Genomic DNA, 61,401 nt, shown 5'->3' with positions numbered 1-61,401 from the left:
AAATACTTTGCTACCTCTCTAGTTCTTCCATGTGAACCCCTGGAGCTGCACAGGTGAGAAGATTCCTTGTGCTTATCTTCCCTCCCAGCACTCCTCCCAGCACTCCTCCCAGCACTCCTCCCAGCACTCCTCCCAGCACTCCCCCCAGCACTCCCCCCAGCACTCCTCCTCCCAGCACTCCTCCCAGCACTCCTCCCAGCACTCCTCCCAGCACCCCTCCCAGCACTCCTCCCAGCACTCCTCCCAGCACTCCTCCCAGCACTCCTCCCAGCACTCCTCCCAGCACTCCCCCCAGCACTCCTCCTCCCAGCACTCCTCCCAGCACTCCTCCTCCCAGCACTCCTCCTCCCAGCACTCCTCCCAGCACTCCTCCTCCCAGCACTCCTCCCAGCACTCCTCCCAGCACTCCTCCTCCCAGCACCCCTCCCAGCACCCCTCCCAGCACTCCTCCCAGCACCCCTCCCAGCACTCCTCCCAGCACTCCTCCCAGCACTCCTCCCAGCACCCCTCCCAGCACTCCTCCCAGCACTCCTCCCAGCACTCCTCCCAGCACCCCTCCCAGCACCCCTCCCAGCACTCCTCCCAGCACTCCTCCTCCCAGCACTCCTCCCAGCACTCCTCCCAGCACTCCTCCCAGCACTCCTCCCAGCACCCCTCCCAGCACTCCTCCCAGCACCCCTCCCAGCACCCCTCCCAGCACTCCTCCCAGCACCCCTCCCAGCACTCCTCCCAGCACCCCTCCCAGCACTCCTCCCAGCACTCCTCCCAGCACTCCTCCCAGCACTCCTCCCAGCACTCCTCCCAGCACCCCTCCCAGCACTCCTCCCAGCACCCCTCCCAGCACCCCTCCCAGCACCCCTCCCAGCACTCCTCCCAGCACTCCTCCCAGCACTCCTCCCAGCACCCCTCCCAGCACTCCTCCCAGCACTCCTCCCAGCACCCCTCCCAGCACCCCTCCCAGCACTCCTCCCAGCACCCCTCCCAGCACCCCTCCCAGCACTCCTCCCAGCACTCCCATGGCACAGCAAGAACTGCATCCACTGGGCTTCTGCAGGGCTTCTGCGAAGCAGGTGCCCCTGTACTTGGGACCAGGCTTGTATTTTATCCAGTGGCATCTATACACATCAGCCAGGCATGTCCAGCTACCCTCACTGCCGCTGACCTGGAGCTCAGCTCAGACAGCCCTTCACCCTCCCTAAAACTGCCCAAATTCAGGAGCTTGATTATATACATTAACTCTACAAGAATCGATGATAAACCACCATAGCCACATAGTCTCCTACATTCTAGAGCAAGAGAAGCAAAGACTAGCATGCAAGCTTGTAATTGGTCCCCAGAAGCTGGAGAGGAGCTTCCTGCTCTCCATCTCCCCACCTGTGTCAGGACCCATACGTCTGTACACATGACTTCATTCCCAGAGCCATAGGCATCGTGGGGGGTCCTGGTCAAACACTAGCTCTGTGTTTGATACAGGTAGGATAGCATTCCTTCAGGCAAAGGCAGTGGTTGTCCAGTGACTGTCTTGGTGCAGTGTTGGCAAAGGAAATGAATCTGGTTGGGTATATGTGGGTGCTCTGTCCCTTTCCTCTACTAAGTTCTGCCCCTAGTGTCACCATAACCACTAAGTTAACACTGAAACATGTCCCTTACTGGGCGTGAGCAAGTTGGTTTAGCTGTCTGTGCCTCGCTTTTATTCTCCATCATGAAGAGTGCAGTCAGGTTCTGTGTGTACAGTTTGGGGCTTCATGTAATGTGCTGATCTTGTGTGTGTGTGTGTGGTTGTGTGTGTGTGTGTGTGTGTGTGTGTGTGTGTGTGCAGAAAGTTGGCTTGTATTGGTTGTGGCATTCCCAGGTAGCTAGATGTAGGAGCAAGGGCTTGTGGGCCTGAAGACCCTCCACCCCTCTAGCCCCCACCCCGAGGAGTCTGTGATTCAGTCTTCTGTATTCAGCAAAGTCCTTGTAATGGAGCAGTGTGGCATGGAGTGGACTGGCCTGGATGTGCTAGGTGCTTTGGGTGGGAGCACTGAGAGCCCGCGGGTGGGGACGGGAGGAGGTTGTCCCTCTTTGATCTGCTCTCCCTTGCCACTCATAGAAGATGCTGCAGTATGTTGGTATGTCAGTCTCCAAGAGAGTCCGGTCCCTGAAGTGGGGAGGAGAGAAAAGTCAAAGAGCTGGGGCTTGGAGGCAAGCGGATGAGAGAGATGTGTGTGGTGGTGATCACCTGGAAAAGGATTTTTTTTTTTAAAAAAAGCAGAACATTTACTTAGAAAGAAATAAAACATTAAAACAAAAGAGACAGTAGTGCTAAATGAAGCAAAAAAGACGAACAAAGACACGTTCATTCGTTGGTTCGTTCGTTCGTTCCTTCGTTCTGTCGGGTTCTGTTCGTTCTGTCTAGGCTGGAAGCTGGGCTGGGCAGGGCGGAGGGGGCGGGCGACGCACCTGCCCGGAAAGAGCCTCGACAGGGCGCTGGAGGCCGCGGGAGCCTGAGTCCAGTTGCTCGCTAGCGCACCCCAGACCTCGCTCAGACGAAGAACAGAGCGCCAGGGGCGCCCCAGCCCAGGGCGCGGTGGGGTGCGGAAGGACGGCCAGAGGCTCTAACCCTTAGCAGAAGCGGCGCTGGCTCCTGCGGTGTCTGACCGAGTGGCTTGTCCCCGAGAGAAGGCCGTGGGGTCGGGACCGCGGCCGCTCCCGCACTTTCGTCCCCAGCAGCCCAGTTCTCCCAGACGCTGCGCCCTCCGCGGCGGGTCCGGCCGCAACCCAAAGCTAGGCTGGGCGAGCGGACGCCGGGAGGTGGCTCTGCCAGCTTGCTTCGGGTCTGGAGGAACCGATGGTGTCCCGGTGCCTGCACTCTGCAGCCGGGACTCTAATGCTGGATCATTCCATTCTCCCCGAAACCCGAGCAAAGCTCGGGGGTCCCCCTGGTCTTTCCTGTGGGGTGAGAGGGCTGCCATCACAGCAGGCTCGTAGTCACTTTCCCGGGGTCTGATCTGAGGTTCCCCTAGCCCTTCCTGTAAGAAAGAAATGAATAAATGTGACATTAAATAAGACCAACCCTGAGCTGGTAGGTCAGTGGACTTGTTCCCAGGAAGTTCTGGACCTCATCAAAACGAGGGATGTTAGTGCGAGTGGGTGTGGGCCACTCTCTTCTGCTGGGGGTCCAGGGAACCCGCAGGCGCCTGGGTTGGGGTGACCTGCGGCGTGCAGGTGGGAAGGGCCATACTGCCGTGCATAGATCCTCTTCCTAACCGGACAAAACGGTGGGAGAAAGCGTCTTCCCGGGGTGGCTGGCCGGGTGGTGGTGCCTCTTCTCACTCGGTCAGGAGTGTCGCGTGGACTTTCTATTCGGTAAGGCGGCTGGGTGGATGACTGTACCCTGCTTCTGAATCCCGTCTATTTCTCCCAGATAAATAGATATGGCATACTGGAGCTCTTTTTTTTTTTGAAAAAAAAAATACATAAAACAAAACAATTCACGGTACATTGAAATAGCCTGACATAAAATGCTGTAAGAGTCAGATTCCTCTCAGGGCCTCTGCCTGAGGCATCTTTTAGAAATGACACTCTCTAAAACACTGGGCTTTTTCTTCTTCATCACGGTGGTGCTGAGGCAAGCCTGCTAAGCAAGCACTATGCACTGGAGCCAAACACGCAGCCCAGATTGAGGCGTCTTCTACAGGGAATAGAGTTCGCACTGTGTTTAACACCGGCAGCAGTATTATTATTTTGAGACAGAGTTTTGCTTGTTGCCCTGGCTAGCCTTGAACTCACAGCAACTCTTCTGGCTTAATAATTTGTATTTGTTCCTTCTTTCCTTTCGGTGTGTGTGTGGGGTATTGAACCTATGGCCTCGTGCATGGCAGACCCTCTACCACTGAGCTATATCCTTAGCCCTCACTTCTTTTATTTGTGAATTTCTTTACAGAGAACTGTGAAGATGGAATATACTTTTATTTTGCTTTGTTTTTTCCTTTTGTATTTTTTGCTTTTTTGTTTGTGATAATATCCGTATAGCCCAGGCTGGACTCAAACTCCTTCAAGGCTAGTCTTGAACCTCTCATTCTCCTTTTTCTACCTTCTTAGTACTGGGATTACATGCACCTGGCACTATGTTTAGCTCTATGCTTTAGATTTTGTTTCATTTTTGTTTTTGTTCTTTGTTTACTTTGTAGCCTGGCTGCCCTGGAACTCACTTTGTAGACCAGGCTGGCCTCAAACTCAGAGATCCTTCTGCCTCTGGCTCCCAAGTGCTGGGATTAAAGGCATGCACCACCACTGCCCGCATGCTTTAATTTTTTAATAGTCAAAGTAAAATCTATAAGTGTAATTAAGTTCCTCAGATACTTATCCAGGGAGAGATAGGCCAGGCATGGTGTGTATGCCTATAAGTCTAGCTTTGGGGAGACAGAGACAAGAAGACAGTTCATAAATTTAAGGACAACCTGGGCTATATAACAAGTTCCAGGCTAGCTCGAGTACATAGGAAGAACTTGTCTTAAACAAAAAATAAAAAAGATATTTGAAAAATGTCTTAAAATGCTAAAATAGATAAACAAGATGTTATTCAGTAAAGGGAAAATACAGACTTGTTTATCAACTTGAACCGACTTTCCAGCATAACGTTCTAATGATGGGGGGGTTAAAACTGATGAGACAGATACAAATCCCACCTGTACAGATTATAACACTGGAATTGACAGATGTGTGGTTCCTAGCATGTTCCTGTGTTAGGAAGACAGAGAGTCAAATACAAGGAGCGGAAGACCATGAGGAAGAACTCCGAGGCCGGGAGAAGACAGGAAGAGAAGCAGGGTGCGGAGGTTCTTTCAATCCTCTTTCAATCCTCTCGCTGACCTGGATGACCTCAAGCTGATCACCCAGCCCGTCTGGCTCCTGAAATTCTGTACCTCTACCATTCTGTATAAACTGCAAGAAGTCACAACCTCCATCAGCACCCACAATCCCCACCATGCCTGGCACCTGGAGGACCTCCATGAGGAACGGAGTCCTTCCAGGCTAGGGCAGTTTGCCACGCCTGCCTTTTCTAGCCCTTCTGGTTCCCAACCCCATGCCCCAGTAGCAGAGCTCTCCCTGGGGTCTGCTGTACAGCCCTTAAGCGTGGAAGAAAAGATGGGCCTGGGCTATAGTTTTGGAGATGCTGGGGAGGACATGGATGGAAATCTTGAGGCAGACAGACTGAATTCTAACTAAGAGTTTTCTTTCCTTCCGGTGACATTATCTTCCCTACCCCCCCCCCCCCATACCCTGGGCTGCTAGGAGGGTATGGGGGCACAAGCAGAAGAAAAGGGAGCCTAGAGGGCCAGGGTCTAACCCCCCCCCCCCCAGCGCTCCAGAGCGGGATTCCACCGCTCCCAGAGGGGTCCATTCTAACAAGGTGCCCCTCGGCCGGCCCCTCCCTCCCTAGGGGCTGAAGCCGCCAAAGGTTCTGGAATATAATGGATCATTTTCCAATTTACCAGGGTCTTAGAGATTACGCCGCTAATCCCATCAAAGACCATCTGCTTACATTGTCCCTCCTGAGCCAAAATAAATAGATCCTTTACTCCCTCCACTTCAGCTCCTCTGGGGTATTTGTACCAAGAGAATGGAAAAGGCCCACCCCATCCTCCCCACCCCCCAGCTGAGCCCTGGACAGAAAGGCAGAAAACAAACTTAGCTTGTCTGAGGTGTGAAAGGTCACTGTGCGCCTGACCTGCCTTCTTCCCAGAGAGCCTTCCCTGATGGGAATGGGGAGAGGGGCGGGCCAGGGCTCCAGGGGTCTCTCAGGATCAGCCCCCTGTGGAGGCCTCCAGGCCACCTTAGCCCAGGCCAATTCTGGGTTCTTTCTAGTCATTTCGCCTTGTCCCCACCTGAGCCTACTGGGACATAATTGCTGAAATCTGGCTTTCATCCATCCCGCGCAAAATTAGGGAGAAAGGGGCACAAAAATCCAATAAACACTAATTTGTTTTTATCTTGACTCATTTATTCCCACTTGCTCAGTCACCTGGTTAGTACTCTTGTCTAGAAGGTAAAGCCGAGTGGAGGTTAGGAACAATATTTCATGAGTCTCCTGGGAGCAAGCTACTGGAGTTGGGAGGGTAGACATGCAAACTGGCCTTTGGGAATGAGATCCTAATGTATACAGGACGGACAGGGAGCAGTGTTGGGAGACCGGTACAGATGTGCTGGCTAGTTTCATGTCCACTCGACATAGTCTAGAGCCTCAGTTGAGATTGGGCGGTAAACTGGGTGGTGGTGGTGCCGTCGCATGCCTTTAATCCCAGCACTTGGGAGGCAGAGGCCAGCCTGGTCTGCAAGAGATAGTTCCAGGACACACTTCACAGCTACAGAGAAACCCTGTTTCGAAAACAAAACAAAACAAAAGATTGGGCTATAGGCAAAACTGTAGGACATTTTTCTTAATTAGTGACTGATGGGGCAGGGCCTAGCCCACCATGGGTGGAGCCATCTCTGGGCTGGTGGTCCTGGGTTCTATAAGAAAGCAGACTGAGCAAGACATAGGGAGCAAGCCAGTAAGCAGCACCCTCCATGGCCTCTGTGCCAGCTCCTGCCTCCAGGTTCCTGCCCTGCTGGAGTTTCTGTGCTGACTTCCTTCAGTGATGAACAGTGATGTGGAAGGGGAAGCCAAACACACCCTTTCCACCCCAGGAGGCTTTTATCATGATGTTCCATCACAGCAATAGAAACCCAGACTAAGGGGGTAAAGTGTTTGCTACAGGAGTCCAAGGAACTGAGCTTGGCTCTCCAGCAGGATGTAGAAGCTACCAGACTGGTGTTGAGCCAGAGAGGTTGAGACAGCCGTTGAGGAGTTGTGACCAGCCGTTGAGCTCAGACAAGTAGGAAGGAGAGCTCTAGGTTCAGAGAAGACCTTGTTTCAAAAACAAAAGGAAGAAGGCAATAGAGGAAGACACCTCTGTCAACCTCTGGCCTCCATGTGAGCTCACACCCATCCACGTGTGTCACCACGCATGTGCGCTCACACAATCCACGTGTGGCACCACACATGTGTGCTCACACCCATCCACGTGTGTCAACACACATGTGCGCTCACATCCATCCACCTGTGTCAACACGCATGTGCGCTCACACATATCCACGTGTGTCACCACGCATGTGCGCTCACGCACATCCACATGTGTCACCACGCATGTGCGCACACACCCATCCACATGTGTCAACATGCATGTGTGCTCACGCACATCCACATGTGTCACCACGCATGTGCGCACACACCCATCCACATGTGTCAACATGCATGTGTGCTCACGCACATCCACATGTGTCACCACACATGTGCACTCGCACCAATCCACATGTGTCAACACACGTGCACTCATACACGTCCACGTGTGTCACCACGCATGTGCACTCACACACGTCCACGTGTGTCACCATGCATGTGCACCCACACACTGACAGAAAAAAGAAATAACAAAAATAAAGATAGTGATTGTGGTGGGAAGAAATATAAAACAGCACAGACAGTGCTGGTGGGATCTTACTGAGAAGACGGCTCAGACCTGGAGCAGGTCAGGGAGTGAGCATCTCAGAATAGTTCGGCTCTCCATTTGTCTTCCCTTGAGGCTGTTTGTACCTCATTTTATTATCCAGCCATTCCTGCTAGCTGCTTTCTACCTGTTCAAGGACTTTAAGGGGGCAATCTGAAGAAGCCAGTCTTCCCAGTTCTGCAAAACAAGTGCTGATTTGGGCTGATAGGCTCCTTCCAGCTGTGTTCTGCTCCTTCCAGCTGTGTGATCCCAGGGTGCCCTTTGCCTTCTGACTCCCCAGAGGTCAAACCTGTCCCCAGGGCTGCTCTGAAGTTGCCTGAGACCTCACACTGTTCCTGCTATGAAGTGGGGCAGGGAAGGAGCCCAGGGCAGATGTTAGGAGGTATCCATCCATTCAAGAGAGTTGATGGGAATTTTGAGGCTTTGCCTTCCGAGACAAAGGATGAACTCCTAGTTCCTAAGTTAATTTATTTGACAAATGTTTGCTGGGTACCTCCATATATAAGGCAACAAGGGAAAAAACAATGGTCTGGGGATGTGTCATGGCTGAGGAGTGAAAACACGGACATAAATTATTGCTCACAAAATATAGGTAGAAATTCTGTAGAGAAAATTTAGCACATGTCTGTAATTCCAACACATGGGAGGTTATGGCAAGAAGACAAAGCGTTTGAGGCTGGCCTGGCTATATGCCACAAGAGAGAGACCAGTTAGAGCCAAGCAGAATCAGGATGGCTTTGTCATAGACGGTGTATGAGCTGGAATGTCTTTGACGGATACGTGTGACTCAGAACGCACGGGGTATGGGAGAAAGCAGGCAGCCTGAGAGGCCATGTTTAATGATGTCAATTTCAAGATTTCAGATGTCTAGGTACCCATCAGCCCATGATGAGCACTCGCGTCTGACTGCTTGTGGTGCTCCATGAATGGCCTCATCCAGACCAAGAGAGGGGACAAATGCTGCTGAGCCTAGCTCCATCCGAACAGAAGGCTGACTGAGGATACACCTGCCCATTGTCTGTATCTTAGAATAGAGTTCATGGTGGACAGTGAATGAATGACACCACCTTGTGAGGGTCCTAGCACATGGGAGGAACACTTCAAATGACTCTTGCAAAAGAGAGTGTCTCCTGGGGTGAAGATTTGTGAGGAAGTGTCTGTCTTTAGTTGTTAGCCAGGAAGAAGAGGGCTGGACTTACCTAACAGTACAGAAGCCTTTGTGACTAGGAACGGGAACGAGGTAGGTTTGGGTGAGGTGTGCAGGACATGTGCAAGCATTGTGGTGGTCTGGGATCTCAGGACTGGAGAGAGGAGGCAAAAAGGACAGAAGTTCACAATCATCCTCTGCGCTGGTTAATTCTGTCAACTCGACACAGATCAGGTTATCTGGGAGGAGAGAACTTCAGTTTAGAAGATGCCTCGTTAGATGGGTCTGTAGGAGAGTCTGTAGGGCCTTATCTTAGTTAATGGCTGCTGTTGGAGCCCACTTGGGGTTCTGAGGTGCATAAGAAGGCAAACTGAGCAAGCCATGGGAAGCAAGCCAGTAGACAGCATTTCTCCATGGTCTCTACTTCAGTTCCTGCATCCAGATTCCTGCCTTGAGTTCTGTCCTGACTTCTGTTGGTGATGGATTGTAGTGGGGATGTGTAAGCCAAATAAACTTTTTCCTCCCTAACCTGCTTTTGGCCAGGATGTTAACAAAGCAATAGAAAGCAAAGTAGGAGGTTGTGGTGATTTGAAGAAGAATGGCCCCCAAGGTTCATACAGGCATGGCCTTGTTGGAGGAAGTGTGTCACTGGGGGCAGGCTTTGAGGTTTCAAAAGCTCCTTCCAGGCCCAGTCTTAATCTCTCTGTGTGAACTGGGAAGTAGCTCTCGGCTACTCCAGCACCGCACTTGACTACTGCCAGGCTCTCTGCCATCACGGGGGTGGACTAACTAGATGCGTTCTTTTATAAGAATTTGCCTTGGTCATGGAGTCTCTTCACGGCAATAGGACAGTGATTAAGACAGACCAGCACGGCCAGTTGGGAGGGATGGGAGCGTGGGCAGATGTCGTGCTCCTTTTTTGGTTCATTCCTCCATCAAGGGGCTACTGCACGGCAGAGCATATAGTGGGCGCTTAGAAAACTCCGTTTAATGGCCGTCTGTCTGTCTGGAGCAGAAAGGGGGTGAAGCCGAGGAGCACTGTGTGGCCAGATCCCAGTTTCCTGACCGTGATGATTTACTCAGTGGCCTTGGCTTCTGTTCTAGATCCACTATGGGATGGAAAGGAAAATGGAGCTCCCTGAAGAACATAGCTATCTGTGTTCTAGCTGTATGAAGGCATCAGAGAGGCTCACTGGAGCCTGTCCTGAGGCAGGGTTGGCCAGGCAACACTTTCTCAGGGAGCCCCTGTTTGTTTTAAAACTTCCTGTTGCTCATTCTGCCTCAGCAGCGTAGATTCGGGATTCTACCTATGTGTCTTCTTATCCCCATTTCTCATGCCAAGTTCGAGTTTTCCTTCTGAGGAGCTGCAGAACTCACTTCAGAGGTTCTGAGAAGAACTCTAGGTGTTTGCCCTGCTGGATGTGGTGTCCTAACACTGGAGGGGATTGAAAGACCCTCTGTGGGAAGAGAAGCAGGGCCCAAAGCCAAGGGAACACAAAGGAGGCCCCTTTTGGGGGCAGCCCGGGACCAGTCTGGTTTCCCCTTCTGCTGCTTCGTGCTGCCACCTAGTGTACCAAGGCTGAAAGTGTCCCCTAGGGAGGGCTCACATTCCGATATTCCATACATTCACTCATTCACATTTCCTTATGAATTTTCTGAGAGGGGACCTCATACAGCCCAGGCTGTCCTAGAGCTTACTCTGTAGCTAATGACGACCTTGAACTCCTGGCTCTCTGCCCCCACCTGCTCAGTACTGGTATTACAGGCTTATGGTGTCACGCCCAACTCCGTTCATTATTTTATTTACAAAATCACTCAACTTTTCAGAAAAAAAAATCAAACTTTCCCTCTGGTGATGTGGGGCATTTCAGCACTCCAGATGTTACTGTAAAGACCCGACCTCTTGTGTATGGTCCGTGCTTGTCTCCTGTTTTCAGTGGAGACAAGGTGTTCTGGGGACGCCTTCCAGCAACGGCACAGGCTCTGGGCACGAGTGTCCACGGAGGAAGGGGGACACAGGGTGATACCACAAGAGTTTGACCTATTGGTTCTTCATAGTTCAGGGTGATTTGGCTTGGTTTGTATCTGTGAATTTGTCTATTGTTGTTTGTTTGTTTGCTTGTTTGAGACAGAGTGACCGGAACTAATGACGGAGCCTGCACAAGCTGGCCTTAAGCTCTTGGCAATCCTGCTTCAGCTTCCTAAATGCTGCATTGCAGGTGTACACTAGAGCACCAGACTTAGGTCATGGTATTTCATTTTTTTATTAGTGCCCAACTAAGCCTCATGTAGAAGGAACACCTCCTTCATAGGCAAAACAGGGGAATAACCCTCCTGCGCTCAGTGGGCTAAACCTAGACCTAGAGAGCTCCATGCTGGTGGAGCCGTAGTGGGGAGAAGGTGCCAAGGCTGTCATCCCAAAACAGAACATCCCAAACTGTTCTCTCCAGAGGGATAAGAGGTGGCCAGAAATCCGAGGCTGGCTTTCCTTGTGGGACAGTTGTGCCTTCTGTGGCACAAATGCTCCTCCTAGTGGCCAAGAGCAATGTCCTCTGGTAAGGGGGGTGTGAGCCCAATGAGGCAGAGACTAGGAAGCAGGAACAACTGCATCAGCGTGGGCTTCCAGGAGGACAGACACACTGGGACGGAGGGGAGGAGATAAAGCACCCGCTCCCATTTACTAATGCCCTTCCTAAGAGTTCTCAAAACTCCTCGGCTTACTGGGCATTGTTCTAACATCTTTACCTGGTTCGTATTGAATTATTTTCACTCTGTAAAGTCCTTGTCAATTCCAAGCACCCCACGGAGTCCGACAAGAAGTCATGGTGGAGCTAGGGATTTTATCCAGGAACTCAGAGCAGAAATCACTGAGCTAAGTTAGTCAAGAACTAGGACCTGCAGCAATGCTCAATGGTTAAGAACATTGGCTGCTCTTCTGGAAGACACAAGCGGTGCACAGATGTATGTGCAGTTAAAACATGCATAAGTCTTTTTAAAGATAGATTTATTTGCCGGGCGGTGGTGGCGCACGCCTTTAATCCCAGCACTCGGGAGGCAGAGGCAGGTGAATCTCTGTGAGTTCGAGACCAGCCTGGTCTACAAGAGCTAGTTCCAGGACAGGCTCCAAAACCACAGAGAAACCCTGTCTCGAAAAACCAAAAAAAAAAAAAAAGATTTATTTATTTATCTGTTTATTTATGTATACAACATTCTGCCTGCATATATGCTTGCGCGCCAGAAGAGGGCATCAGATCTCATTACAGATGGTTGTGAGCCACCATGTGGTTGCTGGAAATTGAAGTCAGGTCCTCCAGAAAAGCAGTCAGGGTTCTTAACCTCTGAGACATCTCTCAGCCCCACATGCATAAGATTTTATCACAAAAATTAATATATAGTAAAATCAAAATTAAAAACCACAGGCAAGAGTTATTAACATCAGAGCCCGAAAGAAAATTAACCCCTCTTGCTAGGAGTATATCCCAAAACATTGGGAAACACAGCTCACCTTATAGAGCCCAGATGCAGATGTTAACAGGTTAATGAGAACTGTCAGACATTTCCTTGATTAATTAAAAGGTAGATATCATGCATGGCTACATTCCTATGCTGTGTTCTGCTGGAGTCTAAATCTAATTCTTTGTGTACATTCGTCACTTAGCTGTGCCCTCGACCAGCACCAGCACCTGCGGATTCTGTGCACTTCAAACACAGTGCAGCACCTGTCCTCTGAGAAGGCAGGACACGACAGAGAAAGGACGACAGAGAAAGGACGTTACAGATCACCCCAGAGGTGCGAACAACTGTGGGAGAGGAAGGTGGGAGTGCTAGGAGGTTTGACAAGGAGCTGAGGGTGAGGGGCACCTGGACTGCACTCCTGCGGAAATAGCAGGGCCAGTGAGGCAGCTCAGCAGTGAAGAGCACTTGCTGCTCTTGCAGAGGACCAGGATTTAGTTTCCAGAACTGACATGGCAGCCTACAACCACGTGTAACTCCAGCTACAGAGGCTTCTTGCCTCTGTGGGTATTGCATAAATGTGGTGTACGGACACACATGCAGGCAAACACCAACACACATAAAAATAAATGAATCTTTTTTTATTTTTTTTTTTTTTTTTTTTTTTGGTTTTTTCGAGACAGGGTTTCTCTGTGGTTTTGGAGCCTGTCCTGGAACTAGCTCTTGTAGACCAGGCTGGTCTCGAACTCACAGAGATCTGCCTGCCTCTGCCTACCAAGTGCTGGGATTAAAGGCGTGCACCACCACCGCCTGGCCATGAATCTTTTTTTAAAAAAATTATGACACTAGGGGTCGTGCATGGTGATGCATACCTTTAATTCTTCCTTTAATCTTAAAACTCAGGAGGCAGAGGAAAGTGGATCTTGATGAGTTTAAGGCTATCCTGGTCTGCATAGTTTCAGGTTAGCCACAGCTATATAGTGAGACTCTACCTCAAAAAAATAGAACAAGACAAAATTATGACACATATATTTCTTTATTGTGTATACCCATATGCCACTTCATGCATGTAACAATCAGAGGACAAGTTGAGGGAGTAATTTCTTCCCTTCAGCATGTGGGTTCCAGGGACAGAATGTCGGTTGTCGCTTGTAGGGTTTCAGCAGATTGGTCTGACAGTGAGAGTTGGGACAAAGGGCCTTAAAGAAGGGAACAATGGGGACTGAAGAGATGGCTCAGAGGTTAAGAGCACTGCCTGCTCTTCCAAAGGTTCTGAGTTCAATTCCCACCAACTGCATGGTGGCTCACAACCATCTGTAATGAGATCCGGTGCCCTCTTCTGGCCTGCAGGCATGTATGTAGACAAAATACTGAGAATATTGCATACATAATAAATATATAAATCTTTTTTATATATAATCTTTTTTATATATAAATCTTTTTTTTTAAAAAAAAAGAAGTGAGCTATGTTGAGAACAGAGTAGGACAACATGCTTGTTAAAGACACACATTTTCAGCTAAACGGACTTACAATTCACAAAGACACTATAGGATGTGTGGCTGGATGTTTTGCTTTGTGACTGAAATTGAACTCGGGGCTTTTGCACATTGCCAGACAAGCGCCCACCACTGAGCTACACAGAAACCAGAGGCTGGTATTAGAAGATGGTAAACACTGTCCAGAGGTAAGACTGGTGCACTCTGGAGTTGGACTGAAAGGTAGAAACTCAGTCCTCAACAAGACTCTGTTCTGAATGAGGATAGCGCCCATAGGCTCAGATGTTTGAATCCTTGGTGTTTTTTTTTTTTTTTTTTTTTTTTTTTGGTTTTTCGAGACAGGGTTTCTCTGTGGTTTTGGAGCCTGTCCTGGAACTAGCTCTTGTAGACCAGGCTGGTCTCGAACTCACAGAGATCCGCCTGCCTCTGCCTCCCGAGTGCTGGGATTAAAGGCGTGTGCCACCACCGCCCGGTTTCATTTGTATTTTAATAAATAAAGCTTCCCTGAAAGCAGGATGGCCATTTCAGTCTGAGATAGAGATAAGAGCCAGTGACTGGCTGCTTTGCTTTTCTGATATTCAGGTAGACCCCAAAATGTCTCTGGGTTTTTATTAAATGTGCTACAGTCTCTCTTTCTCTGCTTCCTGCATGCAGATTAGGGTGTAACTGCTCCGGTTCCTCCTGCTGCCATGCTCCCCACCGTGATGGACTAACCCTCTGAGACTAAGCAAATCCCCAATTCAATGGTTTCCTATGCTTTCTTTTATAGGCTGCCTTGGTCATGGTGTCTCCTCACAGCAATAGAACAGTAACTAAGGCAGACTTTTACTAACAAGGAGTGATGTTCATCTAGTGTTCTTTGTGTGTGTGTGTGTGTGTGTGTGGTGGGAACCAGAGGTCGATGTCGGGAATCTTCATATAATCACTCGGCATAACCTTATTTATCACTGACCCTGAAGACTGAGATTCCGCTAGACTGACCAGGGAACCTCAGAGAATCCCACTCCTAGCCCTGGATTACACAAAGCTGCTGCCATGCCTGGCTTTTATGTGTATGTTGGTTATCCCAAACTCAAGTTCTTAAGAGTTATGCAGCAAGTACCCTTTACCACCCAGTCTGTTTTTAAATATGTATGGGAGTATTTTTAGATATTATATATGTGTGCTGGCTAGCTTTATGTTGACTTGACACAAACTAAAGTCATCTGAGAGAAGGGAACCTCAGTTGAGAAATGTCTCCTTAAGATTAGGCTGTAAGTCGGGCAGTGGTGGCTCACGCCTTTAATCCCAGCACTTGGGAGGCAGAGGCAGGCGGATCTCTGTGAGTTCGAGGCCAGCCTGGTCTAGAAGAGCTAGTTCCAGGACAGGAACCAAAAAGCTACGGAGAAACCCTGTCTCGAAAAATCAAAAAAAAAAAAAAAAAAAAAAAAAAGATTAGGCTGTACATTGGCTGGTTGGTGGGGGCACACACCTTTAGTCCCAGCACTGGGGAGGCAGAGTGCTGATCTCTGAGTGTGTGGTCAGCTTGGTCTAAAGACTGACTTCCAGGACAGCCTGGGCTACACAGAGAAACCCTGTCTCAAAAAAGAAATGCCTGTAGAGCATTTTCTTGCTTATGATTGATGGGGAAGGGCTCAGTTCATTTTGGGTAGTGCCATCCCTGGGCTGGTGGTTCTGGTTCTGTAAGAAGGCATGCTGAACAAGCCAGTAAGAAACACCCTTCTATGGTCTCTGCATCAGTTCTTGCTTCCAGGTTCCTGTTTGAGGTCCTGTCCTGACTTTCTTGATAAACAGTGATATGAAGATGCAGGCCAAATAAACTATTTCCTTTTCAACTTCCTTTTTGGTCATGGTGTTTTGTTGCAGGAAAAGAAATCCTAACTAACGTGTGTGTGTGTGTGTATGTGTATGTGTGCATGTGAATTCAGTGCCTCCAGAGGCCAGAAGGGAACCAGATTGCCTGAAGTTAGAGTTACAGGAGATTGTGAACTATGTGATGGGGGTGATGGGAACTGGATTTGGGCTCTCTGCAAGGGCAACACGTACTCTCAACCATCAGGTCATCTCTCCAACCCCTTGTTTTGTTGTCTGTTTGCTTGTTTTCAGAGATGTTCTTACTCTTTTGCCCAGGTTTGCCTCAAACTCACAGCAACCCTGCTTCAGCTTCCCAAGTGCTAGGACTTGGGTGTGACCCACCGCATGGAGGAGGGGTGGTAGCGGCAGCACGGCTGTCTGGACAGTGAGAGGGGCTATAACTCTGCATAGCAGTAGTTGTTGGCTTGTTGCTTTTATCAGAAAAATCCCTTGGACCCCAGTGTTAAGTGAGCTGAGAGAACACTGTTCAATATGGTCAAATATGAAAGTGCACTGTGCCTTTTGACAGAGATGCTGGCTTACACAGAGGCGTGGTGGGTTCAGTTTTCTTCACAAGAACTTCAGAATGCATTCCAGCAGGAACAGCACATCACTGAAGGAGCAAAGCTCCGTGCTCAAGCTTAGACACCAAAGGTCTTTGTTTGTTTGTTTTGGTTTTTTTGAAACAGGATTTCTCTGTGTAGCCTTGGCTGTCCTGAAACTCGGGTTTCAAACCCACAGAGATCTGCCTGCTTCTGTCTCCTGAGTTATGGGATTAAAGGTGCCTGCCTGGCTGAGGTCAAAGGTTTATGAGGGTGTCAAACACACAATGAAGAGAAAGCTGTCTGGGATGAGGAGAGCGCTGTCGATTAATTAAACAGAACTGAACACAGACCTTTAATCCCAGCACTTAGGAGAGGCAAACTCATCTACACAGAGCAGGAGCTACACAGAAAGACCCCATCTCAAAAAAGACCAAAATGAAAAAAAACCAAAGCAAAATCCACATAACTGAGGGAAAAAATAGGCTTTAAACAGAAATCATACTGATAATTAAGAAAGTTTCATAATTTTCATAAAAAAAATGACACTGAGGCTGACCTAAGGAACTGTGGTGAAGGACAGGGGAGGGACGGAGGGACAGAACATCTCAAAGAAAGCGGAGGTCCTGGAGAGATGGTTCAGTGGTGAAGACCTGAGTTCAATTCCCAGAACCTACATCGATAGCTGGCGTCCCAGAGGATCCAAAGCCCTCTTCTGATTTCTGTGGGCACAAGATTCTCATGTAGTGCCTAAGCATGCTTGCAGACAAAACACTCACACCTGGACAATTAAAAAATACAGAAATGTAGCTATTAACATGACACCAGGAAGGGACAAGAAATGCACGACAGATTTACTGTTATCGGTGCCTGACTGTCTGTATGTGCACCACATGGATCTAATGCCCAGAGAGGCCAGAAGACACCATTGGAGTCCCTGCAATGAGAGCTGGAGTCAGAGAAAGCTGTCAGCTGTCTGATGTAGGTGCTAGGAACCAAATCTGGATCCTGGGTCCTCTGCAAGAACAGCAAGTGTTCTTAACCACTGAGATGTCTGGTATTCTGGTATTCATGTGTGTGTGTGTTTGTGTGTGTGTGTGTGTGTGTGTGTGTGAGAGAGAGAGAGAGAGAGAGAGAGAGAGAGAGAGAGAGAGAGAGAGAGAGAACTGGGGTGTGTGTGAGAGAGAACTGGGTTGTATATGAGTGTGGGGGGGGGATTGGTGTGTGTATGTCTCAGAATGATTCTGCACTGAGTTCTTTCCTTCCACCCGTATGTGGGCTCCAGGAATCAGATAGGTCATCGGGCTTGCACAGCATCTGCCTTTACCTGCTGAGCCACCTCACTGCTTCTGCTCCTAGTCTTTGAAATACCTCCCTCCCTGCATGTACACTTCTCTGCACACTCACATCTGCAAAGCGAGATAGACATAATATGAGCATTTAAAAAAGCAGTTGACCAGCCGGGCGGTGGTGGCGCATGCCTTTAATACCAGCACTTGGGAGGCAGAGGCAGGCGGATCTCTGTGAGTTCGAGGCCAGCCTGGTCTACAAGAGCTACTTCCAGGACCGGAACCAAAAAGTTACGGAGAAACCCTGTCTCGAAAATTAAAAAAAAAAAAAAAAAAAAAAAAAAAAAAAAAAAAAGCAGTTGACCATTGGCTCTAACACAGAGTTTAGGAGAAATTGATGCCTTCAGTGCTGACGCTGCTGTGTTTGTGGTCTGTACACTGGGGCACTGGGGCACAATCCCAGTGGCCGGATACACAAGTGTGGGTCAGTGTTGTGTACCAAGTAGACAAGATACTTGCTAGAAGGCTACAATTTTGTACTCTCACCATTTATGGCAAATAAGGACTTTTGGTACAAAAGTATAACCAAGCTCTCCTGTGCTACCAACCCCAGCACTTTTTTGCCTCTTTTTTTTTGTTGTTGTTGTTTCGAGATAGGGTCTCTGTGTGTAGCTCTGGCTGTCCTGGAACTCACGCTGTAGACCAGGCTGTCCTCCAACTCACAGAGATCTGCCACCTCTGCCACCTGAGTGATGGGATTAAAGGCACACACCTTTAGTTCAAGCACTCCAGAGGCAGAGGCAGGCAGGTCTCTGTGAGTTTGAGGTCAGCCTGGTCAGCAAGTTCCAGGACAGCCAAGGCTACATTGAGAAACCCTGTCTCAGGAAACCAAAATAAAATAAAAGTGTGTGCCATTGTACTGGGCTCAGTTTCCAGTTTTTATGAAGTATCTGGAAATCCAAAGATTTGAAATATTTGTATTTATCTTTAATTATGTGTATGTCAGTTTGTGTGTGGGTTTGTGCATGAGCTCAGATGCTGCAAAGGTCAGAGGTGTTAGATCCCTTGGAGCTGGAGTTACAGGTGGTTGTGAGCTGCCTGCAGTGAGTTCTGGGAGCTGAGCTCAGGTCCTCTGGAAGAGCAGCATACTCTCTTGTCTGCTAAGCCACGTGTCCAGCACTTGAAATATGATTTTTAAATGTTAGCAACCAATTTAGATAGATTTCTTTTTAAACAGGGTCTCACTATATGGTCCTGGCTGGCCTAGAACTCACTTTGTAGACCAGGCTAGCCTCAAAATCTGCCTGCTTCTGCCTCCCAAGTGTTGGGATTGAAGGTGTGTACCACCATGCCCCACTGAAGTCAGATTATTTAAAAGCTGTGTCAAATACACCACAGCTCTCAGTCAGTGTGCACCATCTCTGGCACAGCAGGCAAGGGAGCAGGTACCAGAGAATGAGTTAACAGAACAGCTTATTCTATGGATGCCAGTGGTCAGCAGCAGCTCCAGCCCTTCCAGGACTTCAGCCCCTTGGCAATCCCCTCATTCTACTGGTATCAACTTTGCTCAGTGAGAACCCACTTAGCAGCAAAGCATGGTAGCTTTAATCTCAGCACGTGGAAGGTAGAAACAAGAATGCCCCTTTATTGTGTACCAGAGCCGGTTATACATGGATCCTTGACTGATAGCCATGCCCCAGCCAAACCCTCCAGAAACCACTCCCCTGCCATCAGGAACTCCTGAGGGTCTTGTTCAGAGTGGCTGCAAACACAGGAAAACAAGTTGTTTTGCTCAGAGCAGCTGCAAGCATAACAAGCTGACAGTCCCAATGAACCCCTCTCCTCAGAGATCAATACTGTATCTCCCATATTTTAGCATCTCACTGAACTGAAAGATGGGTAGCATGAGCCACTGCTCCTTGAAGGATGCTCTGAGGGTAGGTACCTATAGTGGTGCATTTCAGCTCAACTCCTGAACCTCCAGGGAAGGCTGTGACCTGTCAGTTACTACCGGCACCCCCAGCTGGTGCCACCTCCTCTCTGCCCCAGCCCATAACCCCCTCTTTTGTCAGTTTAGAGCACTGTTGCTCTTGCAGAGGACCTGGTTTCCAACCTTAGCACCTGCATAGTGGTTCACAACAATCTCAACTCTAGTTCCAGGAGATACAACACCGTTTTCTGACCTCCATGGGCACCAGGCACACACACGGTACAATATATACATCCAGGAAAAACATTCCTACACATAAAGCTAAATAAATCTAATACAAAAAATTGTGTGTGAGAGGATCTCTTGATATAGTGTTTATAAACCAAGTGCAGCACATGCAAGGCTCTCCTTGTTTCTAATTAAACACTCATGCCGCTGCCGCTGCCTCCTTCCCTCCCTCTTCCTGGGGAGTGAACCCCAGAGCAATGCGCAGGCTGCACAAGCGCTCTGCCACTTGGGAGTCTGGGGACCAGAGTAATGTGCACGCACGTTGCACAAGCGCTCTGCCACTCGGCCGTCTGGAGTCTGGGGACCAGAGCAATGCGCAAGCACGCTGCACAAGCGCTCTGCCATTCGGTCGTCTGGAGTCTGGAGACCAGAGCAATGCGCACGCACCCTGCACAAACAAGCTCTCAGGCCGTCTGGAGTCTGGGGACCAGAGCAATGCGCACGCACGCTGCACAAGCAAGCTCTCAGCCACTCGGTCGTCTGGAGTCTGGGGACCAGAGCAATGCGCACGCACGTTGCACAAGCGCTCAGCCACTCGGCCGTCTGGAGTCTGGAGACCTTTACAAGCTTCACACGATGCGAGTTTCTAAGATGGAGAGAGCAGCACACTGGGTCAGCACCTGATTTTATACAGAGCACTTTGCTCTGTGTTATCATTTATTTACTTAAAATTTTCCCTGTATCCTAATTTGTTCTATTTTGAAAGTGTTGGGAATTGAACCCAGGGACTGACACATACTGAGTAAGCATATGTAGTAGATAGCAATCTACTATCCTCGTTCTCTCTTGCTCTCTCTTTTTCCTAATATTATGTATGGGTGTTTTGCCTGCATGTATGTCTATGCACCATGTGCATGCCCAGTGCCCTCAGAGGCCAGAAGGTGTCAAATCCTCTGGAACTGGATTTAGAGATGCTATGCATCATGATGCCGGTGCTGGGAACTGAACCTGTCTAAGACAGCTCTCCCTCCTTTTTTTTTTTTTTTTTTTTTTTTTTGATTTTTCGAGACAGGGTTTCTCTGTAGCTTTTGGTTCCTGTCCTGGAACTAGCTCTTGTAGACCAGACTGGCCTCGAACTCACAGAAATCCGCCTGTCTCTGACTCCCGAGTGCTGGGATTAAAGGCCACCACCGCCTGGCTCCCTCTTTTTTTCTAAGACATCTTTTCAGCCCTCATAGCAAACAAAGACTTGCTATGTAGCCCTGACTGGCCTCAGACGGTTTCCTGCTGAGAGTACAGGTATGTGCCACCTTGTCTAGCTCACTGTGATCTTTTATTTTGAGACAGAGTCTTGATAAACTTCCCAGACCCACCATGATAGCTAATCTTTATTGTCAACTTGACACACCTGGGAAGACGAATCCTTAGTTGAAGAACTCACTCCATCGTATTGGCATGTGGTCATTTTTGTGGGGTATTTTCTTCTTTGCTAATTAGGAGGCCCAGGCCACTGTGTCATCACTAGGCAAGTTAGCCTGGGCTGTATGGAAAAAGATAGTCGGAGCCTGGGACAGAATGCTTGTCCCGAATCAGTGAGGCCATGAGTTCTATTGCCAGCACCACTAATAAATACACTACCTAGGTAAGTTAAATTTTTTTTTTCAAGACAGGGTTTCTCTGTGTAACATTCCTGATTGTCCTGGAACTCATTCTGTAGACCAGGCTGGCCTCGAACTCAATGAGGTCCACCTGCCTGTGTCCCAAGTGCTGGGATCAAAGGCGTGCACCACCACTGTCCAGATAGTTAAATTTAAAAAAGGAAGGAAGGAAAGTAGGAGGGAGAGGGGAAAGAAAGGAAGGAAGGGGTTAAAAGGTAGCAGTTGGAGAGAGGACTCGGTAGTTAAAAGCATTTAATGCTTTTGTAGAAGATTCCTGGCGAAAGAACCCAGCACTCACATCAGGTGGCTCACAGCTGCCTGTAACTCCACTTCCAGAGTGTCCAGTGGCCTCTTCTGTATATGCATATGCACACACATATACTAAATAAAGTTTTTGTTTTTTAGGTTTTTCTATTTTGTGTATATGAGTGTATTGTGCGTATGTGCACCCCTTCTGTGCCTGCTGCCCACGGAGGGGGTCAGGTCTCCTGGGACTTAGTGCTTGTCTGTGCACCCCTACTGTGCCTGCTGCCTGTTGAGGTCAAAATCGTGCTTCCGATCTCCTGAAACATGGAGCCACCAGGTGGGTGCTGAGAACTGAACCCAGGTCCCCTAAAAGAACAAGTGCGCCTAACCATTGAGCCATCTCTCCAGTTGCTAAAGAGTATAAAAATAGTAGTTGAAAGGGAGCCGTGATCTGTTGCGGGAGCTCCTTCCGCTGAATGCCAGCCCACTGGGGTGTGGTCTCTCTAAAAAAAAGCAGCAACTGCCCTCTGCTCTCTCTCTTGCTTTGGGCTCCGCTTCTGGCAACTAGGCTCCTTTCCTGATTGCGCAGAGGGCTGTTGTCTGGGATGGTGATCTGTAAGTTTTTCCCCTTTAAATAAATAACTATTCTATTAATCATAATTCCGAACCGGTGTGGGATTGTTTATGACTTATGCCTTTATCTGGCACTCAGGTTGAATCATATACCAGGGTTAGGCAGGGACAGAGAGAACCCTTTACTGACTTTTTGCAAAGATTAATTAAGGCTCTGGATATAGGGGTAACAGACCCAGAAGCTAGACGAATACTTCTTGAATCTCTGGCTTTTTTAAAAAAAAATATTTATTTATTATGTATACGATATTCTGTCTGTGTATAATACATGCAGGCCAGAAGAGGGCACTAGACCCCATTACAGATGGTTGTGAGCCACCATGTGGTTGCTGGGAATTGAACTCAGGACCTTTGGAAGAGCAGGCAATGCTCTTAACCTCTGAGCCATCTCTCCAGCCCCTAATCTCTGGCTTTTGAAAATGCAAACATAGAATTCAAAAAGATAATTGGGCTTTTAAGGTCTAGATCAGCACCTATGGATGAATGGATTCAGCATACGATGAATGTTGAGACGTTTAGCTATAATGATGAATCTTGGATAGGAGAAGCATGGCGTCTGCCTGACTCGGCTTCTTTCTCCCAGCATTCTGTTCTGTCTACTCCGCCTATCTAAGCTGCTGTCCTATCAAAGGCCAAGGCAGTCTCTTTATTTGACCAATGAAAGTAACACATAGACAGAAGACCCACCTACATCAATGGTCAAGCCAGTAAGTAGTGTTCTTCCATTGTTTCTGCTTCAGTTCCTACCTTGAGGGCCTATCCCAGCTGCTTTTGATAATGGCTAATTTATAAGCTGAAATAAACCATTTTCTGACCAGGCTGATTTTGGTTAGAGTGTCTCATCACTTTAGAAAGCACAGTAGAACCCTTTGCAGTCCAGGCCAGCTTCCCAAGTAGTTTTTGTTATGATTGTCATCTCTTTAAGAGACAAGCCACGCCCACTCCCTCCCCCATCCGCTGAGGCAGGCTGATCTTCAGCTTCCGGCCTGAGCTTGCTCTCTTTTCTGTCTTCCTCTTGGAAAGGCAGCTTCGCTTCTGCCTCTCTCCCCACTTCTCCACTCCCCCCTTTCTCTCTCTCTGTCCTCTTCTCCTTCTTCCCCCCTCTCCTCTAAGTAATAAATATCCAATTCTATTCTGTACGATGTGCCTGTCCATGTGCCTCCTACCCACCGCCTGCTCACACCACCGGGCTAGCTGGGACCAGCCTGCCCACCATGGGTCTCCCCGCCTGGGACCAGCCACTGCTCAGGGACCAGCAGCGTCTCTGCCTGGTACTGGCTGCTCCCAGGGCCTGCTGCCTGCTGCCACATGGCCCACCACCACAGCTTAGGCCACCACTCTGGGACTGACAGCTGTCTCTGCCTGATACTGGCTGCTCCCAGGGCTCGCTGCCTGCCGCCACATGGCCTGCTACCACCATTTGGGGACCTACAGCATTTCTGTTGCCTACTACTGCCAGGAATCTTGTAGCATTTTTAAAAAAATTATAAGTTTTTGTCACTAGGTCCACTGTACCATCACCCTTTAAATTATACTTCATACACATAAAACAGCCACAAGCCCAGCGTTTAACCCAGTAACCAGGACATTGCCAGTAGTATCCAATTGTGTTCTTTTTTCATTTGAGCTTCTATCTCTCCAGGTTAACTATCAACACAGCCCATGTTTATTACCATTGCTCTGCCCTTCCAAAGCTTTTGTTATTGTGCTATCTTTGAACTGTAAGAGCTGGTTTCAGGGTTTGCCTTGCTCCGAGGTTTCCTGGATCACCAAGCTGGACCCCTCCAGTGCATTCTGTCCTCATCTCCTTCAGGGATGCATCTTAGATTACAGACACACAGCCACCTTTCCAGGGTTCTGACTATAACTGTACCTCTGTGTTCTTTCTTGAAGGGTCACCATTGTAATGATTCAGCCACACAACATGGCTGACACTTCTGGGTTCCAGGGCCATGCATGTGCAGGCAAGCCCTCAGGCAGAAGTGCCTAATGGCCCCAGAAATCCCATGTGACCCACGTGCAGCATGGTTGCATCATCTATATGTAATGCACCTGCATGAGCCCTTGCATCTCCCTATGATGTAACCATGCCCTCCCCTGTGCGCATGCGCTAGCTTGGAGGCAACATCTTCTGCATGCGCTAGGTTGGAGGCAACATCTTCCGCTCTTTCTCCCCCCTCCCTCTGTGTGTGTGTGTGTGTGTGTGTGTGTGAGAGAGAGAGAGAGAGAGAGAGAGAGAGAGAGAGAGAGAGAGAGAGAGAGAGAGAGAGAGCGAGCTGGGAGGTAGTTCCTAATAGTAAAAGAACCCTGAATGGGAAGGTGGGGGCGCTAGACTGCTTCACTTTGACAGTGTTTTGCGACTCCAACATCATAATCCTAATCTGTCTACAGGGTTTTGTTGGTCATTGTAGTCTGGGGATGGAACTTCTGTTAGACAAGCGCTCTGCCATCAAGCTACACCTCCAAGCCAATGGAGAGATTGTGAGGATCTCTTGATAGAAAGAAGGCAGTTGACATGCTGTGAAATGGTCTCCCCAAACCATTATTCTTGTTAGGTTTTTCTTAAAGACGAGCCTCTCCGCCGAAGCAAATAATCTCAATCAGACCAAATTAAAAGATATCCAGGTTTAACTGAACAGACATGTCTGCAGGGAAATCATGAGGAGGGGGAACGGAAAACCAACACAACCACCAAAGAGGAAGAGGGGAGACCACATGCTTATTCTCTGGGGACAGTTTAAGTAGCCTGTGGGAGTGGTCTTGACCTTCCCTGGGGAAGGGTCACCTTTTGGCGAGTTTCCTTAATCCTACCTGGAGAGGTGGAGTTTGGACTGAGGCAACTGTCAGGGGAGAGGGATTGAAATGAAGTTTTGTGCCCAACATTCCAAAGATGGATAGGGGCTGGGGCGAGGCCCCCAATTTAATAATTCTCACTACCGCAGGGCTTCGGCAGATTCAAGCTGTTTGGACTATCATCTTAGGTAGCCAGAGGACAGGAAAATACACCCAGGCGCGTCCAGGCTGTGCCTATTAAGGTGAAGAGTTTCTATGAATACGCCCAACACAAGATCGGTTTTTTGTTGTTGTTGTTGTTAAGACAAAAGTCTCGTATATTCCGAGGTATCCCCGAACTCTCTACATAGTCTGGCCTTGAACTCCTGATCGTCCTCACTCTAGCTCCCAAGACCTGGGATTACAGGCGTCCACCACTACATCTGGTTTTTGTAATACCAGATCAAACCCCATGCTATGCGTGCTTAGGGGAGTACTCTAGCAAATGAACTATGTCTCCAGCCCCGCGAGGTTTTTTTTTTTTTCTTCTGTTCCTTTTGTAAATCAACCGCACAGTTCTTCGGCGTGAACTTTGTAGGTAACAACAGTTTTGACAATGACAAACGGCTGCATTCATCTCTCAGATGCTTTTTCTGAACTGTCCAGGCAATGCCAGATCTTTCAGTGAGGACAATCTGTAAAACTGCCAAGGGCGGGAGGGGGGCTGCAGAGCTGGCTCAGAGGTTAAAAGCACGGGCTGTTCTTCCAGAGGTCATGAGTTCAATTCCCAGCAACCATATGGTGGCTCTCAACCATCCGTAATGAGACCTGGTACCCTATCAATCTTTTTTTTTTTCTGTCCTGGAACTAGCTCTGTAGACCAGGCTGGTCTCGAACTCACAGAGATCCGCCTGCCTCTGCCTCCCAAGTGCTGGGATTAAAGGCGTGCGCCACCACCGCCCGGTTACCCTATCAATCTTTAAAAAAAAACAAAAACAAAAAACTGTTAAGAGAACTGAAGGCCGGTAATTCTCAAAAAGAGAACGCGAGCCGCGCGATGGTGGCGCACGCCTTTAATCCCAGCACTCGGGAGGCAGAGGCAGGAGGATCTCTGTGAGTTCGAGACCAGCCTGGTCTACAAGAGCTAGTTCCAGGACAGGCTACAAAACCACAGAGAAACCCTGTCTCGAAAATCCAAAAAAAAAAAAAAGAGAGAGAACGCGACTGAGGCGATTTGCGCGTGCGTACCTTCCCTAACACCGCCGAAAGCGCGCGTCTTTTGCAGGCAGCGGTTGGCAGATGCTTCCATCAATCACTCGAAGGGCCAATGAGTGAGCCTCGGTATCTACTTCCTGCTGAAAAGTAGGCGGTGCCGGGCGTGGCTTGGAGGCCTTTGTTCCACGCGCGGTGCAACTTTGAAAGCGCCTTGGGCGTGTGTTGTGCCGCCCGTGAAGCCAGGGAACAGCAGCCAAGCGCTCAGTGACGCCTATGGGGCCAAACGTGCGGAAATGGACGCTACGGGACTCTACGGCCTGCCTTCCGCACCTCCCCCTTTCTCCCGAGAATGGAGGTTTGCTTTGAAACCCGGAAGCACTTCGTCGCCCTCCGGAGCACACCGGGGTCACGGGGGGCGGTGCCTGAAGGGCGGGTGACCCGGCGTTCGGCAGGTCCTCCCCTCCCAGGGTCACCCAGCAAGTTTTGTGCACGTGGCGGCTGATGTCCTAAATAGGAGTGGTCGTGAGCTGCTGTCCTGGGAGGGTGGAGACCGGCGCTGATCGGACACCGCCGCACCTACCCAGAGCACGGAAGGCTGTGCACGCTACAGGCTATCTCTTCCTTTTGGGACCCACGATTGTAAACGGCAGGAGATTGGACTTGCTTTTTGTGCAAACACAGTGATTTCAGGCTGCAAACATTCAAGTCCGAGTTACTGGCTCGACTAGGAGCCGCTTTTAGAGCTTGAGATGGGATTGCCCTGGATCTCTTCCACATTTGCTGTTCCTTAAATAAGTTTCCACACAATTACAGGGCTGGAAAAGCTAGCCCATAGGACTTACGGGTGAGTCAGAACATAATAAATGGGCTGGCCCAGAACCACTGACCTGATAGTTAAGTCTAAGAAACCCTGACCTTAGTCCCATTTTATATGGCAGAACTTAAGGAGCCTGTTCTTCAACAGCTTAAAAAGGAGAGAAGTAGCAAAAAGCTACAACTTGGAGTATTTTTAATTTTCTTAAAAAAAAAAAAAAAAGCAGTGTGTATGTATGTGTGGCCCGCGGAGGGCCAGAAAAGGGTGTTGGATGAAGTTGAATTCAGTTCCAGCGCCGCCGTGTCAGGCAGCTCACAACTACCTGTAACATTAGTTCCAATAGACTCGATGCCCTATTCTGGCCTCTGTGGACACTCATGTACACGTAGTACATACAGACACACATGAAGGTTAAATTATGTAAAACTAACATAACCAAAATGTACTTCATCTGCACTACCTCATTTTAACCTCCCTGGCTATGTCCTGTGTAAGCACTGTTTTTTTAAAAAATTATTTATTTATTATGTATACAGCATACAATATTCTGTCTGTGTGTATGTCCGCAGACCAGAAGGGGGCACCAGACCCCATTACAGACGGTTGTGAGCCACCGTGTGGTTGCCGGGAATTGAACTCAGGACCTTTGGAAGAGCAGGCAATGCTCTTAACCACTGAGCCATCTCTCCAGCCCCTGTGTAAGCATTGTGCCAGACTGCCATTCCCTCGTCTTTTTCCAAATAGTAGTTTAAGATCTTTGGGATCATAGAATATTTGATATTGTTACATTTTATTAATTTCTTTTTGAACGGAGTCTCATGTATTCCTTGCTATCCTGAGGAAGAATTTGAACTTCTGACATCTCCATTTCTTACTGGCATTCCAGATGTGTGGCACCACTTGACACATCCTGGTGCTGAGGGTTCAGCCCAGAGGTTCCTGTGTGCTGGGCAAGATCTCTCAGCCACATCGCTGTCTCCAAACGCCTGATTCTGAAAGCTGCTACTTGACTTGCCGGTTTGAGTTCCATTTTAAATGAAAGGTTAAGTGCACTTTGGCTTGGTGGATGTGATGGTTACACTGCCAACTCAACAGGGGCTTTTCTTCACTAGGATGACTGAAGTAGGACCCAGAAAGATAAAAGGAGGAAGTGGCCTGAATACTAGCATTCCTTGCTCTGCTTCTGACTGCAGATGCAAGGTGAGGAACTACCTCATGATTCCAAAACCCCTTCCTTCCTGCAGTTCTTTTGCTGGGTATTACTACTGCCACTGTAGGGCAGGGTTCCCAGCATTCCCAAAATAGCCTCATCCCTTGATCAGCTGCTGGGACAAACACTACAACTAAAAGCAACTCAGGAAGGAAAGGGTTGTTTGGTTTCTGCTTCTGTGTCACAGGCCATCACTGAGGGGAGAAACAGCGGGAGCTGAGGAGAAGCCGGGGAGGATGCAGCTAACCGGCTCCTTTCCTGGCCTATGCTCAGCACTGTAAAAAGCCCAGCGGGCCAAGTCTTCTTACATTAATTAGCATCAAGACAGCTGTCCCACAGACATGGCCACAGGCCAACCTGATAGAAGCAATTCTTTAAAAAAATTATTTTTACATATATATTTGTTTGCCTAAATGTACACATGTACATCATGTATGCTGTCACCGCAGAGGCCAGAAAGCCTAGATCCCTGAGGGAATGGAATTACAATTGTCAGATGCCACAGGGTGCTCTGGAAGAACAGCCAGTATCTACCCACTGTACCATCTCTGCAGCTCTCGAGTTAGTTCTTCAGTGTCTGCAGCTCCCGAGTTAGTTCTTCTTCAGTGTCTGCAGCTCCTAGGTAGTCAGTTCTTCGGTGGTGCTGCCTGTTCCCGGATTCTAGGTTGTGTCAAGTTGACAACACTGACCAGGCTACACCTACCATTTTGTACTACATATTTATGTGAAGCAGTATACTCAGCGTTGACAATTATGAAATCAAAATATTAATTATGAAAAATATTGAAGAGGATATACATTGTAAACTATCAAACATCCAGCCAAGATTTATATAAGATAAATCCATCTCATTGATATGAAAAATTGATTTTTTTTGAGATATAGTCTCATTATGTAGCCTTGGCTAGACTGTATGTTTCAATCCTTATTAAAGAATTTTAGAGCTGGAGAGATGTATCAGGGGTCAAGAGCACTGACTGCTCTTCCAGAGGTCCTGAGTTCAATTCCCAGCACCACACGGTGGCTCTCAACCATCTTTAGTAGGATCTGATGCCCTCTCCTGCCAGGCAGGTGTACATGCAGAGCACTGAGACAAAATATAAATACATAAAATAAAAAAAAATATTTAAAATAAGCTTCTTAGGCTGTGGAGAAAGTACAGCATGCTTTCAGGTCCCCTGAACCAAAGTTGGGTGCAGTTGTGAGTGCCTGTAATTCCACACTGGGGGGGCAGAGACAGGAGAATCCTTGGGACTTGGTCAGCCAGTATGACTGAAATGGCAAACTCCAGATTCCATGGAGAGCAACTGAGGAAGACACCACTGAACCCTGGTTCTCATATACCCTGCACATACACACACACACACCTGAGGAAGACACCACTGAACCCTGGTTCACATATACCCTGCACATACACACACACACACACCTGAGGAAGACACCACTGAACCCTGGTTCACATATACCCTGCACGCACAAACACACAACTGAGGAAGACACCACTGAACCCTGGTTCACATATACCCTTCACACATACATAAAAACAAAAATTTATAATTTCCAGTAAATGTTTGATTTGCATATTTCATGGTCTGTATATATCCAGGTTATGAATTCAACTGAAGAGAATTTAGTTTGTGAGAAAGTTTAAGAGGCTATGTGAATTGTGGTGGTGCATATATTTAATCCCAATAGAGGCAGATGATCTTCTGGAAGTTTGAGGCTAGCCTGGCCTACATAGTGAGTTCCAGGACAGCCAGGGCTATGCAGAGCGATCTCTTAACCTTTAAAATAATATATAAAAAAAGCCAGTGACGGTTCCTGATTAGACTGGCCTCTTGTCTGGTGTGGCGATCCTCCCAAATACATCACCATCAGAAATATTTTCCTAGCAAAAAGCTTTTTTAACTTAGTATTTTGACATAGTGTCTTATGTAGACCAGACTGCCCTCTAGTTCACTCTATAGTCCAGGTTGGCCTTGAACTCCTGACCCTCCTGCCTCTGCTCCTCTGACCTGCTTCAGTTCTATTTGTTCACTTTGAGACAGGGTCTTATCTTCCTGTGTAGCCCAGACTGCCCTTGAACTCCCCATTATCCTGCCATGCCACTCCAGCTCCTGGTTGACCTGACTCATTCCTTTACTTAAATTCTTCTGATGACCTAAACTGTATAGAATAAAGCCCTTCACACAGCCCCAGTCTACCCTAGAGCTGCATATGCTATTTGTTTTTGGCTTTCACTGGAGTTTGAGCTCCTTAAGGTTCCATATGCCCAGGAAAATTCCTACTTAACTGCAAAAGTTCAGTTCAAATAGCTCCTCTTAGACACCTCCCAGACCACTAGTTTGCAGTAGGTGTGCCTGGTTTCTCATCTCAAATGCCCAGTTGCTGCTGGTTCTTCTGTCTCCTGTTCCCATGAGAAATAGGAACCAACAGATTCCTTACTGTTCTAGAGTACACCCAGATTCCAAGAAACTGCATAGACTATGCCTGGAATGGGCTTGTGCTGCCCTCTGAAGGCCTTGAGAACCAGCAAGGTCTCTGCACTTTATGTGGTGAGTTACGGAGGACCATGAAGGAATCAGATATCAAAAGGGCTGAAGATGGATGGATACTTGGCAGAATGGCAGGTAAAGTTACAGGAAACAGGCAGCTGTTAGCACTGTTGTACATGAACAGCCAGCAAGTGTCAGAACTACAGCATCCTTGAGACCATGCTGAGTCCAGAGACCCCTCCGTCACACTGTCATGGTTTAAACCATCAGGGCTCTGTGACTGGCCAGGGTAGAACAGTTACAGTGCAGGTTCCGTTTCTATTCACATAAAGTTCCCCTGGTGCCAACACCACTCTGAGGTGGTTTAGCAATCCAGGCTGTTTTAAATCTGTATGTGTATGGGTGTTTCCCCTGCATATATGTTGTGCACCATCTGCATGAAGTGTTTGTAGAGGCCAGAAAAGGGCATCAGCCCCCGCCTCCAACCCAAGCTGCTGTGATCCGTGGCATCTCAAACAGACATGTTCTTTCACAATGCTCAAGACATGGAAGCAGCATTGGAAAGGCAGGGACTACCTGTATTTCAGAAGGGACATACATCACAGCTTATTAGTCCAATGGCCAGAACCAGCCCCAAGATCCCACTGAACTATACAGGGACTGGGGAAACAACCAGAAGAGAGCGGGAACAGAAGTCTTCCGAGCAACAGCAAGGCTTATCCCAGACCCCAGCAGGCGGTACCTCCCAGGAAGGAGGAGGAGGTTAGATAGTCAGAGGTAAACAGGAGATACACTGAGCAGAAAGGTTTTGCTAAGGATTTGGGTTGTGAGGTCACCTCAGAGAAAAAGTCCTTTCCGTGGGCATGGGTGAGTGGGCATTACCATCTTACCTGTTGGTTCTCCCCTGGAACAACGTCTGGAAAAGTCAGGCAACTGTACTGCCAGGAGAGATGACCTCATTCGGATAGCAGCTGGAGGAGTGTGTGGGTCCTTGGCATGTGGGCTTCCCACAGGGCTGGTGGGCAGCTTAATACAGGACAGCAAAAGAGAAGCAGACGCCACACTTCCCAGTTGAAAGGACATACCATTACTGCCTTTTTAAACTGGTCACTCTGTGTGGAAACAAGGGCATGCATGGATGCGGGCAGGGACAGTGGGAGCCCACCGTGGAAGCTGCTATCTGACAGCCTCTGGAGGACACTGATACCTTTTTCTTTTAGACAGTCTCATGTAACCCTGTGGAGTTGAGGAAGACCTTGAACTTCTGATCCTCTTGCCTCTACCTAGAATTACTAATGTGTGCTACTATGCCTTTATGTGGTACTGGAGACTGAACTAGGCAAGCCCCAGCCTGGAGGACAATATCTTTATTAACCCTTTCTTGATTGGGACATACCATCTTTGCCACTGCTGAGGAAGAATGAGGTGAAATCCACAGTGACCTTGTGAGACAGGCAGGCCAACACAGATGGCAAGTATTTTGCAATATGGAAATCTGAGGCTTGAGGACATTCTGTGCTTGGCCTGACTCGACTCCTGGCCTCTCACGGCAGCCTTAGCAGGACAGCGGGCCATCTTAAGCACCGTAAGGCAGTAGTAGCCCCTGAGCAAAGGCCCCTCACTCATTTAGCTGCTTCAGCATATGACATGGACCAGGTGCAGAGCAGTGCACTAGGGCCTCCATGGCTGCTGCATCTGCAGACAGCCTGGCTGTGAACAGAGAGACACTGGAGCATTGTGAAGGTGGGCTCCATCTGTTTAACTGTGCCAAGGGAAGTCAGCGAAAAGACTGTCTGGAGTGGGAAGGCTGGACCTGAGCCTAGGGGCACGTGTCACCTCTACTGCTGGGGCTGCCTGGGAAGCCTGGCATCACTCCTCACAGCCCACCCTCAGATAATCACTCTCTGCCAGGGCTTCCTCCCTACTCGCCGCACCAAAGAAATCAAAGCCCAAGCTGAGGTATCAGAAACGTGTTCTTTTTTCTTTTAATAGTAAACCTCTTTACAACAAATATAGTGAAAGAGTTTTCAAACCAAACTCGTAAGAATCTCGAGGACTTTGTCTTTTCTTAATGTGCAGAATACTAGAAAGCATCACCGTACAGCACGGAAAGAAATAATGAAACAAATCAACAGCCACACACTTGGGCTCACCCTGCCCAAGACCCAGGAGCCAGGAGTGTGGGTGATTGTCAAGTTTGGGGATGGGTCGCCTCTTGGCTGGCCCCACCCCTCCCTACTTCCCTCTCTCTGGGACTTGAATGGGGTAGAGAATTCAGATTCTCCTTGGGAATCTTAGCTCTCTTGCCCCATTAAATCTCATCCCTCTGCATTAAGCAGGAGGCAGAAGGGGGCAGAACCAGGAGCTACCAGCCTCCAGGAAAGCCTACATTCCCCCACAGGGGGTTCCAGAGAGTCAGTTAAAAATATAGATAGAGAGACTTTTAGACACTTTCACATCATTTCTGTCTCTCCGAACAAATAAATAATCAGCAAGAGAAGGTGCATCTTTCTTCTTTCCTGTCCGAGGTGGGGAGGGACGGTTGAGTGCACTGCTGGGGTGGAGGGAATGTGTTCCACTGAGGCATGTGGGGGTGGCCCTCGGTCCCACTGTCCCTGAAAGCCGAGGGAGATCTGGGTGGGAAGGGCACTGGATGGCGCCAGAGGCTACTTTGGCAAATACCCAGTTTTGCAGAGGAAGTGAATAGGAGGCGAATTTGGCTTGTGAGAGGAAGAAAACAAGTCCCCATTTGAGGTCTGGGTTCCCAGGGATCAATTTACCTGGCCAGCCAGAAGCCCTACACAGCCCCAGGAGAATCCTGGAGACACTGAACTGCAGAAATGTCACATATTCACTCACAGACTGTCCCTACTGCCAGGGACGGGGATGAACACACACACACCCACACACACACCCCCCCCCACACACACCCACACACACACCCACACACACACGGCAATCAGAAGCCAGGTTTGCATTCGGGAAGCAGACTGCACACTGATGAGTAGCACGCTGTGAACGTCAGGGGCCTCAGCCCAGCTCTGTGTAATGGTGGCCACGCTCAGCCTAGAAAGGTGGGCCTGAGAAGAGGCCAGTGATTCCATGTTTATTGAGCACCTATCATTCGCCCATTCAGCATCTGCTGAGGGCCTACAATGTGCCAGCCGCTTTCAAGGGGAGTGTATGTGCACGGGACTACACCCTGGCTCCCGTCAAGGCCTTAAGCAAGTCTTAAAAACTCCCTCTAGGAACTGTGAGGAGGGGTGGGAAGGCAGGACACGTTTGACCCCCTGACCTGGTCAGCTACCGGAGTAAAACCCTGGGTAAAAGAGGGTTGCCTGCCTGGGAAGGCAGAGCTCCCAGGAGGAGGAACTTGAATTTGCCCACAAACAAGTCAACTCCAGGGTCAGAACTGGTCTGGCTAGGACTAGCGGAAAGCCATAAGGAGGCAGAGCTCCCAGAGTGAGGCCCTGGTGGAGGTAGGCTGTGGGGAGAGGTGGGATGGTCAACTAGCAACTCCCTATAACTTTAGTACAAATGTTTCAGGACTGAGAGCAGCCCAGGGAAGAGGGCAGTGAGAAGCACAGAGCTGGAAACCACCTATCCTTGTATAAATACACCCAGCCACACAGACACAGAGGCCCCTGGAGCCTGAGTCACTTATGATTTACGAATACACCCACTGGACTCAGAGGCACTCAAAGGTACATCCGCACAGCTGCACACAATCTCGTAAATACAGGGTGCACCCAGAAACGCCCCCACGAGCATGCTCACACCCCTCTGCTTCTGGCTTCTTCCCTGCATCAAGTGTCAAAATACTACAAAAGGCTGGGTCACAGGTGGGCAAAGACCATCTTCCTACAGCACTGAGCATTGTCTTACTCTACCCACGGGAGTGTGTGCTGTCTCCTATCCCCTCCCCTGGGTGCTTGCCTGCAGCCCCACTGAGGAGGCGACAAAGCACAAGCCTGGGAGAGCAAGGCAAGAACAGCAGAAGAATCCCATCTGTACAGTACGGGCCATTTGAGTCATTATTATTACAATATACTTTGACAAAAATAGAATCTCATTTCATATCAATACAACAACAACAACAACAAACACAACAGTTTCCTGGACTGTTAACCACTAACATTTTGGAAGGTTGCTATTTACAATTACAGTAGCAAGAGGGCAGGTTTGGGGCGTGGCCTGGAGGTGGAGGGACAGGAGGTAGCGAGACAGGGGCAAAAAAGCTGGGAGGTGGGTCAGGGGCAGGAGTTAAGAGGACTGGGGAGGGGCCTCAGGGGCCGCATCTATAGGGCCCTCTAGCTCCATGGACCATGCTGTGCGCCCAGCGTGCACTCTTCTGGGTGTGGTGCACATAGCAGAGGTACCCTCCCCCATGCCTGCCCCTGACAGGCCTCCTGCCCTCAGTGCCCCAAGGAACCAAAGGATGACCCTGGTCCAACCTGGAGCTACTTCACTGAAGGTCCTCTCCCCAACTCTTCCAGTACATGGCCAGCTTTCTAGGGCTGGGGTAGGCTGAAGGATGGGGAGCTATTGCACTGTACATCTTAAAGGAAAAGCCAGGGGTAGGGTCCCGATTTGCCACACCCAGTCCTTCTGCCCTCATCGGCCCTCTTTCTACAGCTGTCTCTCCAATGTTACTTCCAAAGAGGTTCCTCCCTCAAGTCCCTGCCCTGGCCTCAGATTCACAGGCAGCCTTCCTAGAACCCAGATCTTGGGGTGCATCACACAGGACCAGTGAGTGTGGTGTGTACGCAGGAAGCTGGAGGGACCAAGATGGGTATTAGCCATGAACAGCCCGAAGCAGAGTCTCTGCCCCTTCCTGTCCCTGAGACGCAAACCCAACATCAAGCCAGCTCTGGGGTTTTTGTTGTTGGATAGTTTTTGGTTCTTTACGTCTATCTGGGAATGGGATGGGAGGGCTCCACATGCAGGGCTCGGCACCTGTCCTTCTCCAAGGCCTACCGCCCCCCCCCTGCAGCATATGTGTACAACGTGCAAAGTGTCCCCCTTTTCCCGCAATAAAGAGAGCCCCCCACCAGTGAAAATGGTGGGGCCAAGAAAGGGGCAAGAGCAACCCTCTCTCTAAAGCGAGAATTCGAATTTAAAAATATAATAATAATAATAATAATAATATAATTATACACAAATGTAACCATCAACAGGACATGGAGCAGAAGAAAGGAAGTGGGGGTCGAGCGGGAGGAGCCCAGGACAGGGAGGGGTAGGTGGTGAGATTGTCAACTCTTCGTCAGGGAGGCTGAGAGGAGGGAGTGGGAGCCGTCACTTTAATGTCTGTGAAGAGAGGAGACGGAGAAGGTGGTGTGAGGGGCAGCTTGGCCTACAGGATGCACCCAACCCTCTCCCAAGGGGTAAAACTTTAGGGCAAGGCCAGCTGGAGGTCACTTAGCAGGGCACAATACTGCATGGAAGGGGTCAAGGGCTGTGAGTACTGACCCAAAAGGGATGCTGGCCACAAGGCCTCTCAGGTGGGAAAGAAAGCAGGCTGAGTGCATGTGGGATAGTCCCTGGGTGATGCAGACACCGGCAGACAGAAGGGCAATATTACAGTACCCAAGTATCCAGCCGCATCCTCTTCACAGCTGAGCCATCAGCCTCAGGCTCTGGGGCTGGGCGCAGCAGGCCTAGCGTGGGCCCAAAGTCCCCCCGTCCATCATCCCGGTCCCCGGTCTCATAGGATCCTCCAGCTGGGCTGCTGAGACCTTCACCAGGATCAGGGCGGGCAGCTGGGAACACAGCTGGCGGAGGAGGTGCAGGGCTGCGCTCACGGCTTGGGGACACTGGTTCTGACTTGATGCTGATGTGAGGGTGGGTGGTGACCGTGAGAGCAGCACCCACATGGGGCAAGGGGCTGCCTGGGCTGGAGTTCAGGGACCAGAAACACAAGAGGCAGTAACAGAAAAAGCGGGAAGTCACCAGACAAAGAGGTAAGACCAAACAATGAGAGTGGGGAGTTGGGAGAAGAGGGAGACATGACACGTGGCAAAGGGGAAGAAGAGAAATGAGTGTTAGCTCCGTTCTGTCCGATCATCGTCTAAAGCCCGCACCCTCAGCCCTGCCGGATAGGAGGAAGAGCTCACTGACTGCACGTGGACAGCTCCACAGAGACTTCTGTCCCTCACCGCCACCATCCCACAGTAAACCTCCCACAGACTCACATGAGGTTGCTGAGCGATACGGGGACCAAGTGGGGCTGTTGCTGAGGTGGCTGCTGTGGCTGCTGTGGCTGCGGCTGTGGTTGTGACTGTGGCGGCTGTGGTTGCTGTGGTTGCTGAGGCTGCTGGGGCTGTTGCCAGGCGGTGACATTGCCTAGTGCCAGTCCGGCAGGTGAGCTGAAAGCTGGTAAGGAGGACAGCTCTGCACTGGACAGCTGGTAATCTGCAGTAAGACAAAGTGAGGGGAGCCTGAGTGGGGAGGACAGGCGGCATCTAACCACAGATGTGAAAGAATGAAGACACTCGTGAAGATGACACTGCAGAGTCTAACAAGGCACTGTTTTCTTCAGCAGGATGGAAGGATAGCGGTTTTAAACAGCGTCAGCTTTAAAGTCAGTTCAGTGTTGCTGTTATAAGGACGGTTACAGAAACGAGGAGGGTGATGGAGAAGGCCAATTATCGGGCTGACTGCAGTCTCTTCACTTGCCCAGCATCAGCAGGTGGCGGAGAGGCAGCCGGGAGCTCGGGGAGCCCAGGGCCATGCCACCTTCTGCCCTGGACCCACACATCTGCCCTCCTTCAACAGGGCTCAAGCTGCTGCTCGCATAAAAACAGAAGAAATGGGTCTGTCATTCAGTCCTCATGTCCCTAAAGCAGAAGGGGCTTCAGGGCCTAAGATGGGGGACACTGCATTATGGGGGTACTTGCTTTGTACTAGCACTGACATTGGCCCCATTAAGTGACCAGTTAGGCAGCTCACCATCACAAAGCTCTAGTGTGCCTTATGCTGTGTCCTGGTTGAGGTATTCAGAAATGCCTTCCACAAGAGCCACAGAGACGTGCACAGTGGGAGGACATGCTAGATGCATGGTTCAGTCACCCTACCTATGTTCCAAAGTGAGCCCAAGCTCACTTGCTCTAGCCCTGTTTGTACAGGAAGATGCAACATTCACAGCTGGAGCTATGATGAGAGATTCCTGGCAACCTCCACTCACTGTGAGATCCTGGGCAAATACTGTCTACAGCAGGGACAGCAAGCAACCTTCCTGCAGCACGGCCACCAAGGGTATGCAAGTATGCAGAAGGCATGTAGGACAGAACAGCATCGGGCTCGACTGAACACTCCAAGATGTAGTAAGCACCACTGCTCACAGGAGACAGATGTGGCAGCACCGGTGAGAGCCCCGAGTGCTTTCCCTATTGTTTTCCCCAATGAAGGAGTACTCACCCCTGAGCTGCTCTGCACCCCAGGCCTCACCACCTTTTATTTTATTTTTTTGAGACAGGGTCTCACTATGTAGCTCTGGGTGATCTGGAACTCAATATGTAGGCCAGATTGGCTTTGAACTCACAGAGATCCGCCTGCCTCTGCGTCCCGAGAGCTGGGATTAAGGTGTGCGCCACCATAGGCACCCTTTTCTAGTACCTTTAAACCTCACTCTAGCCTGGTCAATGCCAGTTACTAGCTTTCTTTTTTTTTCTTTCACATTTTTAAGTTTTTTTCCCCTAGAATTAAAAAAAATAACGTATTTTTAAGTTCATTGGTGTTTTGCCTGCATGCATATCTATGTGACGATGTTGCAGCCCTTGGAACTGGAGTTACAGACAGTTGTGAGCTGCCAAGTAGGTGAATGAACCTGGGTCCTCTGAAGAGCAGCCAGTGCTTTTAACTGCTGAGCCATCTCTCCAGATACCTACCTAGTTACTGGTTTGAGTTTTGTTGTTTTTCCAGACAGGGTTTTCCCTGTCTGTCCTCGAACTTGCACTGTAGACCAGGCTGGCCTCGAGCTCACTGAGTGCTGGGATGAAAGGTGTGCACCACCTCCACCAGCTGGAAGAGAACTGGTGGTGGTGCACACCTTGATCCCAGCACTTGGGTGGTAGAGGCTGGTGGATCTCTGTGAGTTCAAGGTCAGCATGGTCTACTAATGAGTTGTTCCAGAACAGCCAGGGCTACACAGAAAAACCCTGTCTCGAAAAAACAAAATGAAACAAAACACATATGTACCAAAAAAAAAAAAACAAAAAAAACAAAAAAATCAAAAACAAAGACAGAGTGATATAAGAGCTAAAAGTGGGCCTTAGGACTAACTATATCTATCTAACACTGTATCTATCTAACACTATATCTATCTAACTATATCTATCTAACTACATCTAATACTATATCTAACTGTATCTATCTAACACTCTATCTATCTAACTATATCCATCTAACACTATATCTAGCTAACTATACATATCTAATATTATATCTATCTAACACTATATATATATATATAACTCTATCTATCTAACTTTATCTATCTAACACTTATTTTACAAACAAGGAAGCTAGGCCCAGAACAGGGCAGGGCCTTGTCCAAGAACCGCAGGAAGAGATCAGAACAATCCAACCCTTCTTAGTCCTACCCCATCCCACCACACTAGACCGGTCTACAGGGAAGTTTATTTCCTAAGGGCCAACAGGTCAACCTCCAGGCCACCTGGTTTCTCCTCAAGCTGCTCTTGTGGTCACCACAGACAGATCTCTAAAGCTTGTGTCTACAAGGGCCATCTCCTATGCAGAATAACTGGAGCAGGCCACCCAGCACTTGCTGGAGTTTGGTCTACACCATATGGGGTACCCACAACTATCTGGTGCTGACAGAAGTCTGCTTAGCTACTCCTGAGACAACAGGAACTGAAGCCATACTACAGTAATACACAGGAGTCCACGGTCGGCTCTACTGAGAGCCTGTTTCAGGTTCACCACATAAACTACTTCTTTCCTGCTTCACAAGAGTAAGTGGGAAAAGCACAGAGAACCACCATGGGTTCTCTAACAAAGCTTCCAAGGAGATCAGAATTGTTTTTAGCCCATTCTCCCACTAGATTCAGGAGAAAGACTTCTCCTTAGCCTTGGGCAGGGGAGGGGGAGGGGTGGGAAAGCTAGCAGAGCCTCAGAACCCTCTCATCTACCCACACTCCCTGACAGGAGACAGGCCCACCGGGTGCCATTTCTGAAGCAGCCTCTCCCAGCTTCAGGGAAGAGGGTGCACGCGAAGCCCCCAAAGAAGAGGGACAGAGACATCTGGGCAGGAAATCTGCCCTACAGATGCATGGAACAGGCTGCGCCTGCACTCAGGATTTCTCCTGCTGCTGGGAAGGAGGACAAAGGGGATCATGGATACCAGCAGTGGAGTCTATACCTTCACAAGCTTCTGCGCTGAGGCCTTAGGGAAGTGGCAGAGTTTGGGGCCTTCTGGTTTAGTTTATTCTCACTGCAAGAACAGTCTGAGCACAAGTCACTCAACTGTGAGGGCCAGTGGTTGAGGAGGGAAATAGGAAAGAGCCTCCCGACACACAAAAGCTCTGAACTAGGTGACAAAGCATTTCCCACTAGCAAGTCCTTCCTGACAGACGCAACAGAGTGAAACGCAGGCAAGCAAAACACTGCTCTGGCGGAAGGTGTGCTGGCTGACAAAACCAGAACAACCCTGTGTCCTACCACAGTGCTTCTGCCCAGAGGCCTTTCCCATGTCCAGGGGGAACTGTTCACCTTTAGACCCATCCAGCCTCCACCAGCCTCAGCCTGCTTCCTACTCACTGCTCACAGAACCAGCCCCTCAAGAGCTAGCAAATTCACTCTATACCCCCAGCCTCTTCTCTTGCTCGTTCTCCCCTCTGGGAGGCCTTGTTGCACTGACCATGTCCCCTCTCTAGACTCGAACCTCAAGTCTATTATCCTGGTGGCCATATCTGCTTAGGCCAACTCTCTGTCCTGCCCTCACACTGGACAGGGTTACTCGTCCATATGGACCAAGGTTAAAAATAAAAGATACTCAGTTGAAAGTAAATTTCAGATAAACAAAACATTAAAAAAACATAAGTATAGCTAGGCGGGTGTTCGAGAGGCAGAGGCAGGCGGTTCTCTGTGAGTTCAAGGCCAGCCTGGTCTACACAGTGAGTTTCAGGACAGCTAGGGTTACACAGAGAAATCCTGTCTTGAAAAACAAAACAATACAAAACAACAAAAAGTATGTCTCTGGGATATGCTTTAGCACAAAGAAGGCCCTGGGATATATTTAAGACTAAGAAAGTACTTACTTTATCTGGAGTTCAAATTTACCTGAATGTTATTTCTGTTTATATACTTAAAAAAAGATTGTGTGTGTGTGTGTGTGTGTGCGCCACATGTGCACAGGTGCCTAGGGAAGCAAGAAGAGGATCTTGGATTCCCTGGAGCTGAAGTTACAGGTAGCTGTGAGTACCAAATGCAGGTGCTAAGAATTGAACCTTGGGCCTGGCGGTGGTGGCGCACGCCTTTAATCCCAGCACTCGGGAGGCAGAGGCAGGCGGATCTCTGTGAGTTCGAGGCCAGCCTGGTCTAGAAGAGCTAGTTCCAGGGCAGGAACCAAAAAGCCATGGAGAAACCCTGTCTCGAAAAAAATCCATAAAAAAAAAAAAAGAAAAGAAAAAAAAGAATTGAACCTTGGCTTTCTGGAAGAGCAGCAAGTGCTCCTAATTGTTGAGTACTTTCTTTAGTTCCTGTTTTATTTTATGAGACGAGGTCTCACGTAGCTCAAGCTGAACTTTAACTCCCTATGTAGCTGAGGTAACATTGGCTGTCTCATTCTCTGGCCACCTCCTGAGTGCTCAGACTACAGGCAAGTGCTACCACATCTGGCTTATAGTGTGCCAGAAACTGAACCCAAGGTTTCATGCCTGCAAGGTAAAGACCTTATCGACTGAGCTACACCCCCAACCTGGCATTTTGTTTTTATTTGTTTGATCTACTAACCAAACACTAACTAATGGAGGCCCCTCCCGCATTCTAATTCTCCTTCTCTGGTCACTCATCTGCTCTAAGTACGAACGGACAACTTACCAAGTTATAGGAACGCTCACCTGTGTTGTAGGCAGTGGGCATGGAGGAGAAAGGGAGGCCCTGGCTGAGTAAACTTGGTGTTGCCACGGAAACCACTGGGGTGGTAAGCGAGTGAGTAGACTGGGAGACCCCAAGGCGCTGGGCATTGTTCTGTAGGAGAAAACTGTTTGTCAAGAGATGGCAGATGGGTGGGCTGCCTCAAGGAGGTCCACCACACCACACCTGAGCCAGGTGCCCGAGTTCGAGGGAAGGTACCATAGCACGAAGGCCCACAGACACACACAAGTTGGTGTGTTTGGAGAGCAGCAGACTCAGAGTAAAACATGCACACGGATTCAGTTGCATCTGCATCCATGCAGAAAGGAAGGCATGGCTACCGCGCAGAGCTCAACACGAACACTGCCTGCTCCCAGGTGGTCTCCTCTGGGCTAGGACCACTGGGGTCTCCTCTATACCCGCTACAGTAGCAGATGCCCCAGAAGTGTATTCTGGCATCTGTGAATGGAATGTGCTATCTGGGGTGGCATGTGATTGCATGTATGCACACACGTGTGTAGAGCTGTCAGCTCCATCTGCTGCTGAGTCACTTGTTTATTCCAGCTCCACGCTGGGGCCGAAACTGCCGCTGTGTTGGCCGCCAAAGCCTGCTTGCCTTTTCCAGCCTTTTTGGCCTCCTGTCAGCAAGCTGGGGAGGAAGCACCCTCCTCTTTCCTGGCTGATGGTGCGTACGTAAGCACAGGGAGGGGCTGTGTATGTCTCTAAGTGCCTGTGAGATGGGCTCAGGGTAGGAGCTAGCAAACAGGCAGGCAGGGAAGTCCTTGCTAAGAACAACTCTAGTCCTGCCTCAGGCCTCAGCTTTCCCCGGAAAACAGCCTTTCTTAGATTTTCTTGTAAGGATTAGGTCTGTCTTGGGTTCCAATGTTACATGGGCCTATGTGGAGTCAGGTAGCCAGAGGGATCCAAGGGTTCAATCCAGACATCTGGCTGGGGCCTCAAAGGCCTGGGGATTGCCTCATGCTCTTTTCCAGATGCACACACATACGTGTGTCTAAATAAATGCAGTAACACATAGACACCCATGCACACACACATACACATGCACACCATGTCCAGCCCTTCCCGCCGCCCCATTCACCTCAGTGTCCCAATCAGCTCTAAGCACAGCTCCTGACGCCACACGTGGGACACACAGGGAGAAGACTGCTACACAGACTCATCACGCTGCAAACTGCTAACACTGGGCAAAGCTGGAACCCAAAGGCACTGCTAGGTCTCAGCCGCACTTACCAGATCTAAATGGTCCTCAGTCTGGGAGCAGAAATAAAACCAAGAGGATGTTCAGGCTATGGCTTCTGCCCTTCCCACACAGCCACCCCATCCACCTGTCTGTCTGAGAGCAGAGTGTTCTTTCTGGCAATCTGATATCCAGAAAATGCTGTATCCTGGCCCCTACCAGTCAGACATTGTGAGCTAGCCCTTACTGTCATGCTGCCATCACAGAACCTCTGCTCCTAGCTCCTGCTCATTTCTCTACCCTCTGGCCAGCACCACCGTATTCCAAAGGCCCTCAGGGAAGAAAAAGTTCACAAAATACTATACTCTCTCCTTCTCTCAATCTCTCTCTAAGTCCTACATGCCTAACCTTCATTTCTCTTGCTAGAGGTCACTCTTTTCTTCCCACCTCCCAGTCCCTGCCATGGCCCAAAAACCCACTCACCAAATGATGCATTAACCCTTTGCCTCCCTGGGAAGTGATGACCCGCAGATCAGGCTTGCGGCTGGGAGCTCCAAGCTGGGTGTTGTGGGTGGGTGGGGGCGGAGACTTGGCAGGGATGACTTTGTTTAGGCTGTTGCCATTGGCCACAGGGAGGAGGCCAGGGGAAGCTCGGGCGCTGACATAGCCGTTCCCTGGAGAAGTGAGAAGAGGAAAGGAAAGGCTGGCTTGCCTGCTGTCCCTGTCAACTGCCCCATATCTGTCACTTGGAGGCTCTCAGAGGCATGCCAGGGTTCGACATATGCACTGAACTGCCTAAAGCCTTGGTCCCCATCACTTGGCCCAAAGTCAGCTTCTAAATCAAAGTGACAGGGCCAAAGGTATAACTAAAAGCAACTACTGTCACTGCTGGCCCTGGGCACATAAGAGCCCTGTGGCCATGCCTCTGGTCATGTCTAGCACTCAGATCCCTCCATCCACTTCACACAGGACATACAATGACCAGAGTGGAAATAGGTGGAAGGCTATGATCTGCTCTTCACTAAGGAGCCTGATTAGAGCTAGCCAACCATTTAGATTGCTTCCTTGTCGGGAGCTGGAACTCTGTGCTTTTGATCACCACAAGACAAGCCTGCAGCCTTGGGGGAGACAGGCCATTGGCTGCCGGTAATGGTGTTGCTAGCACCAGGGGCTGATGATAGAGTCACTACCATAACTAGACTGGGGATAAAGGCATCACGACTATCGTTTATATTTGCTCTGTACTTTCCAGGTACAGGCCTTCCACACACAGTATCATACATGTTCATCAGCCCTGGGAGGTGCGTGGGATGGGCATTATCAGTTCTGGGCAGAGGAGGAAGCATGGCACTAGGTATGATGACTTGCCCAGGGCATCTCACTGAGTTCCCAATGCTGGGCTCAGGGCCCATGAGCAAGGAAAAGAAGGTTTACCTCTAGTACCTCATCTTTGACTCCAGTGCACAACTATGCTGAGGCACCCTCATACCCGTCCATTTTACACAGGAGAGGGGTGGCACTCTGGCTGAGACTGAGCTGGAGGAGTCTAAGGGTCAGGAATGTAGGCGGCGACTATAGTATGAAACCACACCTTGCTCTGTCCCGACAGCATACGGTTACAACCCTCAAAGTGTGTTACTGTCTCTGTCCCAACTCCAAGATCACTCTGGGTATGGCAAGAATGACAGGGTGACGTCAATGGTGACATTAGAAGGTCACCGGGCAGACATCAGCACAGATCAAGAGTGGCTGGAAGTGGCTGGGCACAAGGGCGCAGTAGCCTTTCTGTGACTCTGGTATATGTGCCCACAGGTACATATCTGTACGGTGACTCCATGGGAACACAGAGCCCGTGTGCATGGGTGGGACATGTATGCCTACCATTTGTCTAGGCAAGTCCTGATCCCAACAAGATGCCCCTGAAAATCTGAAAATGCTGGACCGTGGCCAGGCATGGTGGTACACGCCTTTAACCCCAGTACTCAGAAGGCAGAGGCGGGAGGATCCCATGAATTTGAGGGCATCTGGGTCTATATAGCAAGTTCCAGGACAGCCAGGGCTCCATAGTGAGACCTGTCTAAAAGAAGAAAAAAAAAAAAGAGTGTGTGTGTGTGTGCTGACCCTTCTACTTCAATAGCACTATGAATCAATCCACAGCTTGCCTGACATTCTTCAGACCCACACCTCTGCGGACTAAGTCACTGCTGTAAACACCAAAATAATGCAGGGGCCTAAAAATCTTCTGATACATCCTGCTCAGGCACGGCCATCTCCTCCCCTGCCACCCTGTGGAAGGCAGCTCCACTCACCCACGGGACTGGGGCAGGCGCCATTAGCACTGTTGAGGTCTCCACCCAGCATGGCTCCTGCGAGGAAAGCAGAGGTACCATGAGCTTTATCTTAGGACTGGACAAGAAGAGGGGACCCTGGGGAGTCCAGGCTTTTCCCCTCAAGAGTCATAAACATGCAGGAATGTTGTGAAGGGAAACGAAAACCCAGAGGCCCTTCCGCACCTCCCTTCCACCTCAGCAATTCACCATCCAGACCACTTACCTGCACTAGCAGGTCGTTGGGGCAGGCCCGGAGAAACACTGTTTCTCTGTAGTGCTGGCTGCTGGGGGGACAGGAGCCGTGGGTCCGTAAGGGATGACGTCACCAGGGAAGGAGTGACCAGAGAGCCGCTGGGATTGCTGAACTGCATGGAGCTCTGATTGGACACGGGCACTGTGACAGGCATGGCAAAGTTGGGGGCCGGAACAGATGACTAGACAAAAAGACGAGGACAGCGTCACACCACGTGAACCTCTGCCCTGGACCCATTTTGCCCAAGAGGGTAGGCACAGGGTTCTCTGGTTTGTGGACTGTATCTCCAAGGGTCAGCAGCCTGGGTTCCCTGCCTTCAACCCTTTGTAGCCCTGCCTATCTCCCATCAGAAAGGTGAGAGCACCTCGCAGTATAGCTCTGGTCCAAGGCAGGAGAGCAAGGCTCTGCCCACTGCAGACAGGACTGGATACCCCCAGTGGGTTAGTCCTCAGCCAGGCAGGACACACTGGGAGCAAGTTAGTGCCCTGGGTACAGTCCCAAACTCACATACTGCTTGAGACCATGGCTTCACTACGTGGCCACCCACCATCCGGCCTACTTCAGGAGCAGCTCATGTCTACCTCCCTGCCTTTGCTTAGCAGTTCAGCTTCCTTTAAACAAAGCTGAGTGCCTTAGGCAGAGATGCCAAAACAGCACAAGGGGGCCTCTGCCCAAAACAACAGGACAGAAATCATACTCTCCCTCACCCTCTCAAGACTCATGATATCTGCATACCTTCTGCTGGTGAAGGACACTGATTCTCTCTCTAGCTTAGGCAAGAACTTTACAAAAGGAGGGTCGTCAAGACCAAGGTCAGGACCAGCTCAAGGATGGCTCAGCCTAGTACACCCACGAGAGGCAGCCGAGGGCCAGGCAAGGCTGGGTGAAGCCACACCATGCAGCACAGGAGGCTCTCCTCCATGCGACTACTCACGGCCAGTCTATAACTCTGCATCATCTTATCAAATTCCTCGTCTATCTTTTTATACTTCTCCTCCGTCTGGGGGGTCAGGGCAAACGCCTCGTCCACCTCAGGGCTCTCACATTCCCTGTGCTTCTTGTGCAGCGCCTGGGGGAAGGGCCGGAAGGGGACCAAAGAAAAGGTGAGGAGGGCTCACCCCATAGCGCCTGAAGAGCCCATCCAGTTCCTCACTGGCCCGCCGGTACTTGTCCTCCAGCAGGGGGCTCTGCTCCAGTGAGTCCTCCCCATCCGGCTCTGGGCTGTCACAGCCGTTGAAACCCTTCTTCCTCAGGGTCTGCAACCGCACCACTCAGTCAGCCAGCCAGCAATGGTCCTCCTGCCTCCTCCAAGCTCCTCCCAAGGATCCCAAGGTTCTTCTCCAACCTGTCCTCCCCTGGCTCCCAGAAGCTCCAGTCCCGCCCTCAGAGCCATCCTCCCCGCCTACAATGTTTCTTTGGGGCCCTGAGTGAAGTGGGACCTAACCTAGGCGCGGGGCAGGTATGTTCCACAGCTCCATCTAGGAAGAAGGAGGCAGGGGACCCTGTCCATCCAAACCCCCGGGTTCTACTTAGGTGAGAGAACTGGATGGGAACAGGAAAGGACGATACAGGAAAGCACAAAGGACCTGCACACTTACTGCGTTTTTTGCTCTATACTACCCGAGACCACCCAGAGACTAAAGCCTTGCACATGGCCATAAACTGTACCTGCAACAGACGCAAGTACTTGTGGTTGCTCAAAACTTTAAAGATACCCGTTTTATATTTTTTTCAAATCATGTTTATTTACATGTGTGCACGTGCACATGCCATAGCACATGAGTGCATGTCAGAGGACAACCTGCAGGCATTGGTTCTCTTACTTCCACCACAGGGATCCTGAGAATTAAACTCAGGCCATTAGGCCTGGCAATAAGTGCTTCTATCTGCTAAGCCATCTCGATAGCCCTTGCTTCATTTTAACTTTTATTTACTATTTTCTTTCCAAGACAGGGTTTCACTGTATATCCCTGTCTGTCCTGGAACTAGCTCTTGTAGACCAGGCTGGCCTTGAACTCACAGAGATCTGCCTGCCTCTGCCTCCTGAGTGCTGGGATTAAAGGCGTGTGCCACCACCGCCCAGCTTATTTTTATTTTTTCTAGTTTATTTCATGTGTATATGTGTTTTGCCTGCGTGTATGTTTACCAATGAGTGCCTGGTGTCTGCGGGGTTAGAAGAGGTTGGCTCCCCTGGAACTGGAGTTACAGGCAGTTGTGAGCTGCTATGTGGGTGATGGGAATCAAACTGCGGTCCTCTGGAAGAACAGCCAGTGCTCTTAATCTCTGTACTCCAAGTTGGTACCCTAGAGCATGAGCTGGCTGTCTCATTCAATCACAGAACACCCTTGTAAGCCGGCACTGCTCAGGCTATGGAGGAGGCCACAGCTCAGAAGTCAAAGCACCTGCCTACGGCCGTGCGGCCAGTGGAGAGCGGGGTGAACCCAAAGCTCATGCCCTTCAACATTTCATATTTTGACTATGAAACAGAAGGCAAGAGCCACAGAGACCCATAAAGTCATGGGACAGAAAGGAGATATGGGAACAAAGAGGGATACACAAAAAGGAATATCCCAGAGGAGGAAGGAAGGAGGCGCTAAAGAGAGAACAGAAGACAGCAGGATGCTCCTCAGACCTGGCAGGCCAGGCTGAGGCCTGGTACTGGCTACATGTCTCATGCCTTCGCTCCCTTGGGCCTGGGCTCAGGAGAAGAGGGAGGTTACACACAGGCGCACCTCTATGATGTCAGCGTTGGTGCGGCTCTCGTGCGGCTCGTTGTACTCCGTGTACTTGAGCAGCACCTTGTCCATGTCGGTGCTGGCGTACTGGAACAGCTTGTTGGAGTGGTTGAAGATGATGAGCGCAATCTCGCAGTCACACAGCACACTCAGCTCGTACGCCTTCTTCATCAGTCCAAACTTGCGCTTGGTGAACGTCACCTGCAGGAGAGTAGAGGCGGCCAGGTCTGACGAGAGTCCCTGGCCCAGAGACATCTGGACACAGTCCCTACCATAGAGTTCCACTCTCAGGGAGACTCAGCTGCTCTCTATGGAAATCCTTCATCTAAAAAAGAAAATGGCATCCCTTGGCCAGACCACAGCCAAGGCACACCAGAACCAGCCTCAGATGGGAAAGGATTTAGATGGCCAGGAGGCCGCATCTCTGTGCAGCAGGCTGAGAGGAGCAGCATAGCTCCCAGGTGAGGAGACAGATGATTCGGCAGTGGGGTTAGAGCCCTGGCCCATTGCAGAGCGGCAGAGGGAAGGAGGCACACGAAGGTGCCCCCCTCTTCACTCAGACCCACCTCTCTGTCACAGCCTCCAGGAGTCCCTAACTTCCAAGAAAGCCCTCTTGTAGAACTGATCATGGGTGACAGAAGCTGGCTCCCTGCCCTTACTCTCTTACCACATGGGGCTCTGAGATTTCCTCACCTGGCGGTTCCGCTCATCAGTGATTCGCTGGATCTGAATCTTTTTCCTCCCCATCTTCTCTGGAGGGTCCTTAGTGCCAGAGAGGAAAGGGCTGCTGGGTGGTGGTCAGGAGCCTCACACTGTGCTCATGAATGTCTGGGACTATTTCATGGTCTGCAGAACACCTGTGAACAGGCTCCTAGGAGAGAGAGTCATAAGGACTGTTAATGAGCCCCCAGCCCCCAGCTTTGTTGCTTGAGATGTGGGCCAGGCTCATTACACCCGTAAGAGGCTAGTGGCATCTCTGCCCCATCCCCAAATTGTGGCAATATTTGCTAGAGAGGAAATGCGCCCCCCAATACCAAGTGCAAGTTGGGCTCCCCCTGGACCAGCACTTGGTCTAGGCTGATTCCCCAAGTCACTGCTCTGGGTCACACAGAAGGTCCAGGGCACCCATGCCCTGTTCTCTGTAGAGTCTGGGTGTACTCTGTTGTATTCCCCCTGCCAACTCCTACCCTACCCGCTGGACCAGTGGAGGCTGCTATGCTTGAGCCACAGTGAGAACAGACTGAGCTGATGCCTACCCAGGCTGAAAGCAGCAGGCAGAGAGAGGATGTCTGCTGCCCCAGTTAAGGTTGCTGGCAGGATCCTTACATGGATGAACCTGGGGACAGTGGTGTTATAGAACGCCCACTCCAATCCAGGGCCCAAGTAGGTTTTTGTTTGAAGGGAGGATGTTCTGCTGCTCAGACACAAACTAACTACTCTAGGTCAGAGGCAGCAAACCTGTTTTCCCTAACTCCTCACCTCGTACTGGGGACTGAACCCAATGGCCCTGCACATGCTAGGAAAGAGCTCTGCCCAGCTCATCCTCAGCCCCCACTTTTACTTACTGAGCTAGGTCTTGCCAAGTTTCCCAGACTGCCTTTAAATATGTGATCCTCCTGCCTCAACCTCCCGAGAAGCTATAATGACAGGCCTGCACCACAGCTAAGTCTGGAACACAGGGTTTCCCACTTTCTAGGTAAGTGCTCCAGCACTGAATTCACCCCTATCCTGGCAGTGTTTCTGTGAAGGGCCAGAAATCAGCACTGCAGCCTGTAAACTCTGTAGTCACTTAGCTCCACGGTAGGAGCCTGGCTGACATGAAGGAGACAACAGGCAGTGGTGATGGCACACCTTCAATCCTAACACTCAGGAGGTAGAGCAGGTGGGTCTCAGTGAGTTGAGGCCAGCCTGGTCTACAATGAGAGCCCTGGATCAAAACAAACAAACCAACAAACAAACATAAAAATAAATTACTGAGGGGAGCAGCAGGAAATACACAAATAGGGTGCTCTGGGTGACTAAAGAGAGTGCTTCAAATCTAAGAGCCCTTACTGGTCTTTGTAAAGGACCTGGGTTCAGTTCCCAGCACCCCTTTGGAATGTTACAAATGTCTCTTTATTTTCTGGGGGTGGGGAGGGAGTGAGGGTGAGCAAGGTTTTTCTGTGTAACAGATCTGGCTGTCCTGGAACTTTTGCTGTAGACCAGGCTGACCTCAAACTTGGAGAGATGCCCCCTGCCTGTCTCCCAAGTGCTGGGATTAAAGGTGTGTACCACCACCGCCATCACCACCTGGCCTACAAATGTTTAACTTCTGTTCCAGGGGATCTAAGCCGGTCATCTGGTCTCCATGTGCACTGCACATACATGGTGAAAAGACATACTAACAGGCAGGGAGGTAAGGGATTCCTCGGCAACAGCTGGGTGCTGTTGCATTCGAACCTGTGCCTTTCTAGCTTATTCTACAAGGCCTGGAGGTTACAGAGTAAGCGAAGCTCACTGGGCACCCGACTAGGATGAGGTAGGGGGTGGTGGAAGGTCTCGACCGGCTTAGGATCATCACAGATCACATGACCATACCTCAGGATTCATTGTCTAGCTTCAACTCTGCCTAAGTATCTACAGAGAGTATCCCAGCCCCTTCCCTTATCCTGGAAGAAAGTGTCTTGTCTGCCTGTATGTAAGGTCACCAAAAGAGAAGGAGCTCCATAGTCCCTGGCCTACTGCCCACCCTCTCTCTACACCTCAGACCAGCAGCAGCCTAGCCCTGCATGATCCAAACATGCAGCAGTCACCTCTCCTGGCCTTTAACACGAATCCCTGCCCAACTCACTGCAGAGGCCCAGCTGGAATTTCCAGACTTTACCCTTAACTCTTAGGACCATCCACAAACTGCCTCCTCACTGGCCTGAGCAGGGGGGGCAGAACACTGGGGCAAAGGCTATGGTAAATTGGCCTTTTTAGGGTTTGTGTAGCCCAGCCTCGAGAACTCCAATCCCCACCCACAGTGCAGGGTCCCCTTCCCTATCTCCTCTCACCACTGCAGCCCGTGAACAGATTCTTGATGACAGAACCTGTCTCCTGCTTATGGCCCGTACTGGCTCCTCAGCGTTTTCAGTTTTCCAAACAGCGAATCTAACCATCTTTCTAGCATTACAATCTCTAAATAACTGTGTTCTCTTCTGTGCCTAGCTCCCCCAAGGCTGGAGCTTCTTGAAGGCAGGAACCAAATCTGTCTTTTTACTATGCTATTGCCTGTAGGAGGAACCCAGAAAATACCCATGCAAACACATATGAGCCTGTGAGCAAGTCCCTCCTGCAGTCTAATCTCTGTCCATCCTGCTGTCCTCACTGTCCTCTGCAGGGCTAGAACCTTCTATCAGCTGCCTCAAGCCACCGCCTGGGAACCACTGACCCTCCAACCGACTCTGCCACTCTCACCCTCATCCCTCTACACTCAGCGCGGCTGGTGCAGAGGGTGAGACTCTAAGTCTTCTAAGGAGCAGCCCTGAGCACATGGAGATGGAGAGGATGGGGTTGCTTAGGCAACTGTCGCCTGGCAACCAGTTCCCTGGCTGATCTCCTATACTGCCCCCCCCCATCCATGCCGCATGCTGGGGGAGCTAGGATATGAGAGAGATCATGGCTGAGAAGGCAGGGAAGCCAGAGAGACCCAGGGAGTATCCTCTGACAGGGAATCTGTCTAAGAGGTCAAGCCCCTGCAACCCTCACTCCCTTTATACTAGCTCAGCCATTTATAATAATCCCATGCCTCCCAGGTCTTGCTCAGACCCTGCTGTGGGCAGTCCTTCCTCCCAGCTAACCACAAGCTCTGTACCCTCTGCTGGGTGCTGCACATTGCTACAGATTCTCTGAAAGCCCTGGGGCAAGGATGTGAGCTCAGTCCTGGTTCTGGAAGGGTGGTGTCTGGGCAGAGATGGCCACAAAGGACCAACCCAACCTTCCCACTTCATCAGAGGTTCTAACAAACACCTGGACCTGCTTAATCAGTCCTCTCTTCAACAACCTAGCTAACTGCCAGGAGCCAGAGGCCTGGGCATCTGCTCTCCTGATGCAGGCTTTCCTGCTGCCTGGCCTCGCCAGCCCCTCTTCTCTCATGCCCTGGCCTTCGGGCTGCTCTTTTTCTTTTTCTTCTTTTTGAGGGTGGAGATGAGACAGGGTCTCTCTGTATAGCACTGGCTGTCCTGGCACTCATCCTGTAGACCAGGCTGGCCTTGAACTCAGAGCTTTGCCTGCCTCTGCCTCCCCGTGCAGGGACTAAAGGCACATGCCACTGCCCAGACTGGACTGCTGCTCTTCTTCTAAGCCTAGTCTGCAGCTCTTGGCACACACGCTGAGGTGTCGGGCCCCAGGCCTTCCCATCCTGACCTCAGGCCACAGCTGTGCACAGCAGCGCCCTAAGCAGGTTCTAGCAGGGCAGGGTGGTGTCCCAGCAGGGGCACGACAGCAGCAGAGGAAAGAAGAAAGCCCTCGCTGGTGGGATCTGTAGGGAAGCCAACGCAGGGTGATGGTGGTGGGCAGGAAGTCTGGGAGCTAGGATCCTATGGCAACTGTGCACTGTTTATACGCAAAGGAGGGACAGGTGAAAAGCAAAGGGGCACTGGCATGAAGGATCATGGGAGAATAGGCTCTTGTCTCCCTAATGTTACACCTCTTGGTACCAGAGCAATAGTCAAACCACTCTGAGGTTTCAGAATCAGGCATCTCAGTTCCTGTGTGAAGGGCCTGGGTGGAGATGGGAGTGGGGTCAGGACTGGGTTCCTGAGCCACTGCTGAAGGGCCAGGCAGGAGAACTCTTTCTCCACAGTCTCCATCCTCCCGGCTCTTTAGCCACACAGCCTGGTTGTCTGCTTTCTCAGACCCTTCTGCCATGAGCACTGTGTCCTGGTTGCCTGAGGCTCTAAAAAGCTGCATTTGACCCTGCAGTCCTATACCAGCAGACTCCAATGGAGCAGAGGCCAGAAAGGCCAAGCTCTGGGCTCCTCCTGAAGCGAGTGGGAGACAAGGAGAGATCTGCTCTCATTGGGCGTTCCCCCTCCTTCCAGGCCGCTGGGGGGCCTCAGGCTGCACTGCAGACAGCTGTCACCCTCCTCCACCCTCTCCCCGTAGGGCTGCAGGGCATGAAATAAGCAGCAGGCGCTGGGGGAGGGGCGACAATCCAATCCACCTGTCACCCCCATAGTCGGGCAGCCTGCTTGCTAGTGGGAGGAGGCGTGGGCAAGGTGAGGACAGATGCACAGACACAGGAAGGAGACAGAAAAGGGCCAGTGAGGCAAAGGCACGGGGCTGGGAGAGCAGCTGGGCTGGGCAGCTGAGGGTACCCCAGCAGCCTGTCCTGGGGGCATCCTCCAGGCCTCTCCTCTCCTCCCTGCCCCAAGCTAACTCCCTTCTCCAGAGTTCCCAACAGCACACCAAAGCGCAGGTCCCACGCCTTCTAAGTTCTGTCAGGCTGACTACCAAAAACCCTGGTTCCCACCATGTCCCATCATCCCCTCCCCCAGTCAGCAGCTTGGGGCTGGGCAGGGGCTATTTTTAGCCTGGGCAGTGAGCTAATTATAACTCACCAACAGGGGACCTGAGGGCGGGCTAGGGGGCAGTCCAGGAAAGCAGAGCAGGGAGGGGTGGTCCCAGGCACTGTGACCTGTAGAGACAGAAACTGACTTGAGGACACCCAGCAGGGCTAGGAGCCTTCCCCTAACTTCCCTTGGGCAATTCTCCCACACTCCACCCTCAGCTTCCCACCTCTCCTGTTTAGCAAACCTCTTGGGAAAGTGTCATCCTGTTTTCTCCATGAGGGACTGTCAACTGTGTCCTACTCCCTGTCCTTCCTGCGGTCTAGCTCCCATTTTTCCTGTAGCAGCCGAGGCCTTGGGGCTCCCCGTGCCTCCTCCCACCCACAAGAAAGTTCCTAGAGCCACTGCTGGGTCTCAGGAACCTTTCCAGCTACAGGACACACCCTGGTAGCAAAGGCCTGAGTGAGGTCAGGCAGTGAGGGGACGGTTTGCAGAGTCTGGGCCTAAATTGTCTCTAGCCTAAAATGAGACCCTGCTGTGTGCCCAAATCCATCAGTGGCCTTACTCTGCTCGTCAGGAAGAAAGTCAGCCATGTAGTTCCAAAGAGGGGTGCAGTCTAGCCCTCTTCAGCTGGTGAGGAGGACCCCTCCTGAGGCCAGAGGGGAACAAACAAGGCCCCAGGCACTTCCTGGGATGTGCTGTCTGAAGCGTCACCCTGGGCCACTCTGTTGATGCTTCCGTCAGGTAGAGCGCAGGACACCCTGGTCACAGTTGCAGCTCTCAGGATCAGAATTTGGGTCCTCCAAGGGTCCTAGTCTTGGCTGGCCCAAGGTCACTGTCACTGGAGTGGTCCATTTTGGAAACCCAAGCTTGTGCTTTGCTTTGGCGCTGCCTAGCAGGCCAAGTAACCATGACTCACTGCTGCTCATTTGCATGGTGATTTGCATAGTGTCTCCACCCTTATTCCTTCAAACTCAATTTCCCACTCCACAGTGTAGGCTCCTATCCAGCACTGTGGCACTCAGGACCTCAGAGCTGGCTCCATCTTCTTCGGTGCACAAGTAGCCCAAGGACAGCATGCTGCGCCCATCCTTGGGAAAGGACAGAGGGGCAGCAGTGCACAGCCCAGCTAGGAGCCTCTGGAACACGACTCAAGGTGGGAGGGCAGCAGCAGGGTGCTCCTACCCTGTTTCCGGAGTCCACTCGCCACTGTGCAGAGTGAGTTCAATACAGTGGGCATGAGTTAGATTACAGAGAGAACTTTGAAGACTGGGTCCTACTCAGAGCAGACTCTAGGGTTCAAGCTCACTTGTCAGAAGCTAAATAAACAAGACAGGCAGCTGGGGAGGTATGAGGATCATGAAGGAGCCGTGCTCCTACCACAGATGTGGGCAGACCACCAGCCCCTCGAGAACGTGGAAGTCTGTCATCTGCCCGGATACTAGTCACACCCTCTGAACCGAAGCTCCGAGTCTGCCTACTCTGGGAAGTCCTTTCTGGTATCTAACGACCATCCTTCTCGCACAGCCAATCCTGTTATGGCTGTCATCTAGACAAGAATAGTGACCTTGGCCATCAGAAGCCTTAGTTGAGGAGAGGTGGGGGCAGTTGGGACCGTTGAGTGTGTCACCTTCCACCTCCCTACCCTACTTCCCCCTGGGGTCTCAGGAGACAGAAGTGAAAGTCGCAGCTGGGCCTGAGGACAGATCATCTTGACAAGCACTGGATGAGCATGCTGCCACTCATGCTGGTTTGGGGGATGCGCTACTGCAACAAGTGGATGATAGCTAGCCGAGTGGAGAGACTTCCAGGGAAATGGAAACAGTAGGGAGCTCTGAGCATGCCCTGGGCCAGAGCAGCTTTCTCCTAGGGCACCATTTTTTGTTCAAGCATCCAGGAACAGACCAAGAGCGGAGCCCTAATTGCTGGGCTTTTGGCACAGGGGTAATGGGAGGTACTGCAGACTGGGGCTACGCATACTCAGACAGGCCAGGCCAGAAAGAGGCCAATCCAATCAGGGAAGGCAAATCCTCCTGGTATTGTGACCTCAAGGAGCAGCAAGGATTTAAAGGAGCCTTGGGCAGTGGCTGCGTCTCTAAGCCCTAAACAGAAGGTAGCAGGTGGCTCTTGTGGGGGATTATTTTACTGTTTTAAGGAAAGAGGCTAGGTGAGGATGGGTGCCTAGACTGTGGGTCCTGAGCACCCTTGGGCAAACATATACTCTCATCAAAACACACCTTCATCAAACAGGGTTCACTGATCAGAAAGCGGCAGAGGCCTCTTTGTCAGCAATGATTGCTGTCTGTGCATGACCCAGAGGGTTCCTTCCTCTGTGGGGGAAGCTCACAGGGGCTTTTACAAGCAAGGCCTATCTATCCCTGGGAACAGGTGAAGGCTTCCTGTCTCCTCAGCTCCCCACCCCCAACTGCAGGCTGACAGGTGGAGGAGAAGAGTAGAAACAGCTGGGCCAGGACACCTGTTTTCCACTCTATGCCTGGCCAAGGGCCTGCTTGGGGACCACACGGGGAGTCTGCCAAGAGGCAGGCAGGTGTGAGGGCAAAAAGAGAGGGGTCCAGATGTCAAGGGGAGATAGAGCAAGAAGAACCACCCTCACCATGGTACACACTAGAGGAGAGCAGCCAGTCCCAAGAGCAGCCTCCAGCCCCTGCATCATATTTCATCTAATGGAAAAGGAAGAACCTAGAAAAGAGACCTATTCCCCTACCATCTGCCCCACCTCCACTCCATGGACCCTCATGTCTTAGTCTTTATTCTCCCAGTCTTCAAACCCAGCCTGCGGGGAGGAGGACATCAGTAGCAAAGACTAGCAAAGAACCTAGGCCGTCTGCTGGTCAGGTTTTGAGGCTGGGAGGCACCTGGCAAGGCATGGGAAGGAGATCCCGTTTCTCACGCCACCCCAGGGTCTGGTCTTCAAAGCCTTCTCAAGCCCTTATCCCTACACCTCAGGTCTTGGCTGAGGGTCCTGAGGGAGGGTGCAGCTGTGACACCTGCCTTTGAACCTTCTTCCTCTAGGAAAGGCAGGGCCAGGGGAGGAAGACAGGCTGCCCAGTCCTGTGCTACCTTCAGTCCCTTCCTGTCTCCTTCAAGCAGAGTTCCAGGGGTCTCTGTGTACTGCTGGCTCCTGCTCTAGTCCTTGTTTTGGGGCTTCTTGCATTGGTGGGGAAATCTGAAGGAATTACTGTCTCCGGAGTCAGAGCAATACACCCCCAAACTGCCACCAAACCCTCCGAGACCTCTGAGTGCTGCATCAAGGTGGTACCGTGGTCAAGAGCGGCCTGGACCCTCCCTCCTGCAGAGAGATGCCTTCTTAGACAAGAGTCCTGAACCCTCACAGTGGGCTTCACCGAACAAATCCTTAGTCCTTCAGTTGCCCCAATACCAATGACCGGTTGCGGACAAGATTTCTGACCAGCTTAGGACTCTTCACAGGCAACACCAGTTCTGGGGATCTCAAAAGTCTTCATTTTTGACTCTGAACCATGCACCCTGTTAAACTGGGTGTGAATGGGTGATGCTGGAGGGGAGAGCTAGGGACAGGCAGGACACGCCTTCCCTGTGGCATGTTGTCTGCCCAGTGCTAGGGGAGAGGCCCCAGAACAGCCGGGGGCACCACGCCAAGGTCAGTGACCAAGCCTAGAGCTCAGGGCCTCCTGGGAGGGTAAGTTTAAATAAGTAAATATGGTCCCGCCTGGGTGTGGTTTGCCACAGGCCGAAGCTTGGGGCAGGCCACTCCCTCCAGTACCCTACACAGAAGGGGCTGTCAGCCACAGTCAGCCCCCTCAATCCACGCCACACCAGCAGTCCTGCCTAGTTCTGCCACTGGCAACCGGAGCGGGGCTGGCACGAGGGCTGAGCCGACACAAAGGAAAGGTGGGCATGGGAAGCTGTGGGGGCCTCCTGAACCAAGAATGTGCCCCCAAATGCAGCAGAGCAGCCTCGCTCCGGCAGCAGGGACCAAACACACAGGTGACTATGTCACCTAAAGGGAGACTCCTGCGCACACATGGAAAGCTGAGGCTGAGGAGGGAGGGGGCAACTTACCCAAGGCCAGGGTGGGGGACAGTGGCTAGCCAGGGATCAGAGCCGCAAGGGAGGGTGGAAGTCAGCCAGTGCTCCCTGACTCACAAAGCATGCTCTCCGCAGACGGGCCCTGCCTGCCCATCTGTGCTCTGACCTCAACCCTTGCTCCAGCACAGGCTCTCTGGGTCTGTGCGCCTGCCTTTCCCTTCCTGCCTCTAGTCCCTCACCACCCCCCACTCTCCAATCCTTTAATCATCTTTACCACTGCTGCCCCCACCCCCGCAGAGCAACAGCTGCTCTGTGGGTGTCACACCCCTAAGGGTGCGCTGTACACCTTCCTGCATGTGTCCCATGACCTGCTGCAGACTGCCAGGTGCAGCTGGGGCTGCAGGACCCCGCCAGCCTGCTTTCTGGGAAAAGGAGCTCAGAGGTGAGTCTTCCCACAGCTCCAGGACAGCACCTCAGAATATGTTTTGTCCTAGGCAGGGAGAGATGAGAAAATATTCCAGGAGCCAAACAGCACCAGCCCCACTAGGCCAAAGGTCAAAGCCTTTTTAGCAGAGTCACTGGAGAATGCTTGAGATTTCCCCCTCGCTTCTCTGGGAAGTTCTTTCTGATATCCAGGCTCCATCCAGCTTTCCTAACTATGTAGAGGGCAATGCCAACAACAGCACAGCCAGATGTCCGCTTCTATAGCACAGCTCCTAGTTAATGCTACCTCTCCCCCATGAGTAAGTCACCAAACTGGGACAGAAGGATAGAGAGGGTTGGATGGACTCTGGCCCCATGACTACCTCATAAACGCCACCAGTGATTACAGCGATGCGGAGGCTGGACCACATGCAACCATTCCTCCTTCCCGCTTCCCTGTAAAGGGAGATAATTTTCTCAGGCCAGTTGGCTTCAGAGAGTCTACAAAGTCCCAGCCATGGTCCCAAAGGGGTGGTAAGAGCCCGCCACCACAGAGCTGCTCTGACCCTTGCCAGTGGACTCTGGGCTTGCCTTAGATCAACCCACTTAGAGAACCTGGATAGCGCCAACTGTATTTGTGACACAAAGTGTCCTCCTTGCTTGCAGCTCCTCTGTCTGCACAGGGGGGCAGAGAAGTGGAGGCAACAGAGAAAAGCCAGCCTACCCACTCAACTCCAGTGTGTGGCAAAATGTCCAACAAGGACCAATGTCAGGCCAGGGCCATCCATGGAGGACAGGAGCTCAGCTGGCAAGGAAGACAAAGCTGGGAAGGTGGGCAGAGGTCCAGGCCAAGAACAGAAGAGCCAAGGATGCTGCAGCAGAGGCCCCTTTCCAGAGCAGGGTCAGATGGGGCCTCAGTGAGCCTAATCCCATCCCCTGGTCTAGCTCCCAACCTGGGGAAATTTCCTCCGCCTTTCCCATCATACTAACCCAGGAAGACGGGGAGAAGAAAGAAAAAAGCCTACTGGAGACAGATTATATAACGGCAACCAGCCAGGCTGTCACATCGCCCAGCCTATGAGCACTAAGAAGTCAGAGGGCCAGAGGAGAGAGCAGGGTCCTCCAGCCCTGGTCCCACACAGAGGGGACAGGCAGCCTGCACCTGCCTCCTGCCCAAGTCCCCCACACCCTGTTCCAGGCACAAGCCCTGTGCCCATCCCCCAACACAAAGCTTCCCATACTTTCTGGCTGGGTCCTGATGCTTCTGTAGGCCAATGCCTGCAAGAACAAGGCTTGTATATCTTCATTCTTAACCTTAATAGTCTCTCCCTGCATGAAATCTGTGGCAAAAAGAGGGGAAAACCAAACTCTGATACAGATTGGCTGTATGATCTCCGGTAAAATGTTTGTCCACTCTGGTAGGTATGGGAATGCCTTCCAAGTGAATCTTCTTACAAAAGTACACGCAGCAAGCACACACAGGGTTTGTGTGAAGGGCACAGGAGTCATAATAAAGAATATGACTACTGAGATCCCAAGGTCCCAGCGTCCATTTCTGGGGTACATGGGAAAACTGCTCTACAGAAGCTCCAGTATTCCCCAACCACCCCACATAATAAGGTTCTCAGCCACTCCCACAACCATCCCACCCCACCCCCATCCTGGAAGACGCAGGAAGGAAATTCATTCACAGGCAAGACCATGAGAGCTGGGACGGCCAGGCTGAGCACTGGGGCTTGGTGGCCGGTGGCCAGAAGCTGGGTGTCTGGAACACTGACAGGTACCTCGCCAAAACTCCCCTCCGTGGACACCTCCGCTAGAGCTGGGAGGGGAACAGAAGGTGGACAGCTCCCAAGGCCAAGTGCACTCAGTAGGCTCCCCTCCGGGAGCCGGCCAGAGCAGCCCAAGGTCACCGTCCCAGGCGGCAAACTTCCCACAGTTAAGACAGCTCAGGCCCACTGAGGGTTAGGGGGAGGGAGAAGATCCGCCACTCACTCAGCCAAAGCAGCTAGGCCTCGAGGGAAACTCACACGGCGAGGGCAGGGTACCGGATCCACCCCACTGTACTCCCCTGGCCTGACCCTAATGCGCCGGTCAGTCGTTGGCAGAGCTGGCACTCGGGACAACCTGGATAGTCCAGAGCCACTGGGAACCCCAAGGGCTCGGCGGAATCTCTAGGAGGCCTCGCTGTCCCATCTCCGCCATGGGAAGCCAGGAGCACCGTAGTCCCTTGGGCCAGCCTCACCACTCGAACCCTACTCGCACCGGCTCGGCCAGCACCGACCAAGGGAGGCCCCGGAGGGAGAGGTCCTTGCCAGATGTGAACAGCTGCAAACTCCTGGCTAGGGGTGCTCCAGCTGGCGTCGTTGACACACCCGACCCGGGGGCCCCACGGGTGCGAGATCGCGGCCGGAGCCACGTGCGTTGCGCCCGCCAGAGCGCGAGGCGGCAGGGGCTCGGGTGCCAGGCGCGGCTGTCACAGCAGACACCCCAGCATCGCCGCCGCCGCCCCGCCCGGGACTCTCGCGCCTGGGCGCCCTGGCACCCCTCGCGCTCCAGACCACCCTGCGCCCTGCCGCGCGGCGTGGGGGAGGGGCTCTTAAAGGGACCGGCGCGCGTCGCGACTCACCAGCCCGCGGGGGAACGGAGTTGTCACGGCGCCGGGAGCCTCGGCCCGGCCCGCGGTATCCTCGGCTGCGCGAAGCAGCAGCTCCGGCGGAAAACAGCGAAGGCGCCGCGTCCACGCGGCCTGGGCGGCGCCGCAGGGCCCGGACCCCCTAGTGTGCGCGGGGGCGGCGGCGGCGGGCGGCGGGGACGCGGCCGAGCGCCCAAGCCGCCTCGTCGGTTGTTGATATTTTGCTTCCTTCCTCCTTTCGGGCTCCAAAGGCAACTCCTCCAGCCCCAGACTCGAGGCCGACGTAGGCACCGCGCACCCTAGCTTGCGGGATGGGGTGGGGGGGGAGACGAGGGTGATGGACAAGCGGGGGGCCAATGGGAGGGCCTTGCAGGGAGGGGGCGGGGCCTGGCGGGGCGGCCTTGGGCGCAGCCACGCCTCCTACCCTAGCCTGCGCCCCACCCCACCGGGGCGCGCGACCGCGGCGCGTGGAGCCCAGATCCCTCCGCCTACGGGACAGAGCGTGGCCGCGCGACCTCAGCACCCCGGCCCAGAGTTGGCAGAGGTCTAAGTAGATAAGTTTTGGGGAGACGAGACTGTTTGGAGGCCCCAGCTCCTCCACTTACTGTGTGACAAAGCTCCGAAGGCAGATCGCGTTCTCTCCTCGGGGTTACCTGGG

At 51.2% G+C, this 61,401-nt stretch overlaps 1 protein-coding gene across 12 annotated transcripts; it reads right to left on the bottom strand.

Annotated features, from left to right (window-relative positions):
- Positions 1-32,470: 32,470 nt before the first annotated feature.
- On the bottom strand, positions 32,471-60,877 carry Mef2d (myocyte enhancer factor 2D). Of its 12 annotated transcripts, none has more exons than XM_057793416.1 (13): positions 60,738-60,863; positions 53,708-53,784; positions 48,819-48,996; positions 48,123-48,326; positions 46,509-46,646; positions 45,361-45,571; positions 45,117-45,173; positions 43,291-43,481; positions 42,861-42,881; positions 41,594-41,723; positions 36,707-36,926; positions 36,102-36,408; positions 32,471-35,822 (listed from the first exon to the last, which is right to left on the bottom strand). In XM_057793416.1, exons 3-13 carry the CDS (start codon positions 48,870-48,872, stop codon positions 35,811-35,813), a joined length of 1,545 nt encoding a protein of 514 aa, XP_057649399.1. In that variant the 5' UTR covers positions 48,873-48,996; positions 53,708-53,784; positions 60,738-60,863; the 3' UTR covers positions 32,471-35,810. The 12 variants fall into 12 exon arrangements, with proteins under 12 accessions (XP_057649399.1, XP_057649401.1, XP_057649402.1 ...); XM_057793418.1 differs by lacking the exon at positions 60,738-60,863 and adding an exon at positions 60,104-60,119; XM_057793419.1 differs by lacking the exon at positions 60,738-60,863 and adding an exon at positions 58,492-59,665.
- Between the last annotated feature and the right edge of the window lie 524 nt (positions 60,878-61,401).

Source organism: Chionomys nivalis, chromosome 18 (genome assembly GCF_950005125.1).
Source record: "Chionomys nivalis chromosome 18, mChiNiv1.1, whole genome shotgun sequence".
In the NCBI taxonomy this organism is placed as follows: Eukaryota; Metazoa; Chordata; class Mammalia; order Rodentia; family Cricetidae; genus Chionomys; species Chionomys nivalis.
Note: the sequence above shows the minus strand (reverse complement) of the source record. Positions and strands in the feature narration are given on the sequence as shown.

What these genes read in the sequence shown, in the direction of transcription:
- Mef2d (XM_057793426.1), bottom strand. Translation starts at nt 48,872, where the DNA reads ATGGGGAGGAAAAAGATTCAGATCCAGCGAATCACTGATGAGCGGAAC. An exon ending in GGCTCTTCAGGCGCTATGGG is followed by an intron (nt 46,460 to 46,508) that starts GTGAGCCCTCCT and finishes CCCTTCCCCCAG; the next exon opens with GCGCTGCACAAGAAGCACAG. An exon ending in GCCCACTGCCTACAACACAG is followed by an intron (nt 36,927 to 41,593) that starts GTGAGCGTTCCT and finishes GTCTTACTGCAG; the next exon opens with ATTACCAGCTGTCCAGTGCA.